The following is a 66648-nucleotide window of genomic DNA, read 5'->3' as shown; positions in this document are numbered from 1 at the left end:
TTAACAATTTAATTGAACAAAGTAAAGAATTCAATAACCTTATACAAATCGAATACCTAGTAGAAAAATTAAACAGAGAAATAAACGGCTTAAAAATAGCCAAACGCAGCAAAAGAGGTTTAGTTAACATAGTAGGAACAGCATATAAATACTTATTTGGAACATTAGATCAAGAAGACAAAGCAGAAATTGAACAAAAAATAAGCAACTTAGCAGAAAACAGCGTCCAGGTTAACGAATTAAATTACATAATAGAAGCTATAAACAAAGGAATAGAAATCATGAACGAACTAGATCAAGAGAAACAAAAAGGAAAGAAATTAGATATCCTTATATTTAACTTACAACACTTTACAGAATATATAGAAGACATTGAGATGGGAATGCAGCTCACAAGATTAGGAATTTTTAACCCAAAATTACTAAAACATGACTATTTGTTGCATGTTAATTCTGAGAAATTGTTGAATACAAAAACTTCCACTTGGTTTAAATCAGATACAAACGAAATACTTATAATATCCCATATTCCTCGAGAAATAATAAAAAGCCCGGTATTCGAAATAATTCCATACCCGGATGAAAATAATAATATTTTGACAGAAATAGCTCATGAAAAATATTTTACCCAAGATAAAAAAGTTTATAGCAGAGAAACAAAAAAATTAATTAATAATGAATGTTTAACAGGAATTTTAAACCAAATAACATCAGAATGTAGTTATACTAAAATTTTGCAAAATTTTCAAATCAACTACATAGAACCAAATATAATTTTAACTTGGAATTTACCAAAAACTATATTAAACCATAATTGTATAAATAACGAAATAACAATAGAAGGAGACAATATAATAAAAATCTTTAATTGTTCATTGCAAATTAATGAAATTTCAATTTCAAACAATATGTTAGATTATACTCAAAGCATTTACGTAAGCAATGATGTTATAAAATTAGAACCACTTTCGTTTGTACAAACGAAACAAATTATAAATGCACATACAAAATTTAACAATGTATTCCAGATAATTACAATAACCATATTTGTAATCATATTAATAAGTTTAACACTGTATTTGACATATAAGTTCAAAAGCATACCTAAGAAATTAATTATAAAATATAAAAAACCCAAAGTAGAAGAAACACCTACAATAATAGGAGATATACCAATTGTAAAAGAAGAAAATGTTACACTATATCCAAACTTAAACACCTGAGGACAGGCACTTTTCTAATGGTTGGGGGAGTGACATATCCATAGTCGCACCCACCCTTTAACATAACTTAGCACATAAGCATAAGCACAATTATAAACATTTCTAATATTGTAAACAAAGAGCCTGGTGATAACATCGACATTGGTCAAGATCAAACTGTCCCCCTTTGGTAGACATAAACAATTCACCCTAAATATCACGCCACTGTCAATGTTCCCATCAGAGTACTATCCCACGCATAATTGCTGACGCAGCTCAAACTTCACTCAATTTTGACTCAAACTCTCTCAAAGCGAAGTTTGCTAAGCGACCGCAACAGTTAGATAAATCAGTTCATATTCGGGAAGCAAATCTGAATGTACTCAACAAAAGTAGCCGTTAAGTGAAAATAATAAATTGAAATATATTTTTTTATAGTAACCTAACGTGCAAAACTTAATTATATGTATATGTGTATGTATATGTATATGTGTATGTATATGTATATGTATATGTATATGTGTATGTATATGTATATGTATATGTATATGTATATGTATATGTATATGTATATGTATATGTATATGTATATGTATATGTATATGTATATGTATATGTATATGTGTATGTATTTGTATGTATGGCGTGTAAGCTAAGAAAATACCTTAAGCTATCTGCCATTCAAGCTTGCCTTCCATACAAGAAACGGCAATGCCACGCCTCGACTATCTCTGCCGGGCCCTATGCTATTTCAATCACATAACAAAAATTTCCTTGTACTTTCACGGCAATGTAACATATATTTGCGTCTTGGGCTTAGGCCAACTTTAAACGCATTGCCTGTGGATATCATTACTTCACTCGCACAGTGGGCTTAATGCGCAACAATATGAGTATAAATTTCAATGGAATTATATACAATTTATTAGCATTATAAAATAGTTGTGTAGGAAGATGTAAAAACAGGTTCTTCTTCTATACGTTTAATCCTTCTTGGTTTTTTTTTTTGGATTTGATACAATCCATCTTTACTATGGCATGCAAAAAGATATAGTAAAGATGCACGTCAAAAGGCATAAAAAAAAATTCAATTTACATGAAATTACATTGAATAATTGAGCTGTGAATCACTTACGACTTTCTAATACATACAAACATATATTTTTTTCACAATTACTGCAATTGTAAGATGAGTAAGTATTTTGCGAGACGCTCAAGGGGAACGCCCAAGAGTCTAGCTAATCGAATGCTAGATACTCTTCAGAGAGTTTTAAATTGAATAAACGCTCTTAAACGCTACAGAAGCCTTGATTACAATATGACCTTTTTTCTCTTGGAATCTCATACACTTGGAATCTCATACAAATATCGAAAGAGGTGGACTCACCAGGCTTCGTTCTTGTATAGTATAGACGAATTGAAAACATCAGTAAGTAGATGCCTACATTTTACCTAAAGTTAATATGTGCACATATTTTCGTCCCACAATTCCATAGAGATCGGACCATATAGACCGACCATTTTCAAGAATACATTTCCCATCAATGTCCGTGTGAGTTTTTGTGTATGTATGCATGAAAGAAGATAGAAAGTTGGTAAACGTTGTTTGGTGCAGTGTATCGGACATTAGTCGGACACTGCCGACTAGATCCCTCTCTTACTGTAATACTTATTTTACAAGTGTTTACAAGTAAAAGCGGGAACCTGTAAATACTTATATGATTCGATACGTATATGTATGACATTCGTAGGGCCAAATTTTCTTGATATATTAAACCGCTTATGCATGTACACATATCACTCTTGATAAGCAGGAATTTTGAAAATTGTAATAAAGAAGTATTGCCCACATACATATTTTACAAGTATATTTTCGTTTCATAAAACAAGAAAAAACAAAACAAAAAGCTATTACACTGACGTCTTTTTTTATTTACAGTGGGCGCCATACTTCACATCTAGTCTGTTTGCTAATATAACAAATTAACGCTTAAATTACTGACCCATGACCCGCACTCGCCCCGGGAAGCCACCTAGTTCAACTTATCCAAAGTACAAAAAAAAAAACCCAGGGAAAACGGTACAAATTTTATGCAAAATTTACTGTGTCAACATTTGTTGTCGCTCTGTGCCTTGTCTGCTTTGTGCGTTCTGTGTGTTTGGTGACACTGTTTAAGCGGCACGCCGAGGGTGGCGGTGGCGGCAGCTGGACGCTGTGCTTAGGGAGTTGGGGGGCGTGTAGACCGTGGTGCGATTTTGACTGCGACTGCGACAGCGACTGCGACAGCGACAGCGGCTTTTGCGTTGCGACGTTGTCGACTTAAAAGTCTGCACGCAATGCGTTGTTGTTGCTGCGGCCGTTGGGGTCGGGCTAGGGGAGCTGTTGTGGGGGGAGGTTATGGGTATGCTAGGTAGACACAAACACACACATGCAGACAACACGCGCCTGGCTTCAGTGCCATGCAAGTCATGGACATAGAATGAAGCCGCTTTCTACGTATTCCCCCAGCCTACCCCTCAACACAACCCCAAAAGTATATCGTCTCGATCGTGCGTTTGTTTCACATGTGTGTGTCTGTATTTGTGTGTGTGTGTGTGTGTATGTGTGTGTGTAGCTGCTGTTGCCTCCACCGGGCTGCCTCTGCCCCGGCCCCTTTGGAACTTTGTGTGTGTACGCGCTGTTGTTGTTGGTTCATTGCCCGCCAAAAATTTTGAAGGCCAAAATAATATGAGATTTTTTGTTGTCTTTTTTTTTGCGCTTTCTGTTTAGCTTCTGCTTCTTCTGCGCGTTGCTTTTGTATTTATTGTTGTTGTTGCTGTTCTTGTTGCTGTTGCTGCTGCTGCTGTAGTCATTTCAGGTTTTCCCTTTCTGGCAATCTACTCGCCAGCAAACCGCTGGAGGTGTGTGTGTGTGTGGTTGCCGCTCAGCGGGAGGAGAAGAAGTGAAGAGGCTGGAACAGGCCCGAAAGTTTAAAATACTTGCGTTTGCCTTAGCTGCGTAGCTTCTCTAAATGTACAATACGCACACTTGAACACACACATACACGCACTCACACACTTCGGCATCTGTATCTGTATCTGTATCTGTATCTGTATCTGTATCTGTTTGAGTATCATTTTATCCGTACTGTGCACAGGCTGTATCTGTATCTGTATCACGTCTTTGCTCTGTCGTCGCAATTTACGCACTTTTTATTAATTTGTTGTATACCCTGTACACAATCGTAATGGCTAAAAAACCAAATGCTACATAAAGCTTGTGCTAATATATGCAAGGCACGAGAAGACATTTCCCAGCCTACATACGTACATATATGTGTATATGTTAGTATACATTCCGAGACGATCCTATAAATGTCGTCAACCTATACGTATGTCAAAATTGATGAGTTCAGATCGACTTCTCGTCTCATATCAATATCAGATTGCAGATAAACTACAAAGCTTAAATCGCTTATTTAACATTAATATTGACCTATGTATGTATGTACATATATACATATTTACATACCTATACGTATACTTGCATATGTACAACCAAATGATGCTTCAGTTAAAAATAACGTTAGCCTGCCTCAAAGTAAGAAAAAAAAAACAAATCACAAATCTGCATTTTCGCTGTTTGTATACTACATATAGATAAAATTACCCGGCATTGCCCGATTAAGTGAATAAGACAAATGCATTGTGTACTATGTAACCAGCTCATGTAATTCTTACCAATTTTGGGCAGATACAAACAAAAAATTCGGTAAAATGTACACCACGAGTCTACATATTTATACGCCTAATATCAATCGACAACTGGGGGCGTGCCATAGAATACACATGACAGCATAGTATTTAAACAAAAAAAAAAAAAAAAAATCAACAATAAAACAAAAGCCAATTTATAATTATAATAATCGTTTAGTTTGAAGTTTTTTATTTACTGTGCCTGGATTTCTTATTATTGAATAATAATATATAATAATAAACAAATAACAAAATGGACAATTGTTGCCGAATTCGAACCAGTGACCTCTCGCTTATTAGTTCCACGCTTAAACAAGCCTCACAGTCTCATTGCGTCAAATATGCAAAGCACACTTTTATGGCTTCATTGTTGAAATGTTTTTCATACTTCGTTCCGCGAGTTTAACTATTTGAAATCTGATTATTTAAATTTATATATTTCTCTTTTTGCTTGGCGCCATCAACCGACAGGCAACAAAAGCAATAAATTCGAAGAGTTGGCCCTTTTATAGCGCGGTGGCTAACCTATTCCAAGTCTGCCAGAGTTGACACTATATGCGGAATTAAAATTTGCCAACCCATTTAATTTGGTTAGTTTCTTCTGTAGTCTTAAATGTTTTCTGATTGGTGCTTACGCAGGTTTTGACTTATTAATATCCCGCAGAAATAAAAATGCTTAAAGGGGTATCAAAAATGCAAGCGACTATGTGTTTCAGGGAAACAGGAAAAATCTTCGTTCCAAAACATAAATAAATAAATAGTTAAATAATTTTGTAATGGGTAACAAAAATACTATCTTAAAAATCGGCATATAGTCTTCCAACGAAATTTGTACGTAGAATCTGTTATATCAATAGCTGATTAAGATTTTTTTTTAATATTTGACTAATGAAATTTTTACTGGTTTTTTGCTCATTCGGCGCTGTAGTTCCCAGAACCCGTCTTTATGCGTGCCTTTTATTTCATATTTATGTTTTTTATTTTTTATTTGATTTTTTTCTTTATTCAAGAATTTCAGCTTAAGCGCGAGCACACACACACCCTCATAAGCACACAGAAAGAGTTGTCGAGAGAATGGTGCTCCTTGCTGCGCATTGAATAGCTTTCGGCTTTTGTGTGTGGATGCCTCGTTCAAATAGAAACTACTTGGGGGCCCACTTGAAGAAACGGCATAAGTTTTGCCATTTTGCTGATTAAGCAGAAATCAACGAAACCTCAAATCATCGATCGACAGCAACTTCCACTTGAGAGATCAGTTAATAGAGCTGATAAATGATAGATACAATTTCAGCAGCTGACCAACAAAAACAACAACAAAACCAACTTTAACAACTGACAAGAAGTCGACAATTCTCGTCAGTGAAAATACCCTGTATAAATAGCTGAAAGCTGTTAAACTTATTTTTAATCATTTATATATTATTTTTATTATTATTATTATTATTATTATTCTATCTTTTTATTATTATATTTATTATTATATATATAATTATTAGAAGTATTATCATTATTATTAGTAGTATATGACAAACTATAACCATTCATTCTACACCCCAAGATTCGAGCCGGGGCTCTCGTTGTTGAGCTGCCTAAAATAATGGGTCACTTAGATAATTCAACTGCCAAAAACCGCTAGAAAAAATGTCGTTAAATATATGAAACTGTCTAATTAATTGTTCAAGGCCCAAAGATGACCGTTAACTGCATGTTACATATATTTGCACTAATTTGTTATACCCTTAACTTTAGCCATTTTTAATGGGCAGAGGGCACAAAAAGTCTATGAAAAAACTTTGCAACGCACTCAATTTGCGCTTTAAGCGGAGTTCAGTGTCAAGAAACGTTCAAGTATGTGTACACACATGCGTATGTGTGTCTGTCTAATTATATGGTAATACAGGCATACGAATGTACATATAAATTACTCTTATTACAGACCGGCGCGAACACTATCAAACGGCCGATCGACGGCCCTCCCGTAGATCTATTACGCCATCGCAGTATTACGTATACGCAATGTTAATGTGTTAGTCATGGGACATTGGCTAGGCCTATAGCCTACCCTATACGGAATGATAGCAGTACGCATTGGGTCAATAAAATTGAATTGAACACATCAAGAAATCCTGAACTCCGATTTCGAATCAATCATGTGTATGTGTATATACATATTTCTATCTCAATGCAGTCATTGATCTTATCTGAGTCTCCCCTTAAATCTGTTGAACCAATTGAACAGTCAGTGATCTTCAGCAGCTGATTCATCAACTACACAGCCACATATATAAGATGAATCTTTTCATAATATTTTCCCCATTAAAATGCCTAAAGGGGGTATACTGGTTCTTTGACTTCAATAAGAATATTACTCATGCTCAGCATCAACAGCTGATTCGATCTAGTTATGTCTCTCTGGTTGAAGGTCCGTCCGTTCTTATATATACAAATGTGTCGATCTCAGACACTTAAAGTCCTGAAGACTTAAAATATTGAATATAGCTCCTTTTATTGTCCGCATAATGATAACAAGCCCCTGTACTAGTTTTAGAGCATATATATATATATTTAGGATGTTTAGGAGGAAGCGAGTCTGTTTGTGAGAGCAGCTTTTTATTGGAGTCAGGGTATCTCGTTGTCGGGTACTTTGGAGCTCTCTTACTTGTTTTATTTCAGTCACTTGCATGACAAATTTGAAATATTATATCTAGTTTTATGGCTGTCTCGGCGATTCTTTATGTTTTGAGCAACATTTTGATTGATAGACCCGACATTTTAATTGTTTATCAGAAAAGATGTCAAACGCAATAATCTAAATTGCCTTATTTGATTATTTTTTTTCCTTTGTACTTTGGCAGAAGGTATTTGATTTACCCTAAAAAAATCTTTATGAGTTTCTCTATTTATGTACACAGCAGGCAGTCAGTTTTATTGCCATGCTGAAGCAACATGGTACAGATGAATCAATTTGCCAGACTCAAAACCAAAGTTGGGATCAGTCAACACAGATCACTATATTATATAGACATATCTATTTATGAATGTGTTTGTGTGTACATGTATATCAACCAATGAAGACCTATAAAACACCACTGATTTACAATCACATTTTGAGCTTTGTTAGCATTGCCTAGTTTGGAAACAAATAAAATGTAAATCTAAAGAATAATCAGTAAGTGACCGCAAACAGACAGCCCATTAAAATATAAAATGATTTCATTTAAACAATAATTTCCATTTCAAATCACATCATATTCTTTTTTAATTTCAATGAATAATTATTGAAATATGTATACGAAAATTCAAAAAAATGCTCATCATGTGGCCTGTGGCCCAACCTTCCGCCCCACCGCCCTTCCGCCCTACCGTCAGCTTCAAACACACTCGAGTTCTACGTTCTGTTCCTCGTGTAGATCCCATTCATAAACTTAGAAGACAAACACGTGCACATATACAGCAGCATGGATAATCTACACATGAAATCATTGTCATAATCATCATCGCTTTGCGTAGACCCTCTGAGCTTAGGCGCAGCATTGGAATTACGTAAATTGATCTGTCGCTTGCTTATACATTATTAAGCGCCCCTCCGGCCTATTGGAGCTGCCATGGATGCTCGGCACCTTAAACTGGGCGGCTGTCTTTCGACTGTGCGTGCGGTCGCCATAAATCGCGCGAGTTAGCTATACCCAAAGACAGAACCGCCCCCACCACCCAACCCCTGACGGCTTCTGCCCCAGCCAGCTGTCGCTCTGCCCCCTCCAATGTTCATTCATCCCGTCCAGCGTTTATTTTGATTTCCATTTCGGATTTCGGCGGCGGCCTCTTGGCAACGACAAGCGGCGAAAACGGCGGCAACTTGTTTCTTTGTATAATTTATACGCTTTTTATTTTGATTTGTGCGTTTGGCCTTCTTGGGGCGCACACACAGATACACACATGCAAGCACACGTGTGGCAAGCTTTTAATACCCTGCAAACGAGCTGAATAGATAAGCGGGTATTCGAATTGGAACCAATTTAAAAGTAAATAATCAAATACAACAGATTCTAATTAAGTTACACCATTTTTGGTGCATTTATGGCATATTTATAATTCTTTGCATTTGATTGTTCAGCATTTAAGTTTCTCGAAATAGAAGAAAGTTGAGCTTCGTTTTGATATTACAGTACTTATCTATTACGGCCTATATTAAACAAGATACGAATGAGAAATATTTCATATACATACATAAAACTTTGAATTATAAATTTATATTTTATGTGATAATATTTTTAAGAATTTCTCTTTTTGAACTTTTGCATGGTATCTCGTAATCGCGCTGCTTGAACAACTGCAGCCAGCCTAATACTTGTTTATTATTGTTTTCAACCTTACTTTAGGGAGGATGTATGCTATTTGTCTTTATTTTGATTATGGCATTTTTACATACGCCCGGGTCTCAGCTGAATTTCAGCTCTTGGCTGGTTTGTTTTGAGGCGATTTTCCATGCTCAAAACAATTATCATGCTTTTCCCTTTTTTGCAGTTCTCACTTTTATTTTGATTTTGGTGTTCGGCTCGGGACTTGCCTCTAGAAGACTCGTCTCCGGTTGGGTCTGTACTGTTCTGGTCTGGTCTGGGTCTGGGTCTTGTCTTGGGTGTTAGGTTAATGGGACAATAAAAATGACCATAATTCTGTTTACAATGAGTAACTGTATGTGTGCGCGTTTGTGTGAGTGTGCGTGTGTCAACTGAATGCACACTCATATGCCAAGCATTCATGAAGCCGGGCAGCACAATTAAATGGCGCTTGGCAACTGTTTGGAGCGCGACTCACTTTAGCACTCACATACAGAATTGAATGGGGTCTGTTTAATGTTGATTTCAGTCAGTCATTGATTCATTCATTTATTCATTCGCTCAATCATTCATTCATGTTCACAGCTGCCTTAACAAGTTTCGTGCCATATACACAGACTCTGGCTCCGAATCCAACTAGTTGTTGTTGTTGCTGTTGTTGTTGTTGCTGCTATTATTGTTATTGTTGTTGTTGTTGCGGGTGATATCGTTTAATTATAAGCCAAAAGATCCAAAGACCAAAACTGACGCCCACTACAATATGCGCTGCCTATGCGGATCATTAACTCTGCTGCTCCTTTTATGTGCCCCCTTTGTTTGTTGCTGTTGCTGCTGTTGTTGTTGTTGTTGTTGCGGTTGCCCCGCATAGTAAACATTGACAGCATTCACTTTACTACTACTGCCAGCTACTGGCGCTCACTGGCTCACTCATTCATTCATGATTTCATTCACATAAAAAACTTTGCATATGTATTCGTGGGCAGCTGCCGCACAAAAAGCTCTCACACACACATACACACACCCACGACTCACACAGACGGGCGGCAGCTGCAGCAGCATACGCGACGAGTGCAACAGCTTTGAAAGCTCACTAATACAGATGCACATTCGACGAACTCTAGCCGTAAAGCATTTCGATTAGTACACTGCCTTAATTTACTCAAGTATTTGTTAATTTAATTTGATTTAATTCAATTCTTCTTAAATTTCGCGAGCTGCTTTTAAGCTTTTCAATCATACTTGCGAGCATTATGTATGCATGGCTACTTTAAATGTGTCACGAACTTGAGCACCGGCTTTGTCTTCATTGTCTTGGTCTTCCATCTCATGTATATTCCATTCATATATCAAAATAATTCTTTAATAGCAATTCAAATGCTTCGAAGTGGCCATTTGCCTCCGTTCGATATTGAAATGCTGCGCACGGGGCGCAGACGCAGTTTCCACTGCCAATTCCACGTACATTGGCCCCCGACGGATGCCAATTGAAAGGCCTATTTGCCGTGCATACATACATATACTTAGTTGTATAATTGTATACGCATGTGACTGCTGCGGCTGCTGCCTCAAATGGCAAACAACTTCATGCTGGGCCGGCAGTCGATCCGCATTTGGTGCTGGCTTTTTGGCCTTTCCGTTCCGCGTTTATTGTGTGTAGTTGGTGCCAAATTGTTTGCCCCCACAATAGTAACACAAATCACACACAACACACAGGTGTGTATGCGTGTGTGCCTCTGTGTGTGTATCTGTGTGTGTGTGTGTGTTAGCTAAGCAATTGGCCACTCTCAATGTGGGCGTCGCAAAGCGGCGCCTTAGCTATTGTCTTAACATGGTGTCAAAGGCGGATGATGGTAGGGTATGCCAAATAGTTATATATCTTATGGTAGTTCCCATTGGCAAATTGTGCTAAAAGCTCCGATTATGTAACATGTCTGCAACTCCAACCACACAAAAACTAATATATAATATTATGTATTGTTGATCTGCGCAAAAAGCCGAGCCTATCTGCACCTATTGCATCTCTCTTTGAAACTTTAAAACTTCGGAAAGAGTATCTATGATCTTATTTTGATCATTGTCAACAGCCGAGTCGACAAAGCCATGTCCATCTATCCATCGGGATACGAGAATGTGCATAAATTTTCAAGTCTCTCAACGCGTTCATATAGACGGACAGACGGACGAACACACATGGGAACCTGACTTAATCGACTTAGAAACTCCTCGTGATCAAGAATATATATATTTACCTCCATTGATTAGACGGGGAGCACAAGTAAAATCTTATATTTTATCCGTATCTGAACAAAATTGACACGACTTAATGTCAAAATTGAGATTGCCTTCAAATGTAAGATACAATATATTTAAGATATTTATATATTTTTATGTAGCCCAGAACCATGCTGGAGAAAATATAAAGATAACAATTTAAATCTTTAAAATCTTGTTTAAAAGCCATACATTTCCTAAAATTTCAAAAAAATGTATTTTTATTTTCGATGATTTTCTAGAATGTAGGAAAGCAATCAAAGTTCTTTTGAGTGTATATTCGATTTTATGATTTGTTTCTCATTTTAGGCAACCATTAGAAATGAGAATTAGAAAAACGAAAAACGAAATACGCAAATTATTGAGCTTGCCTACGCGATCTGCCTTTTCAGATTGAGTTACATTATTATTTATATGTTTCTAGTATATAAGTAATATGTGTCGCTGTTGTAATTGAATGGGCAAATGTTGTTATTACCTCGGTTCGTTAGAAGCCTTAGCACTTAGTCACCGTCTAACCAACTGTCCATTTGTATTTGCATAATTTTATTAACAGACATACGTGGATACGTCAGTATTGCTTTTGTTGTTGTTTTTAACTTTTGAACACGTTTCGCACCTGACACTTTGTTCTTCGCACAGAACTTGGCCTGAAACTTGTAGGCGATATTGGCATGTATTTACCAAAGTAGAAGCTTTTTTTGCGTGTCGCCAGCTGAGTTTCTACAGCTGAGAAATGGAAAGGCATGCGTGAAATTCCAAAGACTGTATACGTTTTGCTAATAACTGATCGGAAATGCCTCGCCATATAAGTCGGTTTCCACGAATACTCGTTCCCGTGACTAGACCCATGCCCCGAATCACGGGTGGCGACTGACGGCTGGCGCTAGTTTAATAACACATATTAAGTTGATTAGTTAGCTAGTTTAGCTGTCTATACTGCCAACTGGAAAGAATGCTAAGAATTCGAACAGTCCAAAAGCATTACAACTGGTTCCGTAATGCATTATCAATTGCAAAGAGCTAATACCCTTGCAGCGGGTATTACTTTCGATTGTCTCAAGTGTGTCAACGATGTCTAACCAACTCAGTCTAGTCTAACAACAATCGACGAACATAATGTTATATATATTTCCAGACCAAACTATAATTTATTTAAATTACTGTCAAATTATGTATCTGACATTGGCTTGCAAGCGTACAATATAAGTACATTGCAAACAACTTTTTGTTAGCTCAAAATCATGTATCTTGATCTTAGAAGAGTATAAAGTGCTCGTTCTTACTCCACCTAGCTAACCAAACCAACTTAGCCATCACTTCTAAAACATCTAGGGCCCATCCCAAGGTCTTAAATATAAAATAATTAACAAATATACATACATATATGGGATTATACTCAAAAAAGCTCTTGATCTGTCGGGCTCAACACATTGCGCATTACTCTCTGCACGGATGAGAAGTAGTAAAGCCTTCGGGATTATTTTATCAGAAGGACACTTACATTGTAATTGTAAAATTTACTAGCAATAAATTATTTCATTTTAGATGCGCGCATATATATATTAATCTGGATCTTATACCTAAGTATATTCAGAGTTTGTAGGTTCATTGGCAACAAAATAAACGTCTGTTAAGGTAAAAAGGGAAACATAGAGTCAAACCATTTACTTGTTTGCATTTTGCTTATAGCAAAATATAAATATACAAGTTGAAGTTGAACAAGGAAGAGTAATTTAATTGGAAGTGCCCGACACACAGGTACCAAAACCACAGACACGCACTCCGGGACAACCTATCGATTAATTGAAACAACCCTGATCAAATAACTTATTATACCTCTTAATCAATTTCCAATGGGCTAAGGGTATAATTAGGAGTAGCACATCGATTGCATCAACTGACGTTTCGCATGAATACGCATTTTGTTGATGTAATTTGAAACAATAACCAGAAATTAAAACTCTGTAATTTTGATATCTTTGTGAAGGGTAATATAATCTTGTCATTCAATGTAATGTTTTGCCTAAATTGGTGACTAAATTGGTGACTCCAGCTCTTAAGACCTACGAGTTATGCTGAAAAACATTATATCCATAGCTTGTAATCAAACCTGGACAATCAAACCTCTAGTCTGTTGCTCTTATGAGCTCTGGCTAGCTGGCCCCGTCTATTGACGCTCAGCAGGAATAAATATATTTTATGGAGTAGGAGATACCTCTCCGTATATAACCTGCAATTGCACAAAACCATAATACCCTTTTTAACCATTTTCTATGGGTCCAGGGTATAAAAGGCGAGGCATGGTCTTCTTAGACATGATCTGTGCGCAATAGCCAATTGATTAGCTTAATTGGTTATCGTTAAAATGAAACACTTTCAAATGCGGCCAGCCCAATGATTGCCCGGCCAGTTTAGTAAAGTAGTGTTAAGTTTAGTTTAGTTTGCGTATCTGGGTATCGACTTATCGCCAGCTGACTCAAGGCTCAAATTTTTGATGTGTTGAAACTCGCCGCCAAAAATACGTCGCAACTTATATGCGCAGTATGGTGTCTAATATATACACGTAAAACACATATGTGTGTATATAGTTTCTGATTAACAAACCGAACAATAATAATAATAGCAAATTGCGTTCTAGCCGCTCCGGTTTTAAATGCGTTTTTCAATTATCGTGTGCGTTTCAGCCGTGCCGCACAGACACCTGTTGCGACCCGTCAAATGGCCCTAAATCGTTTTTAATCAACTTTTGAGAGTGCAGCAGCTACAACGACAACAGCCATAACTGCCCAGAGTGGTGCCCAGAGTGGTGCTCAGTGGTGCCTAGTGGTGCCCATTGGTGGTCAATTTCATGCGCTCATACCTTCATTGTGGACACGCGCCGTTGACCGGGCCACGGGCCACGGGCCACGAGCCACGAGCCATGCATATTGAACAACTTCCGTTTCGTGTTTGGGTCGTCGCTCCTCCACCGGGAACTTATTGCCGAGTTAACCCAATGCACATAACACTTTGGCTAATTACCAATAACCAGGCACATACAAATATACGCATCCACCAATCAATATGCCACATACATTAATATGATTCATCGATCTCTGCTGCAATTCTGCACAGCGAAGAGTCCCATATCGCCATTGATTATCTAATGAGTATTCAATTTTGCTAATTTGTAATGTGCATTTTAAATCTTCAACCCAAACTATGATCGAGAGTGTCCGACTAGAAAATATACCAAAGTCCGCATCAAAAATAGAATAGATATTAAAAATCTATATGTATCTATAACAAATTTTTCTGTCAGAAATGTTATGCCGACTCCTGAACACAACACAGACGGCTATGCCTAGTTTGTATCAGTTTCGCTTTCACAAAACCCTTATACTCTATTTATACCCTATCATGGAGTGAGGCGTTGTCCGGTTAAGTCCGCTCCTGCGGATTTAGTAATTCTTGACAATTGTTGGCTTTGCAGGTCCGCTGACTGTTGTTCTATTATTGATTTATATGGGCACATCAATCGCCATCATGGCCATTGGCTGTGAACTACCTAAAGAGAGAACATTCTGTTAGCGATTTTCAACTTTGCTCGGCCTGTGACATTTTGTCAATGTCATGCCGCATAATTGTTGTCAGGCATTCAATTCTATATATTTCCATTTCCAAACTCGTTCCCATACCCAAAACTCATGCCTATGCCCATGGCCATTCATCTGCTTGAAAATTGAAGCGTTCAACATATTCCAAGAATCTTTCCCAAGTAGCTAACTTAGCTACCTGCCGAGTTTGCCATTTACGCAGTTCCGCAAAACACGGAATTCGCATAGACGTTGCCTCTGCCTCTGCCGCCGCCGCTGCTGCTGCCGCTGCCGCTGCCACCGCTGCTTTATCTGCCTCATTGAGTGCCTTGGCAGAGGGGCATCCAGTATCTTATCATCTACCATTGGCAGCGCCAATTAGCTGGCCCCCGCTCCCTCACTATAAAACAAATGAGAACGGACTAGTCGGGAGTGCCCGACTTGGAGATACCCCAAGCCCAGGCCAATGGGTGCGCACAGCGACTTAGCTTCTTTTTCGCTCAGCCACACAACATGTGTGGGAAACGCATTCTGAAGTGCTTAAAAAAGGCGCAGAGATAGATGAGCGCATGCGCCAAGCTCAAGCCCATTAAAAATTATGGTTTCTTTTTCAATTTTAGAAGGGATGGGAGGAGGTTTCAGAATAATGAAAAATTCTAGATATGTGAATAACATAGGAGAACCTTCATAGTAGTATTTAGTATCTAGTTCCTATAATCGCCGACTCGCTTCTTATCCATATTGGGAAATTGAAAGGACATGTCGAAAATATCTCAAATTCCAAGCCTTAAACTTTTGTAGTTTCCGCGATCAACGCGTTCACAAAAACGGATCACAAACAGACAGATGGACACTGCAAGATCGACTCGGTTGTTGATGCTTCCGTCTACCTGTTGCACACACGTGTACAAAGGCATTATGCCCCATTTACCATTTTCTATGGGTTCAGGGTATAAAAACACAAATCTCCTCTTTCATTTTAGTCGAAATATCTCGTTGTCTTCCTGCTTCTATCTTGCTCAGGCACTAGACGGCGCCACTTCTTATCAGTGGGCGTGTCAGTTTCACCGCCTCCCCACTCTTCCGCCTTGCCACAAACTTTCCGTTTAGTTTAGCGTGCGTAATATGCGTCCATGAGCAAAGAAATTAAACATAAATTTAATAGCAAAAAAAAATGCTAAATATAAAAAAAAATTTTAGACAGAAAACAAGAACAAAATCATGCGAAGATTGTTGGAAAGAAATCAATTAAATTGCGATTTGGACGTTTCTAACGTAAATTTCGCCTGACCGCCCCTCAAGTTACGACGCTATCACTGACCTTGTCAAAAGCTTCAACATGTGCACAGTATTTATATGCCCCATGCGACGGGTATCCTCGACCAAACAAGCAGCGTGTAACATGCACTTCAAGATCCAGTTGCCAATTAATTACTGCACATACGCAAATGGAAATATGATCTCGTCGTTCGTCGAACTTAAGATAACGAATTTAGATAGATCTAAGCCTACGCACACATCTTCCGCTCTATTGTTTCTCATTTAATGCTGTAGTCCTTTAAAAATATGAAAACAGGCAAAAGAATAATACATACGTATTCTATGTTACAACTGAAAGCGGATTTATGCTTGCACATATATTACAAGGCAAATTCGAAATATAAATTGTCTTCTATCGATTATTTTCATATCCAAATCCCCCTTAGGTTTTTATGTTTATAAGAACTAGATACAAGCCATTCAGAATAAAGGCTCTGATAGAGCATACACAGCTAAAGTTTATATCACTAAGAAATTGGTACAGGGTACCGGCCACTCGAGCACATTCAACTCGATGTTCGTGTGGATCGTGTGGTCTGAAATTAAATCAGCAAAGCAAATACAACATTTTCAAATTATGCGCAGGGGCGAACAGGGCAGTGTAGACCTGGCCATGCCATGGCTGGCAAGGGCAGGGGCAGGGGCAGGACCGGACAGGGTAACGCAGAGCATGGAACACTAACGGGAATGGCCATGGGAGGGGCACGGTCACGTCAGGGGACTAGCTCACCTACTTTCATACCCAAAGCTTAGCACATATGTATGCATGTGCATACATACATATGTATGCATGCATGTATATATGTATGTATGTGTTTATGTATGTATGTATGCATGTATGTATGCATGTATGTATGCATGTATGTGTGGATGTCGCTAGGTATTCGATGTTGCCAAGTCGTCGCTGTGACGACGTCCACGTCAAAGTCAGCGTCGACACCGGCGCTTATCAAACACGGAAGCTTTGTCGCAGCTAGCGACCCAGTAGAACTTGGTTTCCTCTCAAAAGTACTTCTCGCAGCATGAATTCTCGAAAGAAAGTAGTTGCAAAAAAAAAGGCTCTGATTCGCTTTTATACAGAGACTAAATATTTGAATAAGAGATATTGTAATAGCAATATCAGCAGCTGGTTTTTGTAGTAGATAAACTTCGGAAACGCTGAGATAGTGCCTAGTTCTGCATGCTAGAAGGCATTCTGGCGGAAGGCAAAAGTGCATGACATGATGGGTTCGCTGATGTATTCAGATCGCAAGCACTCCTGAATGTGAAATTTCCATTAAGCTCAAAACCTTAATTTACTTTCAAATTCATAAGATAAATTATGTATTCATATGCAATTTGCTATTGCGCAGATCGGGTCATTTGTTAGTTTTTAGGGCCTTAGCTGATTTCGGAAACGGGAAAATACATATTTGAGCCCAACACAAACACTTGATCGGCTTAGGCTTAGATTTCTTTTTCGAATTTACTTATAAATCCCAACTTAAAGTCATGAAAAATGTCTGACTTTTACAGCGGCGATTTCATGTCTTACTGCTGCGTTGCCTGCCCAAATAATTAAACTAGCATATGTTCACTGTTTCATGCAGTTATTTACCAGTCTATGATATTGACATTCCTATGACATGAAATTTCGCATGAGAAAAGGTATTACTGAAATTGCCTTCCTTGTACATGAAAATACATGAAGCAAAGATCTACTGGGAAACTATGCTCACAAACACACACACACACACACACACACACACACATGAGATTAAGTTAAAGTTTGCGTTGGCGCTTTTCGCTTCTTTCTTTTATTTCCTTTCTATACCCTAGTCGAGGGTATAATATTTGTGTCATGAAAAGCGTAACACATCGAAGCAGGCGCGTGCTACCCATTAAAATATCTTTGATCAGTATGGGCAGCCAAGTCGATATGCAACCCATTCTCAGTTTTCAGCTATTGCATGGAAAATGTTTCTGTTTTAAAGATATCGTGACCAAGCTCGGCAATTGCGAATTTCACGATTATGTAAGGCAGCATCAAGTCCTATATTATTGTGCTTTTATAGGAACAATCGGTCGGAGAGAAGCCTTTGTATACAAGCATATGTCCACAAGAATATTAAATCTTCGGTGTGCTGAAAATAGCTGTTCTTTTTGTTTATTTCTTTTTTTTTCCTTTAGTTTAGCGTTTTTATTCTGTCTTGCGGCTTTTAATTTAAACAGACTGTGCCTGCATGTGTGCGTGTGCGTGTGTGTTTGGCGCATATGTAAATTAACTTTTATTTGATATATGTTTGTATGTATGTATGCATATATGTTCATGTGTGTACATTTGGATACACGCAGATATACAGATATACATGTATAATTTTGGATACCCTGCAATCTGTGCGGGCAGCAAGTCGTAGCAAGATCAAATCTTTTGAGAATTGGATCATTTGCTTAAACTCACATGGATACAAACTAAGCATAAACGAATGTATGCATAGGCCTTCATGTGACGCTAATCAGCCTATCTAACTATTTAGAAAGTTATGACTAACGCAGCCATTAGTTAACTGTCTAGATTTTGCTGAGATTCTTGTACAGATACACACGAACATGGACTCTGGTTGCTTCGGCTGAAAATCAGCAGGTTGCTTGTTCAGCGAATCAAAAATAGATTTTTCGTAAATCAGCCCTTTTAGAGCGCTAAAGCAACGCCAAATTTAACGTGAATAAATCAAATCTGATCAGGAACACATGTTTCCGATATACACTCACACAAACGTATACACGTGAATACCAAGTACTCTCGCAAATGCATTCGAAATTCATTTAATTAATTCGAGTAATCTACGAATAAATTCGCGCCCATTTAGTGCACTTACTGCATCGTATTTGAAAATAGCGCCATTATATTTTCAATCTCAACGAAGTACTTAATAGTTACAAATACATTCACGAAGGGTACATCCCCTGGCGTAAAGCGTTTAACCATCTCAAGTGGGAGTTGTCGTACGTGAAAAAGGGGTTCAGAAAAAACAATTTTTTTTAAAAAACAAAAAATAGGTAACCTATTTTCCCGGTTCATATGAATAATGTTAAAGTTGTTTTGTGTTTTTTGTGTAATTCACGCCAACTTCAGGCAGACATAAAGCTGCTAATCTCGTCTGCCGATCCTTTCGACTGAATACATCTGCAAGTATTAAAGTTGACAAAACGAAACAGAAAATATAAAAGTTGAAAATTGTTGCTAGATTAGAACCAGCGACCTTTCGCTGTGGGTTCATTCAATAAGTTAGCCAGGACAAATTCTTTTATAAGTGAAGATCATATAGGCAAGAGTATTTCCCTAACAATCTGAATACATCAATAACAAATCAATGAGCTATTCATCTGAGCGAGTTCATTTTAAAAGATTTACCCTTGTGATAGGTTTCCAGCGAAATTTTGTTGGTTTACCCAACTCCTTTGCCGGCATCTTTGCAGTTTTATTCTGCAAAACTTTATTAGAGAACTGACTAGATTCAAACGTTTCTAAAGCTCCAAAGGCAACCATCAACCGCAGCTATTCTTCGAGAGCATCTACTTTATTATCATTGTTTTTTACTTTCATTTGTTTTTCTTTTTTTGCCTCTTTGACGTGCTTTCGTATCGCGTATCTTGCAGATTGCGTTGCTCGCTTATTGCCAAGCGAGCTGAACATTGATCACGTGACGACTGACAACAGGTCTAATGTATTTCGTCAAGGCACAGCAACAGCCCGACTAGGAGATATCCTGGACACAGCTTCAAGCTATCAATGCATTTTTCATTTATCTACATTTCCTCCATACACACATGCACATACTTAATTAAGAAGGTCGAATCTTGTTGTAGATTTTGAGATCAACGCAGGCTGAGGCTAAATCGTCTCGACTATTGATACTGATCACGAATAAATATACTTTATCTGAGATCTGAGATGTCTTCTTCGGCTTAGTACATACATTTGCAAAAACCCATTATGCCCTTTTTAACCATTTGCATTGGGTTCAGGGTAAAACAACACTTGTGATCCGTTGACTATAATGCTTACCTACTCATGTTCGTAATAGGATATGTCGCGCTTGGCTCTATTTCATGGCCTGATCCGGGCGCACCTGCCCGGCTAGCTGATACACATGCGAGTCTTTTTTTTTTGTAGCTACGTGAACACCGCTTTGGTTAAGTGGCCAGGCAGGTGTCGCTTGTACCGTTCCCACAGAAAGACACATATGAAAAGAATAACAATCGGAAGCAACAAGAGAGATTATTTAAATACTCTTACAAAAAATTGTCAAACGAACTGCACAATTATCATTGCTTTGATATAAGCTTAACTTACTTATCGGGGAATGATCCTCAAATATGATATCTAATGTTGCGCCATTTACGTAATCGAACCAAGCAAAAGATCAAACGCACAGAAAGCGCCACTTAAGTATAATTCACAATCAGTTTAAGCGTGTGGCTCTCGGTGCTCGATCTATTGTTTGTGACTTCCCTTGGTCTTTTTGATGAGAACATGACCACAGCAACCACTGAGAGCAGCATCAAACTCGGCAGGAGACTATTAAATGTGTCAACGAATGCTCGTAAATTTGATGAATGTGTTTTGCATCTTTACATGTACGCATGCGTGTATCTATATCTGAACAGCTGGGTGTTTGATGAATTGATTGATATATGCCGTCCAAGCCTCAATAGCATTAGGCCAACTGTCGCACTATGCGTAATCACACGTCAGGCAGCCCGACAGCTCGGCTGCCCGGCAGGCAACAGGCTGCCACATATTGTGCCGCCTTTCAGTTTGAAGCTGAGATTGCGTGTGGGCCACAAGCCCATAAATGTGCCGCTAATGAGGCCAGCAAATGGATTTTTGTAATAGGTACAAACCTAATAACAGTTCAAAGGCAATTTGCCATTTTGTGCGGCTGCATGCGCTTATGTCGCCTCAGCCGGGGTAGATACAATAGCCACAGATACAGATACACAGTAGCAGGGCAATTATGCACGCGTATGGTCAAGGAGCCAGGGGCTGGACATGCACCTTGCCCTGGACGGGTGGCAAGCCAAAGACACATCGCCTGGCTCGTTACAAATGACTATGGGTCGACGCGTGTGTGTGTGTGCGTGCGCTTGTGTTTATGTATCTTAAAGATACATTATAGGCAACGTTTTGCTAGGCTATAAATACCATTCTTGTGCTATTTCTGCGCGTCTATACAAAACGGCATCTATTTAGTATCTCTCTATATGTTTGTGTATATATGTATATGTGTGTACATGTGTGCCGTTTGCATATCTACGTATTTGCGTATCTGCGTATCTATATCTATTTGATTTTGCATTCGTTGTTATTGTTGTTGTGTGTGTGGCGCTATTTTTGTATCCTCAACCGATATATACAGCCGAACGCGACAGCACATTGTATTTGCATATGTGCGAGTTGCTTAAAAGTCAAATAAAGTCGACTTAAGCATGCGCTACAAATGTATCTCACAGATGCGTCAAGTTAAATGACCACGGAAACTCGATTGAACTCTTTTAAATCTCAAAAGCTATCCGACGTCCACGAATTTAGGCATTTCGCATGAGTTTTCAGAATGTTGGAAAATATTTTCCAAAATAATTTCATCTTTTTCGCACAGCTTTTGTGTGTATTAAATAGTCCAAATAATTAAGTATATGTTTGTTTATTCAATATGCGTTCGCCTATTAAAATATGTACAAAAAAAAAACAACAACAACAACAACAAAATTAAGGCAAATTTCCCAAAGCTGTGGAAACGTAGCGGAGCAAAAGGAAGTAAAATTCAAAAGGAATGAAACGTGCGTAGCTTTTTAGAAAATAGGTCAAATCTATTTCGGGCTGCCCATAAAAAAATAGAAAAAGCAAAAAAAATAAATGAAACCAATAAAAATAATGAAAATCAGCAAACGGTTTCTTTCTCTGCTTTCCTGTTTTACTATTCTGCATTCTTTTTTTTTTTTTTTTTTTTTTTGCTTTTTTGTATCTATTTAATTTTTTGGCTCCTGAGTTTCGGTTTTTGTTGGCACCTTTGTTGTGGAAAATTTTTTGGCGCTCTGATCTCATGGCAGCATCTGAACATTTTGGCGTTGTTGCTAGGTCGCCGCAGATGATGAATCAAAAATAATATCTGATGATATTCAAGTTGTGTCCGATGCAGCAGGCGACATTAAGCCAACAGCTCAGCTCTAATTACCGTGCCCGGAAACTCTCTTGCCTAAGAATCTGATAATCCCTCCCGAGCCCCAAACCCAACTCAAATTTAAATACTATGCGCTCTTAATTTCTTTTACCGCCACCAATTTGAGCAACAAACCCTTAAAACCATCTTTTTTTTCGCATCCGTATCTGAATATGCAACGATTCGCAGTTTGGGTCATGGGATTTTGCTGAATTGAATCCTCCTAGCTGTGCGTCAATATGATTAATGGTCCACGTGAGCCGGCCAAACATTTCTGCGCGGACTAAAAACAGATGTAGAGCAAAATATTTGTTGGCTTATATACTTAGTAAGCTAGCAGGCATGACGCGGCTTTGCCTGGGCCAAAGTTTTCTCTTCAAAATTTCAGACATTACAGTTCCACCCAGTTTCTGCCCGTGGGAATCTAAATCTACGCTTAATACACTGAAGCCCACGTATTAAAAGTCAAATATCATTGCAAGACCTACTCATAATTTTGTAAGACGAAGCATTGAAATAGAGCTTAAAGCCGATCGGACGACATTTATTGTTTCGCTCTTAAAGCTATTGAGTCCAATTTTTCTAACTAGAAAGAACTTAGAATTGAGTTTGTACCCGAAACTTTGACTGCAACCAGCTGGATAGATACTCAGAGAAGATGGACTTTCCAAAAAATGTAAAGCACGTCTAAAAAAAATCCGGATGAATACTAAAGAAAAAAATGTGGGTTTTCACAAATATTCCACCGCTGTGGGTGGAAACTTTCTATTTCTATCTTAGCGAAATCACGTAAGGTAATGGCAGCAAAAATATCAATTTCCTATCAATCCTCAAGTCGGGACAAAAAAAATGATATTACTTAGCACAGACAAAGAAGACGGAATGTAAAAGGCGCCTAATGAGAGACTCAGTAAAATTGAATTATATATGGAAATATGGTTTATATTATTTGAAAAGGGAATTTGGATAGCTTCCACCGGTAAATAATTTATCCAGCGGGATCTCTTCCTGCAGAAACGTACCAGTCGTTCGATTTAAAAGACTGATATATAAATAATATCAATATTGATAATACAAATGTATCAAACTAATTTCAAGTTTGATTCTAAATATGATGCGGTAAGAAATGTTCATACATGTGAGAAAAGCGAAGCTTATAAATGCTGAGTATGTTAAACCATCTACAAGGGTATCAAAATTGTACTCAAAACTTTGTACGAAGATCCGTATCTAAGCAAATTGGATATTATATTGTAAGGAATCAAATCAATTAAATCTTGAAGATCTAATGGCAGGCGAAGTTATCGACACATGTTGAAAATTTTGTTATAGAAAAGAATCTGCACTCAGATTGTAAGCAATCAAAATGTGAAAGTCTAGCAAGAAATAGTACAATTGAACGAACTATGCCTAAATAAACACTTTAAATGTATATTATTAAAATGGGGGAGGAAAACGATAAAAAAAACATGATTAACCTGTTTTGCATAAGATTCACGTCTCGCACAGAAGCTTGCAGCAAAATTGTCAAACTCTTTGCCCTATTTGCAATTAGATCACGGTATAGATAGAATAAGGGATGTATCTATAAATACTTGACATGATGCACAATTATGTTTGGGCAAAGAGACAATATTAACGTAATTCTTTAAAAACAAGATGATAAGTCCAAGAAAGACATGCATGTCTACCTAAATGGCATCGGGTTCAATATTTGCCGAGTTGTTGTTTGTGCTCCTTGCTGGATCTGAGGAACTGGCCACATCCATTGCAATTGGCCGAGTTGACTATTATTAATGTTAGGGCCAACAATTCAAGCCGAACAGTTGAGCTGGCTGCATTTTGGTTATATTCATGGCAATGCATTGCCCCCAGGGCAGACAGGATATGCTTTCAACCGAAATTCCACTTGTCATGCTGTCCGCTCTGTGCGCTGAGAAATGTTTCGTCACAATTGAAATACACTTTGACACAGACCATAATATAAGTACGACCCGTTCTGGGAAATAGATGTATCTACGAACAGACACTTGTACAAACAAGTAAGAGGGCTCTACTCGGGTGTGTCCAACTAGCAGATACCCTAAGTCCACGCGCTGAGCTACATTTACAATTATTCTACGTTCCTGCTTTCATGTGTGCGTCCTTCTGCTTGTCACCTACCTTTGCACAAGCACATTATACCCTATTCAAACATTCTCAATGAGTGCAGCGCATTAGAACTCTGCTTGTGAGCAGCAGCACCTGTGTCCTGTCCTGTTTGCCACCGTGTAACAAATCGCAGCAGAACTCTAGTTGACAAGTTGTCAAATCCGTTCGAGCGTTTTTATTGGCCGTCCCTGATTTATATTTTTATATGGGTATTCATTTTCTGTTGACTAAATTCTATCATTTAACGAACAATTGTATCGGCTTCTATTTGGGTTGGCTTCAAATATCAAAAATTGATACCTAAATATAAATTCAAAAAGAATGTTTAAGAAATCAATAGAAACTGACTGCATTTTAAAAAGTGCTTATTTGTCAAATATTGGAAATTTCGATATTGCAACTGATTTGGAACTGTGCCATTCTACAACATTTACTTATTCAGGCCTAAGCTGTAGATATCTTATATATATATATATATATGCATATATACTTGACTTCTTCTTTTGCCGTGAGCATTTATATACAATAAACTACACTCATCTGTCTTATTAATTACGGGTTAAGTCAAATATAGATTCAAATAGGTCTTACTTTAAGTCAATTCCAAATATGATAAGTATGCGATTAAAAATCAATACATATTTACAATAAATACGGCTTAAATGTGTAAGAAAAGTCAATCAATCAAGAACAAACACTAAACTCATATTCAACCCTTACACAAGCCAATTATTTATATAAGCCCTAATCCAACAGAATGCAAAAATATTATCCGTTCTTAGGAAATCTTTTCAAGCTTTCGACCTTTCCGACCCCATATAGTATATATGTATATACATATAGCCATATCCGACTGTCCGTTTGACACTTCTTGTCTCTCAGTTTGTAAGCTATCGTCTGGTAACTTTGCACTGGTCCATCTGTTGCACTTAGAACATTTGTCGGAGCATACATAACATCGGAGCACTATATCATACAGCTGCCATTGGGATAAAAAGTTGGTTCTTGTATGAAAAATTGCTCTATAAATATGAAGATTTCTTACTTAAACTTGGCATTTAGAAGTTTACATGCAACATCTTATCAATAGCGGTCTGCTATATCATATAGATCAGTCAAAAATTGGGTTCTTGTATCGATAACTTTTTAATCCAAATTAGGTATTAGAGATTTTTTTATATACATCGGTACGATCGAACGAAAAGTTTTCTCTGTTTTATAAGTTGCATTATGATGCTCATCTATAAATGTAAAATCTGATCGTTGCAATAGTAGGATCTTAATTTGCAAAATATTCTGTTTTCAAAAATATTTCCAACAAGCTCTTCATTTTCGAGCTGCTCTATTCTCACAAAAAGTTAACTTCAGGACTAGATAAAATATAACCAAGCAATTTGTTCTGGCACCTCCTTCCACCGCCCACCGCCCACCACCCACAGACTAACTCGCCTGAAATGAAAAATCTCCTGAAGATTCGTTGATCTTATCAGCACTTTTTAAGATGCAGTCACAGTTGCAGTCGCAGTTGCAATTGCTGTTTCCTGGAATTACTTAGAATTTTCGGCTTATCGCCTTTGGATTTTTATGGCCGGCAATTGTGAAGTGAAAGTGCCATAAAATGCGCATCCATAAAAATGCAACGCCGCAGCGTGAAACTGAATGCTATTATTCCAAGATACATGTTAGCAATTCAACTACACTGACAGAAAACCAAGTGGAGTAATAGACATGAATTCATTTTAGTTACTGGAAAAGTTAACTATAGCTAGGAATAAAATATTAAAAAATGTACAAAATAAACCATTCCAGACAACAGCCAAGTCGTTACGCACTTCTATATATACATATATATATTTTAGTTTTGCGAAAAACCTGTCCAATTTTTGCTCAGTGTAGTCGCACATTCGGCAAAAGGGTGCACAATAACTTGGTTACCGGCCATAAAAGTTATTCACATAGATCTGACTATCTATGTTCCTGTCGAGAGAACTTCGCCCGTCCGCTTGCCAGCCCTTAACGAGCCCTCTGACATCTTCGTCTTTGTCATTTGGCAGCCAAGCAACTAGCTGGCGCCTACCTGTTTTCGCCTTGTGTGCACCTGGTGTACTCACAATTTTGTTGTTATTGCGCTGTGAATCAGCCTCGCAATTATTGCACTAGCACCATTATAATTATATCGAAATAAGCCTACTTCCTCACATCTGTGGCTGTGTGTGTCGAGTTAATTACACACGTTGTTGGTGTTGTGACTGCCGGGAAATTACCAAACGTATCGCAATGCGGCTGACTAATTTAATGGCCCTCCCCCCAGCCCGGCGCCGTGTCCGAGCAAGCACCCAGGTGAGGGTTTTGTTTACACACCCACCAGCTCGTAGCCCTTAGCATTTATTTGTTTAATAAATTGTCGCATTTGTTTGGTTTTAAGTTTTCGCTTCCTTCCTTCCAATTTAAAAGCGACTCCTCCCCTTGCCTATTATTATTACTCATTTTTCCATTTTTTTTTTCTGCCTATTAATATTGTTTGTAAACGATTTGATGTTTATACGATTCCAGTTACCATAGAAATGCGGGCTTGCTCAATTTTAATTGAGTCCAATCACATTAATTGGAAAATAATCAATGGACACACACGTATATACACATAGAATCAATAGCAAAAGTAGCTTAGGTCGAAACCCCACCAGAACCTACTCAATAGCCCTGTGTTAATCAAAGGTAAGTCCCGGATCTAAGAAGTCGATACCCTGTCCTCAGTACATGCACCAAAGATAGGATCGTATGGGACATATCATTTCGCTAGACATTTTAAAAAAGATCTCCTCAAAAAGAGCTGCCAAATAAAGTTGTAGTACAAGATTAGCTTTTATTATTCAAGTCAATTGCCTGACATGTGAGACCACATCTAATATAGATATCGGCCTACTATATCAGAAGAAGAAGTGATCGAAAAATTCGTTTTTATATGGAAAATGTTTCTGTTTCTCAAGATATATTCAGGAAACTTTCATACTATACGATTCTGCTAACATATCTCGCAAGCCATGTCAAATCGTTTGACAATACTATAGAGTATCTATAGGAACAATCGCTGGGATATAGTGCTTAAGTAGTTATCCAGTAGATACTCAGTTGGTCAGAGAGCAAACCGAAAAACAAAGTAACTGTTTACAAACATTGTATAGGTTTGAGACTTTGATTAAATTCGTAGTCAGTATTATTTTTAAAAGCGTCTAACATTCTTACTTTTGTATATGTTTATTTTATTTTTAACTGCATGGTTCGCTTCAAATTGAAAGTACGTGGAAAATTGCATTTTAACTAATCGTTTCGACATCAAGTTGACGATTTGTATAAACCATATAAAAAACAATATATATACTATATATATATATATATATATATATATATATACATATATATGTTGAAAATGTTCAAGGTGCGCAAATTCCAGTTTCGCGTGACCGAGAGCAAGTGCCGCTCCTTCTCCATATGGAACTTTTGCCCGGTCACCCGTTGGCATCAGCTCTGGCAGTTTATTGGCGGATGCACCCCATGCCGGTACGAGTTCTTTCCATACATCTTCTGGCTGGTGCTAGGCCTCAGCCTGACTGGCGCCTATCGCAGCGTGGGCGAATGTGTCCACATCTATTGCGTATCCAGCCACCCGCTCGAGATGTGGCGACCCCGTAAATTCTTTGTATTCGACGTTGAGGTGCTCCGCAGGGGTCGCTTGGTGGGCGCACTCATCATGAGCTATGCCTGGATGTTGATGATCTATGCGCTGATCAATGTGAGTGCAAATATATTCAAATACGCTTGCAGAGAGACATCTAATCTTAGCAGTAGTTGCCAGCAGATTGTTTATTTCGATTTGAGCAGCTGCTAAGATCGAAGCTCTTATCTCTTATCTATTTATTACTGTTATTTCTTGTGGCCACTTAATGCTGTTATTATTCAGACAAAGCCAAATTATATAACACCATGGTTAATACTTAATACCTTGATGCTGGCTCTGGATTTCCTTGTTTGGCTGGTCGAGGTGCTTACCGGTCGGCTGACACTTCATTTGAGTGCGGTTTATCCAATGATCCGGCTCTTCTGCACCCTGGCCCTGGTCAACTGCATCAAGACGGTCTTTGAGAACGCCATCAAACATAACATGGTGGACACCCTAAGTGTGTTTGGCAAGGAATCGATATTTAGCATTTCGGACTAAGCCCTCAGCACAAGCAAGTCGAATTTAGCTCAACTCGCGTTTAACTCATTTCCACACAAATCAACTCAATTCAAGTCTCAAGTCAAGCAAACTCAATTCAAGCTGTGGCACCCTTTGGGTCTCATTAAATTGAATGGTTATCATTAAAAAGGTGGAGCAGTGCCTAATTGTATCAAACTGAGTTTTTCACCCTCCACACCCCGCTCCGCCGCGCCCGTCAGTCGGCCTCTTGCCTCCTGCATTAAGCTCAATTAAGCGGCACGCACATTGACCGACTGGCATCCTCGTGCGGACCTTAATCAGTACCCATGTGGCAGGTACAGCTACAGGTTTGACTACAGCTGGGCCCGTGCCTAGCAAACACCTTGCGCTAACCGATCCTCAAGACTGCCCTGGCTTATAAGCACACTCCTCTGTCTGTCGGTCTGTCAGTCGTTCCTCGCTGAGGTCCTTCAGCTTTAGCGCTCAATTTGCGACAGCACACTTTGCACTTTCCAGAAAGTTAAGTTAGTTAAGAGGGGTGCTGTTTTGGCTTACAATTCTCAACAAGTTAAGGAAAAGCTTTGATAATTATCAGTTCATAACAAACTAAACTCAGGCCAGCCTAACATTATTGTTGTTATTTGCATTATTTGTCAATGTCGAGCACTGGATGACTCACAACTAAATGAGCAGCTCTCAAGGAATAATAGTATTAGTATATATTTGACAAAAGCTCGAACAGATCATATCACAGGAGATACCATATCCCATAAAATATGAACAAATATCGAAAAAGTATAAACATTGATAGCTAAGGGCATCAAATATTCGTTGTGGGCCTCACTCGCACTCACTTGCGTTGCCCTTTGCAGGCGATTTGGCAACTCATATTGAGGAATTACACCTGTCCCGCTTGCAAGCTGCAGGCATCGAAATCTATACGCAATTAAAAGTAAAAAGAAAATAAGAAACGAATACAAAAAAAAAAGAAACAAAAACAAAAAACAGCAACAACAAAATTGAAACACAGCCTGAATGTTTTTAACAAGAGGGCTAAAAAGCCGCTGAGCCAGTTATGTGACATACACGACAAGGATGTGGCAGCTACAGCTTACAGCTGGCGGCTGCCACACTCACCTGGCCACGCCACACTCACTCACCTTGCCACGCCCATCGCGAACGACCTGCGCCGCACCGCATCTCTGCCATATATCCTGATCTTGATATTCAACTATACAAATGTCTAGCTTACGTTGATATATTTACTGATAGCATGAAGGTAACTTATCGGATCTCATTCTTGATCCGGAAGCTAAGGTAAAACGATCTAGCCTTATCTGTCTACGTGAACACATTGTTTAAGAAACTAAGAGCTGGGCAAATCCTTTGATATATTAACATCTTCTTCCCACAAAATCGATAAAAATCAAACTCTAGTTTGCACATCGCAGCAAATGTTTAGATCGATTCTTCCCATAAAGCTATATTACCATATAAAAGTGATAAGGTGCGCGCTTTAACTATATTCCAGGTACATAAATCCCTAGAAAAACTCAATTTTTGACCGATCGTTCCGATGGTTATCGATACGGACAACTAAAGCAACAACTATGGGGTTTGTCTTCTTCTATTAAGAATTGTGGCAAATCTGAAAATAAAACGGATTACCCCCGACAAAAGGAAAGTGTACGCAGACTTGGTTTCTGGTTGGCTTTTGGCCTTTAATTTTATTAAATCTTCTCAATCGTGCTTTGGGGCATGTTACACAACTTTTAAGCTCGCCGTAGACAACATTGCCAACTGGGCAACAGTTCCAGTTATACTCTATAAACACATATATACATATATGCTATATATATACTATATGCATATATGTATGTGTGCTCCATAAACATAATGTGTATGCAGATAATTGGCAGAAAAGACTGCCTACAAATTGTTAGATATATGAATATAACGTTTAATTTCCTGACTCTGTTTATTTTGCTTGTATTATATGTCCTATAATCGTATATACATAATATTTGTTTATGTATTATAGCTATAGTTTATGGATTGGTAAAGCATGGCTATATAATTTAATATGCATACATCATTCATCTAGCGAGAATTGTCAATAAGTAGTATATACTAATTGGTATTTTTGTATTTTGCGTATTTTAATTCCTGCGCAACGTACCTACTTACATATATGGGTACAATTATATATATATATATATATATATATAGCATTAGAAGTGTTTTTTTTTTCTGGCTCTTGTTGTTGGTATACAATATTTTAACATTCAACCAAAACTTCATGGAATACAAAAATGGAAAAAGCAATTTGAAATAAGGCTATTTCAACGTTTCTATACGTATTTTTTGTACTTTTCTTTTGCGTTGCTTTCAGTACTATTCTGTATGTGTGTGTATGTGTGTGTGTGTGTGTGTGTGTGTGTGTGTGTGTGTGTGTGTGTGTGTGTGTGTGTGTGTGTGTGTGTTCAGTTTAATGGTCAAGGTCGGATGCTAGAAAATGCCCACTTAGCCAACTCAAATGAATTTAAGCAATAAATTAACAAAGAATGTACGCTAAACAGTGACAGCCATAAGTATCTGGACATGAGGCGTAGAGGCGTTCAAATTTATGAATATCAAAATACCCAGTAAAACCAGACGACTGTCCCGCTATAGAATCCGCAACGCAACAAACGGAATACAACTAAAATCACGAATGCAAACAAAGTGAAGCTAATTTAAATGAATGACCGCTACGTTCCAGTGCTGAGCCAGTCACAGTGACATTTGGTGAAGCTGTCACGGTTACTGCACAAGTTGGTGCCGTTAGATCATGAATTGCCGCTATTTTCGCTTGCAATTATCTTCGATCTTTGAACAAAGAGAACTGTAAAAATCTTATCAAGTATTTCATTTGAACTGAAATATTATCAAATCTAGTTTAAGATATGAAATAAAATACATTTTGGCATAAAAAAAGCTTTGGATTTCAATAAGATAAGCTAACTTTTGTTAATCATGGGAATAGCGTATCTTCTGGTTATCTTAAGTTTATCATCAAATGCAATGCAAGCATACCTGAATCAATGTCCGTTCTAAGCTCGTGCTTAGATCCCGAAGCGATCAGCACAAAAAGCAGTTGAGAATAACAGCAACAGCGACTGCGACAACAGACCAGCAAATGAACAGAACAAAAAGCAAAAAAAAAACACACACACACAAAAGCAAAGATAAACAAAATACAAAAACGCAGCAGAGCAGCACAGCCCGGTGTGACCTTCACCCAATAAAGCGAACGATCGCGGTCAGAGTGTAAAAATTTTGCACAATTTTTGACTCTCCTCTCTCGCTCGCTCGCTCTCTCTCTCTCTCTCTCGAATGTGCTTTTTGTTTTTGCTACGAGCTTGCCGGCAACTGTTATGTGTGCGCGCGCGTGTGCGTGTGTGCATACACTATGCAGAAAGGTTGCTATTGGAGTTGTGTGAAAGCTTTTGCTACGCAGCAAAGCGAGTGCAGCGAATAGCTGTACTTTTGTCAGTCTAGTATTCTGTTATCTGAAAGCTCATACTATGCATGTATGTGCATGTACATTTGTCCAGGCAAATGGAAAGGTCAACCCGAAACTAAATAAACGAAAAATATTTGTATACCCTGAACCCATTGAAAATGGGGTACAATGCTTTTGTGCATAGGTATGTAACAGGCAGAAGGAGGCAAATCAACATTAAATAGTAAAGCGATGCTGCATATTATTGATTAAGTTTACAATATCCATCGCAGTCAACGCTGCTGATATACTTATCGAATCTGTAGGGTATGTGAAGTGCGCCTGGCGCGAAACTAAAATCAAGTTAAATAAATAACGCACCAAAAAAAGGTGCCACAAAATTATCACTGAAGAAACTTAATGATTGACGTAAAGCACTAAAGAAACCCCGAATGATTAAAGTAAATAAATAAAAACTAGAAATCATTAAAAGAGCGTCTATTCATAGCTTCCTATACCCAGCTGTTTTGCGTGAAAGGGTATTATAGAGTGCAACTATCTGTTTTGTAAATATGTGTGTATCTAACATACATATATGAGGTACTCGAGACGAACGTGCTTGATACAGGGTATCTGCTGGTCGGGCACTCTCCACTGAAGCACTCATTGTTTATTATGTTTTGCTGCTTGTTTCTCATGCAACTCATTCAGCGGCCGGCGCCTTTGTTGTTGTTGCTTTGTTATTATTTATTAAGTTTGCCGGCAAAACAAATTTCCCCTCGTTGTTGTTGTTGTTAAAATTGTTGCTCTTTTTGTTGCCGGCGGGCGACACATTAAAAGTGAAAACAACAACAACAACAACAACATTGATTGAATTAAATCAACAGTTCGTGTCGCTCGCCTAGGTGTGCATATCCAAGGGCGGCGGCCTGCGTGGGCGTGCTTACCGCTCTATACACACATGCACGCACATACATACATACATACATACATACATACATGTGTGTACATATGTGCACATGTTAACCGGGGTCGTGCACGGGAGCACTTACTGCACTTGATTAGAAACGGCGACAGATCCAATTGGATTCACGCTGCGGTGAGACCATTTAGGACCGAGGGGGGCGGGGCTTGTGAGACGGGTGTGTAATCTCTTCTCTGCTGCGTGTGTGAATCATGCTCTGAATTCAGAGTAACAAAAGCTCAAAGCGTATTTGATAAGCAAAAACTTTCAAAGAATCTATCAAAGGCAGCTCGAGCAACATGTTGGAGCCTGCATTTATTTGCCAGATACTTAACCGGTTCATGAACCGGCGACTTTTCCTTTAGCAGCTCGAATTTTGCCAACAAATGGAACTTTCTCTAGCTCTACATCATGTAACCAGCTACCCTGGAAAATGACTCGACTCTGCTCTAAAAAGTAAGCAAAAAAAAAAAAAAAGAAAACTTGCGGAAATCAAATAAAAATCAATTGGAGAAGAATTCAATATTTCTTGGTATGTTGTTCAAATATTTATTGTATAATTTTATAAGCATAAATTTTGATAGAAAAGAAGAAAAAAAAATAAGAAAAATAATAATAATAAAAATTAAACATTTTTTGTGTTGTTTTTATTTACGGGCATATCAATATACACACATAAGTATATATAATTACGGATATATATATATATATATATACATGTATATATATATATACATAATTAGGGCGAAAATCGTGTTTCAATTAATATAAGTAACTAAATAACGAGTTAAAATTATTAGATATAAGCATACAAAATAGCGTGTATATATATATATATATATTATTGTTTACATATGAATTATTATTTAAAAATTGAATTCTTTAAATTTATATTTATCAAAGGGCAAATAAAAAATAACTTGTTTCAAAAAAAAAAAAAAAAAGTTGAACAGTTTCCAAAAAAATTTAAAAAAAAAAAATCTGTTTTCCTAAGCATTTTTTAGTGATTTTTTCTTCTTCTCGTTTTATTCCTTTTTTTTTGGGGGATTTCATTGTTTTTTTTAGTGTTTTTTTTTTTGTTTTGTTTTAGGTTTAGGTTTATCAATTATTTCAACAACTATGCATACATACGTTAAATATATATATAGATATAGATATATATGTGTGTGTGTGTGTGTAAAATAAAAAATCTATAAACGTAAAAGTGTTTATGCAACAGTGCAACAGACGCGTGTTGCAAGTTTGTTGTTTTTGTTTTTTTCATTTCTCTTTATATGCGAGGATTTAGAGGTTTTGGTTGTAGTTGTTGTTGTTGTTTTTTGTTTTTGTTTTCACTTGGATTCAAAAAAAATAATATATATATATATATATATATATATATTTATATATACATATATATTTGATTAAATTAAATTTAATTATTGTATAAAATGCAGTTTTACATTGTTTTACGTTTTCTTTCTTTGTTTTAAGATTAACAAATAAATGAAATTGCTTTTTGTAACTGTTTTTGTTTACATTTTTTGTTGCTGTTTTTTTTTTTGTTTTTTGTTTTTTTTAAATAACATTTTTCCATTTTTTTTTTTTGTGTTTTGTTTTGTTTGTCTGTTTTGTTTTATTGTTGCAGATAAATTTGTACGGTTTTCAAATTGTATTTAAACTCTGTTTTTTGTTTTTGTTTTTTGTATATGCTATAGGAAACTAAGTGTGTGTGTGTGTATGTGTGTGTATAATTAAATTTGCATGTGTGTGTGTGTGTTGTTGTACAATATTCTGTTGCTTAAGCCTATTGCTCTTTGCGGCGCTTTCGTCCCGAATTTACTGGTATTTTTTCTTCGTCTATTTTATTTTCCTTTTATTTCTGTTTCTGAGTCTAGTGTAAATGTTTGAAAATATTGGGTATCGTTTTCTTTTTGATTTTGGTTTTTTTCTCCTTTTTTTTTGTTTTTCTTTTTTTGTCACTAGTTTTTAACGAGATTTCTATTTACAGTGGGTTTTAACAACAACAAAAAAAATATGTTTTTTTTTAATATAGATTTACAATTTTTTTTTGTTTTTTTTTTGTGTTTTTTTTTATATAAAAATTGAATTTGTTTTCCATAAATTGCTTAAACACCTGAATAGCATTTAACATATAACAATTTTTTTTTGTTTTTTTTTTTTGTTTAATATTTTAATATCGAGTTAAATAAAGTGTATAAGTATATATCATATATATATATATATATATATATATATATATATATATATATATATATATATATATATATATATATATATATATATATATATATATATATATATATATATATATATATATATATATATATATATGTGTGTGTGTGTGTATATGTAAAAAATATTAAAAAAAAAAAAGAATATATGTGCATACAATATAGAATTGTATAATATATATATATATATGTCGGGGAGCGGGCGGGTTAGCGGGAGGGGGAGGGCTGCGACTGATGCGCAGCTGCTTAAGTATACATTTTCATTACAATAGTATTTGTTTGTTGTGTATCTTTGTTAAACATGTTCCATAATATATTTATATTTATATATTTACGACGCGTTTGCAAGCCCTGTTAGAAAAATAGAAAAATTGTCCCAGCAATTCTTGTATGTTTAAATTAAGCATAGGTTAGTTAGGAACCCAGATGTACCAGGTAAGACATCAAGTAGCAAAAAATGCGATACATATAAATATAGTGTATGCAGCCTAATAAATTATATATCTAGATATATGTATATATATTTATATATGAAGAACAATTTCTTCAATATTCCATGAGCGCTATTTGCCAAAAAAAAAAAAAACCAAAAAAAAAAAAGACGTGCCCATAAAAAAAAAGCTACTTACGCACTAACTTCGTTGAAAAGTCGCTATGAATCGATCATATACATCATATCATATCATATCATATATATATATATGTGTGTGTGTGTGTGTGTGTTACTCTAGTTAGTTGTACTAGCTTCCTATTAGTTTCTAGTTAGTATGTGTTTCTTCTGCTGTTCTTGTTGTTGTTGTTGTTGTCGTCGTTGTTTATCAAAAACCAAGCAAATTAAACCTAAATAACAGTTTTCGCATCAAGTTGTTTTTTTCCTTCTTTCTTTTTTTTTTTAAGTTTTCGACTTCATTTTTGTTTTGTTTTTTTTTTTAATAGTATTTAGTGTAAGTATTCTATTGAATTGTATCCTGCATATATATACATATATATATGTATATATATATATAGCTCTTATTAGCAAAAAAAAAAAAAATCGACAGTTGAACAGCTGACAAAGTTTGCTTCGGCTCAAAAAACATTTGCAAACTAGGCAGCCAAAAATTTTACATTTTCTTGTTATTCCTCTCCTCTCTCTCTCTCTCTTTCCTTCCTTTCTTCTTCGTTTCTTTCTATTTCTTTAGTAGTTTTTCTAACAATATAATCCTATTGCTCCTATTTTCCTTGTGCTTCTATTTTTTTTCTTTGTTTTTTTTTTTTGTATGGTTTCTCTTTCATTCTCGTCTTCTTCCTCTTGTTTTCGTTCTCGTTTTCGCGCATTTCATATGCATAGCTAGAAATTTGTTAAAGACATATCCTAAGCATCTATATATATCTATATATATATATAGCATATCTGAAGTATGTGTTTGGGCACAGAAAACAAATGTGTTTTAATAATTTCTAAGTTTGTATAAAGTTGTTTACATGTTCATGATGTAAAATTGAAAAGGGTTTTCTATATATCTATGTATATAATTCTTTATATCCAAAATAATTATGGAGAGAAAAAAAAATATAAACTAAACCGCATCGTGTTTCTATATAGGCAGTAAAAAATTGTTTAAGCGCATCTTGCGTATGTCTAGGAAAGCTAATGCACCGATATTGCGGCCGATAACAGTTATAGCGATATATAGCCATTATGGATCTAACAAAGATCGGTGAATTTGTAACGTGTTATTTGAGACGTTCTCGTCGTCGTCGTTCTGCTAGCTAAGGATATATATATACATATATATATATATATATATGTCGTTGTTGATCGTGAAAAAAAAAACAGAAAGAACTATGCAGCTAATTGTATAAAAGATATAAGTTCTATATATATATATATATAAGATCTATATATGTGTATACACTATGCATATATATATATATATAACTCTATTTTACCTTAATATGTATAAATTGTATTTCTTCTTTTTTTTTTTGTTGTGTTTTTTGTTTTTTTTTTTTATAGAGTTTGCATTTCATTTGCTCTCATTTTGGCGCTGCTTCAAAAATCGCGCTCAATTCTACTCCTTCTCTTCTTTCTCTTCCTTCTCTTTCTACTCTTCTTCTTTCTCGTGCTCTCGCTAGCTATCTTCTTAAGCTATCGCTGCGTGTTTTGACTCTTATATTCGCTCTTCTTTCCTTCTCTCTCGCTCTCGCTCTCGCTCTGACATTCGCACAAAATGGCGACCATGCTGCCAGCTCTCGCCCTCTCTCTCACTCTCTCTCCTTCGCTCCTTCTCTCTCTGACCGCCTGCACTCCCATTTCGCGCATATTCTTCTCTTTTGTATAACATGTTCGTGTTGTTTTGGTTTTCTTTTTAGTGGCTCGTTCGTTGCAACTTTGTCTGTTTTCCGTTTCCGTTTCCGTTTTTTTTTTATAGTTTTTTTTTGTTGTTTTTTTTTTCTTTTTTTGTTTTCTCCGTTTGTTTGTCTTGTCCTTGTTGTTCTCTTTTTTTTTTTTTTGTTGTTATTCAATTCATGGTTAAGTAAATAGAAACTAAGATCCTAAGCATATGTACAAAATAGGATAAAGAGAAAAGAGGATTTGCTTGGGGCAAAAATGGATTGAACAAAACCATTTCCGGCGTTTCCCTCCTAATTCTATTCTTAATTATCAACATTTCGTTTATAGTTTTAGTTTTTGCTTCCAACTTGCATTTTGCTTGCTTCAAAATCAAATCAAAAAATATCACATTAAAGAAATCCAATTTAAATCACTATCTTACAGATACACCTAAACATATATGCATATCCATATCCATATCTCTATATATACATACACATATATATATGTAAGCATATGTATATATATGTGTGTGTGTGTGTGTGTGTGAGCTATATAGAGCAGTATATAAAGCCAAAGCTGAAAGCTTTCAAAAAAGCACGTCTAGTAACATGTACGCGTAGGTTATATATATATATATATATTATATATATATATTATTTGTTTTTTTTTCTTATTTTGTTTAACTATTCTATTCGACGATCGTTTGTTTATAGCATCCGGTGCATAGATGTGTTTTTTAAGCAGCAAATTTAAAAAAAAAAAAAAAACAAAAAAAAAATTGTTACATCTAACAGCATCGTCATCTTTATCTTTATCATTATCATTATCATTATCATTGTTGTTGTTATCAGTGTTGTTATTATTTGTATTATCATTATCATTATCATTAGCATTAGCATTATTGTTATGATTATTATTATTATTGTTATTATTATTGTTATTGTTATTGTTATTATCAACATCGAGACTTGGTTCGATCGATCGTTCGTACGCTCTACTGGCTAATACTAAAAACTGATATTGAAGTTCAAAAATGCTTCTGTGAGCCTACGTCAAAATACACTTAAAAGAATTATCGTGTAACTTTTGTGTGCAACACTTTTTCATATGGTCATCATCATCATCATCATCATCATCATCATATCGGTTATTTTGCTTTTCCTCTTTTCCTTATCCTTTTCCTTATCCTTATCCTCTACCTTTTCTTCTTTCTTTCAATATATATATGTATATATATTCATGTGGGCCGGGATCGCTTGCAAACGCGTTGTAACCTTATGTCCCTCCTTATTTATTTGCCCTCCCCCCCTCGACGGCTTTCCCCCAACCATATCCACAATGATGATCACCCCCCGTTTACCCTTTACCCACCACTTACGGCTACCGCTATCATCATTCAGCTGCACTCTTGCTCAGACGCAGTCGGGCGAGCAGCTCCTGCTGCTGCTTGAGCTTCGCCTTCAGGAGCTGGCGCTTGAGGCTGAGGTCGCGCTCCTCGCTGGTGAGATGCTCGCAGAGCTTGGCCGCCTCGCGCAATATGTTGACCTTGGGTGCACGCTCCTTGTCCCGTATATTGGGTATCTGCGTCTTCAGCGCCTCGAACAGATTCTTGAGCCCGATGCGCCGCTGACGTTCCATATCGTTGTGCAGATTGCGCTTCTCGATCGTGTCCGCCTCGTCTATGCTGAGCTGGCGCTTCAGCATGTTGCTGCTGTTGTTGCCATTGTTGCTGTATCTGTTCGCACTGGAACTCGGATTCGCAATGCCAGTGCCAGAGCCGGAGCCAGAGCCGGAGCCAGAGCCGGAGCCGCCTGTGACAATCGAGTCGAGCGGGCTCTTGTCATCCAAATCATGGAACTTGGACGGGCGCTGAGCGTAGCCAGCGTTCACCTTCTTCACGCGACTCTTCTTCGCCGCGACCAGGCTGATCATATTGCTGCGCTTGTTCGAATACATCCTCGACGTGCAGTCGGACATGTAGTAGGGCTTGCGCCCCTTGCCATCCAGCATCGTTGCCGGCGGCGTTGTGCAGTCGCTGATGATGCTACTGCTGCTGCTACTGCTGCTGCTGCTGCTGCTGCTGCTCTGGGAGAGGCTTTCGGGCGAGTAGCTGGCCGGCACAGCGCCAGCGCCCTGATAGGGCGTGCTCGATGGCGAGGCGTAGCGCGAATTGACTACGGACTTGACCGGACTGCTGCTGGCCGGCGTATAGGGTAGATCGAATCGTTTCGATTGTAGGATTCGGGCATCACTCGAGATTTTGTAGGCGATATTCGTTTGCAGAGCGCGTCGATCACGATCCGATGGATTTGTGGGCAATTTCTTGTCATTGAGCGAGACAACATCGATTTCCTCATCTGTAGCGAGAACGAGAGTCAGACGAAATGAGATCTAATTAGTAACGAGTAGCGAGTGACGAGTAATTTCAATTTGAATGCAAAAGAGAATCATTAAAAATGAACATAACGAGAGAAAAAATAGTTGCGAGTGAAATTGAATAGATAGTTTGTAGCTGGACGAGTGCCTTGCAACGAATGAGAAGTAACGAGTAACGAGTGACGAGTAATTTCAATGTGAAAGCAGGAGAAACCCGAAATTATCACATAACGAGATCAAAATAGTAACGAGTGGAATTGAAAAAGAACGAATAACTGGACGAGTGAGTGTCTTGCAACGAATGAAAAGTAACGAGTGACGAGTGACGAGTAATTTCAATTTGAATGCAAGAGAATCCCTAAATGATCACATAACGAGATCAAAATAGTAACGAGTGGCATTGAAAAAGAACAAATAACTGGACGAGTGAGTGTCTTGCAACGAATGAAAAGTAACGAGTTGCCAATAACAAGCTTATATCAAATATAATAAAATATTGTACTAGACAAGCCCCGCAAACGTCTAGCGAATGTCAACGACAGTTCAATGACTACCCAAAGCATAGCAACACGATGATGTCATTGTGTGTGCATGTGTGTGCGTGTGTGTGTGTGTGTGGGTGCGTATGTGTATTGCGTGGGTTGGTGTCTATGCACGGTGGGAGGGGCAGGAGGCGTGCGTTGTGGCCCACGCAAAGCGGATTACTGTGTCAACGTTGCGAGGCATGTGGCCCGACGCCACTTGCAACAGTATCAGAATTCAGGAAGCAATAGATTTGCGCACAGACAATGAAAAGCGAGAACCCCCCCCCCCCACACTCACCCACGCCTTATACTGACTTTTGACGTCAGACGCCGCGCACAGCAGAAAGCTAAAGGTGGAGGTGGCTGTTGGGCGGGCAGGGGCTGGTGGAGTTTGGTTGTCTGAGCAGCTTTTGCGTGGGTTGCGCAACGCACTTTGCAAAAGCAAGAACAACAATTATCACAAGTAAGGCGTGAAGGCAAGGCCGCCGATAACGGTATAACGCAAATATGCTGTTTCGCATACAGAAAGAGAGAGAGAGAGTGAGAGCGAGAGAGCGCAGTCTACACTTCCTCTGCTGCGATCTGTGGCCACCCGCGACCACCGCGGGGGGGGGGTTTCAGCTTCCGTTGCTAATTTGGCTCTTCCGTTGCCGCGCGCGTCCATTGAACCAAGTGACGTCGACGTCGACGCTGACGCCGCAGTTGTTGCAATCAAATGTTGAGGGCCGGCCCCATTTTGAATGCGTTTAATCAAATTACAAAAACTGCCGAAAAAAAAGAAATTAACAAAGCGTATAAAAAGAAAATGCGAAATTAAGAAACTTTTGCTACAGCTTATCAAGCTGCTACTAATCCTACCCCCCCCCCCCCCCCTCCATCGCACCCGCAAACAGTCCCAAACGAATATTTGCACAAATACTGATAACACATGTTCGCATGTATGTGTACAGTCGCCTTGGCAACTATGCAAGCGAGCACAAGACAAAGATCAGAGAGAGAGGGAGAGAGAGAGAGAGAGAGAGGAGAGAGGAAGCGGCGGGCAGAGCGGCGAGGCGAGTTGTCTGGCCACAAAAGAAGTCGAAGAATGCGCGCGAGCAAAAAGCCCAAATAATAAAATAAAACCTAATGGAAGAGAGCTTCAAAGTTCAAGCTGCAAAGCTTCAAGTTCCGCGCTCGACATTTCAAGTCCAAGTCCAAGTCCAAGTGCAGTGCAGCAGAGCGAGCGACCGCGACCGCGACTGCGACTGCGACTGCGACCGCAGTGAACGAAATCGAAATCGAAGCCAGGTGAAAGAGAAGAGGCAAGAGCGAGAGGCAACTGAAGAGTGGCAGCGGCAGCCAAGCGTTGCCCCAGTGGGCCAACCACCACCTTTGGCAACATGTTGCATGAGTCAATTGCGGCGAAGCGCATTGCATGCATTATCAATACACGTTTTGCGGCAAAGTTTAACAACAACAACAACAAAAAGTCACCCAACCACCACCGAACATGATGATGAACATCATCATGCTGTTGGCTAGACAAGCAGCAGACCTTACCCGAGACCCCAGCAAGAATGTTGCCCAACGGCCATTTTGTTGTTGCTTTACTTGGAGCCGCAGCAACATCAATTGGAATGTGGCCGCAGCAGCAACAATGTCCCTCTTCATGTTGCTGACACAGCACAAAATGTTGCTGTGCACTTTTGGCACTTGTTTGTTTTTTTTTTTCTCTCTCTCTCTCTCTCTCTTTTATGTTTTAAAGACCACCGCAAAAGCTCAAAGCGAAGATGTGCAAGAGAACGAAAGACCGCACACAAGCGTCGACATTGCATGATTTGCATTTTTACGAGGAGGCGGCGGCCGTCAAGTAAAAATTGTTGTCAACAACAACAACAACAAGAAGAAGAAGAAGAACAACAACAACAATCACCACAAACGGCACCTCATAAACATTCCAAACGTTGCACAAATCGATCAACTGAGAATGCAACTATTTAAACACTGTCAAAGTCCGGAAAATGTTCTCAAAAATAATTTATGCGAACTGCAATTACAATGAACAGCAGACGAGGGGGTATGCATAGAGCGGGAGCGGGGAAGTGGTGTGTAGAGTTAGGCAGCAGGCAAAGCTAACAGAAGTTAAACAAATGCATAAGCTCACTGTCGCAGCTTTAGTAGCGCTGCCGCTGCCGCTGCTGGCGTCGCAGTTGCGCCAACGAAAACCAGACAAACTCGTTTACAGCGCTGAGCGACAGCTTGGCAACTTTTGTTGCTAAGCGCGCCAAGATCAAATCAAGACAACAGCCAGCTAAAATAGTAATAATAATAATAATAATAATAATAAAGCACAATTGCCAGCCAAAGCATAGAGGAAACAGCTTGTTGCTGTTGCTGGCGTAGTTAATTACAATTGCAAATAAAATGCACACACACACACACACACACACACGGCATTTAATAAGTTGCGCAACTTTTATGCAGCTGCCGGTTGCCTGTGGGCGGCAAGCGAAGAGCAACAAAAGAGCAACGATAAACACAAACACACGCACACTTTTGCCCTACAAAATTTGCATACTGAGTTTAATTGAAAAACGAAAGATGCACTGCGCCAGAGGAGAGCACAAAAGGGACAGCAAATGACAAGTGCATTGTATAATTTACGGCAATTCGAGACGAAAGAGCTAGAGAGTGAGAGAGCGAAAGAGCAGCACAGCGTACGTATGTATATATATATATATATATATGTATGTATGTATGCATGCAATTTCACCAAGCGGCCAGCCAGCCAGACGCAAATGTTAATTCAGGCGCAGCAGGCGGGCAGCGACGTCGGCATCGGCATCGGCATCGACGTCATTGCTGCCCTCGGCTACAACTACCGCTGCTCTTGATAATACACGAGATAAAGAGCAGATAGAAAGAATGAAGACGAAAAAGCTGTTCCGCTGCTGCTGCTGACGCAGTCTCTCTGTCTCGTTTGCACACCACTTAAGCACACACACACACACATACACGGGCGCAAAAAGCTTTAAAATTGAGCAATGTAAACACAACTGTATACAAAGCGCGCAAATGAAATTGAAATCGAAATAAAAGTAAAAATGGCATATGATGTAATTCTCACATGAGGAATTTCAAGCCTATAAAAGAGACGAGACGCTGAAAATAATGAAGATACAGTGGTACACAGGCGTCATGTCTGTGCTCGCACAAACTTTGTTGCCCACTGTGCAGCAAAAATTCATAAAATACTTATACAAATATTCTATAAATTTCTAGCAACAACACAAAGCTGACGACAATATGGCAACGCCCTCGCATCGGGTTGGGGGTGTGGTCGTTTATGTTGTTGTACGCTTGTAAATTGTTAAATAACATTTCTTATATTCAATTGCTTCTCTCTCTCCCTCTCTCTCTCTCTCTCTCGCTCCTACTTGTTCCGCTTGCGCTTTCCTCTTCTTACGCTCTTCGGTCACATAGAAAATAAAGAAAGAAGGCAACACCAAAACAGGAAGAACTAGAAGAAGCACGAGTTTCAAAAAAAACTTGTTTGTTTTCTTCTTTTTTTTTTATTGTGGTTTATTCATATTCCTGTATTGGAATCAACTGGAATTTCACGACACTTTTGACAATGATTTCATTGTGAATTGGAATAATTCACAATTTACATGTGCATTTACGTGTGTATATACATATGTATATGATCAGTTTATGGGTTTATTATTCGTGTTCCGTAGAAATCTTGCTGATTCTTAGAAAACTCACAATTTCATTGGGCGTACAGTGCCGCCAAAACTGTGTTCCCACGCTCGCGCAATGCCTGCCAAACTGCAGGATAAAGCCTAACCAAAGTCAATTGCAAGACTGGTCGAGGTAGAGGGGGGGGGGGGGGGTGTCTATGCTGTCAGCATGTGTTAGCATCATGGCTCGCGTTTTGCGGTTTGCCATGCAATAAACAGCAAGCGTCTTTGCTGCGCCGTCGCTGCGCCGTCGCTGCGCAGGCGCAGCCTGCCTGCTGCTGCTGCTTCTGCTTCCCACGAGCGCGCTTTGCTTTGCTCGGCGGCAACAAGAATGCATCTCAAACTGCAACGTCTGCAACTGCAACTTGTTGCCGCAACCAACAATTGCGATTTCATGCTTCGCCTGCCCCACACACACCGTTATGAGTCATCCTGGAGCCTCACCCTGTTTCAAATGACAAATGTCACCAGATCTAAAAGCAGCAAAAAAAATAGAAACCCCCCAAAAACTATAAACATAAAAAGTCGTTAAAAGTAGGGGTGGTGGGGGGGAAGAGTGGCGTCGGCGTGCACCGCCCACTGGCAGTGCCGCAATGCGCCAGCGTCTAACACACACACACACACATACGTTATAAATTATGAAAATGACAACAATGAACTGCGTCTGGCAACATTTTGGGCAGCGCTGGCAACATTTCATATACACATGTATTTGGCGTGCCAGGCTAAAGTTTGGCAACATTCTGTTATACGTATATACGCATATCTGTACATTTGTACATATGCATGTGTGTATGTGCACGACGCAGCGTCTCCAGTTAAGGCAACAACAACTGCCGAACGCGACCGCGTCCAACCAAAAAGGGAGGCTCGTTGGCGTCGGCAACGTCGTCATTGCCAAAAAAAAAAAAAAAGAAAAAAAACGTAAAATAAAATGAAAAAAATTAATAAAAGCAGCAGCGCATGGGGAGTGCGTGTGTAAAGAGCAGCACAATACGCCGTTGACGTCGACGTCGCCGTCGTCGTCGACCTTGAGCATAACAATTTATTGCTAAACGTGCGCGAATAAGCAGCATAATGAATGCCTGCGAGCGAGCGAGCGAGCGAGACGCACGAACTAAGAGAGTGAGAGACGGACACACAAAGAGAGACAACAGGCGGCGGGCGCGTTTGTGGAAGCAAAAGACGCGCCTAGCAACAGCGCGCCAAGCAAGAAGCAGCACAAGCATAGCAGAAGTACGAAAGAAAAAAAATGTTAGTCGTCGTCACAGCCTTTGGACCATTGTTAAAGCTTTTCGTGTTGTCGTTGTCGTTGTCGTTGTTGTTACTGGGTGGTATTTTTTTTGTTTTTTTGTTGGGGTTGGGCGAATGTTGTAACTTGGCGCTAAAAGTTGCCGCAGCCAGACGCATAAATTTGTGGCCCCCAGCGAAAGTAAAATAAAAATAAATGAAAAAAAAAGACAGCTAAATATGGTAAAAGGAATGTTGAACAGCATTTTCCCACACACACGCACACACACACACACACACACACACAGACACACACACACACACACACACACACATATACACACTCTTTGCCACCGTGCGCCCCCTCTCACACGTTGTCTGCACACAGCACGCATCGTCGCACTATTTCTGGTTAGTTTTATTTAATTGGTAATACACACAACAACAACAACAACAACAACTACAACAACACACGCAAGCTTTTTCTCATAAACTTTTGGCGTTCCGTTCCTGTTTCGTTTTGGTTTCTACGCACTATTTTATGATTATTCGACCTTCGTTCAGTTCATTAGCATTCTTTTTTATTTCGAATTGGATTCGGTACTCGAAATAACACACGCATAGCAACAACAACAACAACAACAACAATATCAGTTCGTTTAGTTCTGTTTCTCTTGTTTTTTTTTTTCGTATGCATAGCAAAAGGTGCGAAAATGCCAATAAAACAACAATTACAACAACAGCAAGAGGCAAAGGCGCGAACGAATGCTAAACACAGCTGCTGGCCAGCAGCAGAAACAGAGGGGGGGCAATAATGTTAGTAAATAATATGTATATATGTATCACATGCATGTGCATCACATGTATGCATGTATTGCATATTCGGAAAGCTAGCGACATCTAGCGGCAACTGAGGATCGATAAACACTCGAAAAGCTCAAAAGTGAACTGTAACAGTTAGCTCTTTGCTTCAGCTTCGCTCTCTTTACAGCGCATCCTCCCGCGTTAACATTTACAATCTCTGTCTGTCCAATTGCTAATGAAGCGCGTCACGCGCACACTTGCGCTTAGCGACAAGCTTTTAATCTACAGCACGCAGCACCTGCTGTTGTAGTTATTGTTGTTGCCGTTGCTGTTGCTGTGCGTACAAATTGGAATACGCAAAAATTTGTTAAAATTGCGTTTGATTTTGCCTTCTTTTTTTTTTTCATTTTTTTCATTTTTTTTTTGTTGCCAAGTGTCGTGCGTAACACTGCGCGTGTGTGTGTGCGTGTATCAAGTTGAGTCTACGCTTTTCTTTCGACAAACTATTCATGCACACACACACACACACACACACACACACACACACACACACACACACACACACACACACACACACACACACACATGCATATATACATACATATTTATGTTACGTTTTCAATTATCAACGCTGCCCAACGGCTGCTATCAGCAAAAGGCGGCAACAAAACCAACAACAACCAATTCGTAGCGACTTTCGCACGTTGCGCGTTTTTTTTTTTATCGTCTCACGCGCGCGCGACTTTTTGGCAATCGCACACACACACACATACACATAACGCGTACACATTCATGTCTGTGTCTGTGTATAGAGAAGTCGAACAGCATCAGAGCCAAAAAAAAAAAAAAATGTTTATTGTGTGGGCGTTTTTCGCTAATAATTGAACAAACACACACACACACACACACACACGGAGGCACACAAAACTATTTACACACATGAAATTGGGCAGAGGCAGCGAAATAATATGCGCCTAGTAACAGGCACACACGTAAGTATTATAACTGTATAACTACATAACAGTATTTATTAATAACGTAAGGCATTCAAGCACATTTTAAACCAACTATCGCATAGAGTCAATTGCGCATCTCTATCTAATTACGGTAATCGTGTGTGCCGTTATCGAAAGCAGCTTTTTTTCAATTATTTTCGGCAATGAAATCCTGCTCAAAAAGACTCAAGCCTTGGCCTTCTCTCTCTCTCCCGCTCTCTCTCTGCCTAACTAAAGCGAAGAATATCCCAAAGAGAACATGTCGCACCCTGTATACCCTTTACGACTAGTATTAATAGTGGCCCGCACTTGGCACGCACTTCAACGTTTCTTTATTTACATAAGTACATTGCGCTATCTTTCTTATCATTCATTATTAAATATTAATTGGTTGATATCTCATTTCGCACGGCACACAACATAACTAATGTACGCTGCAAGAGTATTTCATATAAATTGACCAAAGTCGCTGAACGCGACGTCGACGTCGGCGTCGCTGCCGTCTGCAATTGTGAATCTGTCGCTGGCAGTGAGTGCGTCGCGTCATGTTAAACACAAGAAAGAGCGTGCGTGCGTGCGAGCGAGTGAGAGAGCGTGCGTGCGAGCGAGAGTGAAAGACCTACCTGTGCAATTTTGCCGGCGTAGACGCCGAAGCCGACGCGTCAGTTGCTGTTTGACGGCAATCTGAGTGCGCTTGTATGCATGTTTTGTTTTGCTTTTGTTTTCGCGTTTTATTTTATTATTATGACAGATATCACGAAAAAGGTAACAATAATAATAAGTGTGTGTGTGTGGGGTTAAGGGGGTGTGTGGAAGCAGGGGAAGCAATAAGAATTAAGGAACCAGATTTGCGCCCATGCATGCATGCATGCTTTCATGTCTGCGGCTGTAGGTAGGTGCGTGTGTGTGTGTGTGCGTGTGTGTGTGAGTATGTGTGCATCGGACTGCAGTTTGTGAATGAAAAAGCTTTACGCGCCAAATTGTTGTTGCATTTGTGTGCGAGTAAAAGGTAGTAGTAGTAGTAGTTGTAGTAGTAGTAGTAGTAGTAGTTGTAGTAGTAGTAGTAGTAAAATATGTAGATTTCTTACTGCGAGGGCAGCTCAGTATGTTGTCGACTGTTATATATTTGATTCTGACAGCAAATGAAGGGGTAGCAGCAGCAAGGGAGGAGGGGGGAGGGGGTAGGGGGGGGGGGGGGGCTTTTGAAAAGAGACATTGAACCCATAAACTAAAACCAAAAACCGGCCTGGGTGAGCGGGCGGGCGCAGGGTGTGTCGGTGGCGATGACGCCACGTGGCATGAGCGCAGACATCCTTGAAACATGGGTTGTTGGCCACACAGAAAAAAATAAAAGAGTGAGAGAGAGTGCGAGAGAGAGAGAGAGAGAGAGAGAGAGAGTGCGAGCGCGCTCGTTTAAGAGAAATGGCTTTTTGGGCGTAACACAAACTGCGCAAGACGCCGCTTGGGGATGCTTTTCTACAATGTGCGAGAGGATGACGCCATGGGCCAGCGGGCCGAACAGCTCATCAACACACACACACACACACACACACACACACACATACATATAGAGAAAGCACATAATGAGCCATGAAAGCCACGCGCCATCACTCGCTGTGGAAAAGGGGGGGAGGGGGGTACCACGACCTAAGGGACTGAGAGAACTGTGGCGCTGTGTAATGCGTAGGCTAGAAGGCGCCAACGAAATATACAAAGAGGGGGGCGGGGTTAGCATTTGCTGCTGGTAAAGGAAAATCAATGAAAGCTTTTTGCCAGACCGAAAAGACAAAAAACAAACATCAAAACGACAACCGGCAAAAGTGCGCTGCCTCTGCCGCTGCCGCTGCTCTCAGCATGTGGGCGTGTGTAATGCGTGCAGCAAAAGTTTACTACGTTTGCTGTTGACGTAGGCGATCGATTTTTAGGCGCGTCATCGTTCGCCCACACATCAGCAGAAGCAGCGGCAGCGCAGCAGCAGCGCAGCGCAGACCAACACTAGTTGAATGTCTGGGCGAGGCAAAGGATGGTGAGATTATAAAGTGTGCGCGCAAGGGAGGAGAATAAAGGGTGGAGGTGAGTTCGCATTACTTAATGCCGTTGATCGACAGACAGACAAGAGCGAGCGAGCGAGCGAGAGAGAGAGGAGAGAGCGCAAGCAATGCAATTGTGAATGCATTGGACGAGTGCCGTTGTATCGATATCTCGCAGAGACTAAAAATAGAAAAAAGCCAATAATAGCTTTTGTCTGTGCTTAGAGTACAAACTACAGTAATATGCACATATAACTGTGCAAGGGCATCTGCATAATTGAGAGTAGATTCAGAGTATTGCACAGTATAACAGTGCACACTTGTATACCAGTAGCAAAGTGTTATAGCTTTCAAGGGTTTTACTCACCAGAATCAGAGGGCGTGTCCAGATTAGTCTCCATCTCGTTGCAGCGCGTATAACTGTGATCGCTTATGTGCCGCATATAGTTGCAATCGATCGAGGCAGCCGAGCCGCAGCTGGAATTACGCATGGAGCAATCGCCATCGTCTGAATCACAATCGGAACTGGTCGCATTCGTTGCCGGCGGCGACAGTGTGACAACTGTTGCTGCTGCTGCTGCTGACGCTGCTGCTGCTGCTGCTGCTGCCGCCTTTGCTGCTGCCGACTGCTCCGATTGCTGATTGAGCACCTCAAGCACATCGCTGAACTGCGGCGCAGTCGAGAGCCGATAAGGCAGATCGATGCGCTCCTTGCTCGTATTCTGCAGCTCCCGGCTGAGATGATCGATGGCATCGGCGCTGCTCGTCAGCGCAATATTGTTGCTGCCCATGACGCAGGCGCGCAGATCCACATTGTGACGGAATTCCGGCAGCATCTCATCATCCGGCAGCACAAAGCAGTTGCTGCTGTTGTTGGCTGTGGCCATATTGATAAGACGTTGCTGCTGCTGTTGTTGCAACAGTTGCTGCTGCTTGTGCTGCGTATTGCTCTTGCGCAGCAGCGAAGTGCCCGGCGGTATATACGGTTCAATGTGGAGCACTCGACTTGGTATCGCAATTGTTGCTGTTGCTGTTGTTGCTGCTGCTGTTGTTGCTGTTGTCGCTTTGACAGTTGACCTGCAACTGTTGCTGTTGAACTTTCTACTGTTGCTGCTGTTGTTGTTGCTGCTGTTCCGCTGGTTCGTTTGCTGCTCCTGCTCCTCCTCCTCCTCCTCTTCCTCTTCCTCCGGTTCGCGTTTAATTAACAGCGTGTTGCCCGTAACAAAGGCTGGCGGCACAGCGCTGCTCTCGCTATAACTGGACGCAGCCGAATTGCTGTTGTTGTTGTTGTTGTTGCTGCTGCTGTTGCTGCTGCTGTTGTTGCTGCTGCTGTTGTTGTTGCTGCTGCTGCTGCTGCTGTGTTTGTTGCTGAGTATGCTGCTGTTGCTGCTGGCGCCAATGCAATTGGCCATGTTGCTGGCGAACACGGACCACATGCAGTCCACATTGCGTATCTCGGGCTTAATGTCCAGATCCCCGAAATCGTCGTGGTGCGAGATGCTCAGCGAGTGCGTCCGATTGGCCGCGATCCGCTCCACATCGTTCTGTATGCTGGGCAGCCTGTCGGCCAGATCATTCAAGTTGGGCATGCCGCAGTCAAGTAGATCATTCAACTCGATGTCGTCAAGGGTGGGGCAATCGTCATAGTCGTAGTCGCAGCCCGTCATAATGCCCCCATTGCAAACGGTCGTCATCTTTCGACTGGTTTATTTAATAATCTTGTCCGGGTTGGCAAATGGTCTTGGTGTCCTGATGTAGCACAGTTTTTCAGCTGCAAGCTGTGGTTAGGCGAAGAGAAACAACGGAAATATTGAAAATAAGTGTTGGCAAATGTTCTACATAAGACTAGTGTTGGACAAGCTCGTTGCAATCTTTCACATTTACTAGACTAGCGGATACCCTGTGCCCTGTGCTAGAGTGTGAACATATCTGAACTCTGTTCGAGTGTTCCAGAAACACATCTCCCTTAGAGACGCTTCGACTTTATGTAATTAAAATTCTAGTACTTTCTAACTAAACACACACACGCAACATGTTCGATTCGCTTTCTTCTTCGATTCGTTCTTCGGCAGGCTCATCCTTGCGAAATACATAGGCGATTTACGATTTGCGAAGACGCCATCTTGAAAGCACGAAGAACAGAAGAAGAAGAAGAAGAAGAAAAAGAAAAAGAACAGGACACGCGACATAGCGAGAACGTTGTAAAAATTGCTGCCAGTGTTGTCTTGTATTTGATTTTCATTTTCATTTTCACTACGCAAACAAACAGTCGCTGCTCCCTTTGCCGCTGGCGCAGCTGCTGCTGACGTCGACAGCAGTTCAGAGAAGTTATCAGAGCAGTGCGAATGCGAGCAGCTTTTAATTATAAATAAATTGTTTGATTTTATTTGATTTCCGATCTAAATGACTTGGCAACACGCGCGCATTTTTTCGCATTTTGTCGTTTTGTCTCAAATACACACACACACACACACACGCACACAAACGCACTCGCAATAACAGTTAACTGATAAAAGCTGATCTCTTCGTCGCATCGCAACGCATCCATCTCTCTTCCCCTCTTGCGAGTGCTTGCTCTATTCTTTGCACGAGCGCAAAAAACCGTTACACGATTATCGCTGGGGCTCTTTTCGTCTTTGCGCTGTTCCCTCTTCGCGCAGCAGCACTTGGCACTTGCACAGAACTGACCAAAACGGTAAACTGCTAAATATTGACGCGTCGCCCCGACGTCTGTGCCTCTTTTGCCTCTTTCTTAGACGCACGCAAGCGAAAGCGAAAACGAAGGATACTGCAAACTTAAAGAAATGCCGGCATATTTGTCGCCTGTGTGCGTGTGTGTGTGCGTACACAACACACGGAAAGGGCTTTAAGTGTGTCTGTTTGTGCGTCTGTCTGTGTTTCTCAGTCGTGCTCTCGACTTGCTTCTTACTAGTTTTCTTCTATTGCTTCTAATTGCAATATGCATGCACATACCTACATACACACATACACATACACATGCAGATGCATACACACATACATCACTTGAATTCTATTTTACTGATTTCGCTTACACGAAACTTACCGTAACTGCGTATATGTTCCGTAGAGGAAATTAAATATTTAATCCAGATTTGTAACTGTTGCTTCCGCCTTTTATTTTTCCTTTCTTTCTTTCTTTTTTATTTTTTTTTTTTGCACACTTGAAATTGTCGTAACAGAACAGCAGAAAAAAAAATATAGACACCCGAAAAAAAGTATTAGCAGTGTAAATTGACTGCTAGCAAGACAAAAAAAATATATATATATAAGTAATAATAGTATTCACACTAAAACTTTTACGTTGAGCCGCCGCGTAGTGTAATTCTTGCTGCTCCCTTTGAAGCTGCTTCTATGATGCTTGCAGCAGCGAATCGTAAGAGCGAAGAAGCTGCATCTATTGCTCTGCTCCGTCTATTCTCTTGCACCGTTGTACTTGAGACACACGCACATACACACACTCGCACGAGGAAGCCACTCGCAATTGGAGCTAACAATTGTCTCAACTTGTAGCGGTATTTATTATTATTATTTGTTTTTTTTTTTGTCGTAACTTCACATTCACTTTTTCTGAGCAGAGAAGCTTTGCTCGCAGACTTGCAGTCGAGTTAGTCGTAGGAATTGAAAGAATTTTGAGAAATGTCTAGAATTTTGTATTTCTGCTTATTTTTAGTGGCGTGTCCGAGTTAAAGAAATATTTTATTTTTATTTTTTTGCACTTGTAATTGATTTTTGGTACTCTCTATTTGTTTTTTGTTGTTTTTATTTTTTTTTTGTTAAATTAGTCCGACCGGAATTTTGTGGTTTCTGCTTATTTTTGGTAACTATAATTGTAATTGTTGTCGTCTTTGCCTAGTTATGAAATTTCAAATTATTTCATATTAATTTGATTTGTTTTTTTATTTTATTTTTTTTTTTTTGTTGGGCGGGAAACAGCCAAAACCTACAAAGACGAAGAGCCAACTACGCGCCGCACGTTCATCCGTGCCGGAGTCACAAATAAGAGTGTTCAGCATTTAAAGCAGATAACTCAAACTACAGAAATCGGCGTGCCCGATGTTGTGCCAGCACTATCAGCTGCTGTGTGTTTCTCTCCGAGCGTGGTGAGATGGTGAGCTTGGCGACGAGCGCTAGACATTGAGCAGAAATCGTTTAGTGTGAGTCGTGGTGTGTATTATTGTGTTTGCCTGCTTGTTCTATACATATGCACACACACACATACATACATATATGAATTGTGCCTTGGCTGACTCAATGTAGATTTCATTAAACAGCGTAACGCAAAAAGCTTCTAAATAGCTCACGTGTTTCGCTCTCAGTTAAGCTGGCGCTCTCTGTTTATTTACCTTTGTTTTTGGGCCCTGCCGGCCGGCCGGTCGGCCTGGCCAGGTTTTGAGTACAATTTTTATGGAGAGTAAACGCGAGCGCGAGCGTGAGCATGTGTGCGTGCATGTATTGTGCCTCTTGTTTGTTTTGAGTGAAATCGACGATGTCTGAGTTTTGTTTACAAAACAAAATGCGTTTTCTTGTTGTGATTGTAACGAAAATAAACAATAACAATTAGGTGAAATGTGCATATGCAAATGCATGTGCGGGCGAATTTCTGCTATAATTAAATATGCACATATACACACATACATACATACATATGCATGTATGCTTGTGCGTGTGTCTGCCCACATGCACACATGTAGGTGCTTGCGGCGCATTAACGCTGCGTGCGTGCGTGCGTGCGTGCGTGCGTATGCACACACACACACACACACACACGTGTAATTTAAGCTCCTTAGCGCTCCGCTCAACCCATCCCCCCTCCCCCTCCCCTCACACCACTCGCACATTCTAGTTGACAACTCCAATTTCAGTTTTAGTTTGTCAAGTTGATTGAACCCATGAACTTTGTGCGGCAGCTGAAAGCAAAAACCGCAACTAAAACACAACAAAAGCAAACAGAAACAGAAGCAGACGCAGAAGCAGAAGCAGAAGCAGACGCAGCGCAAAGTGAATAACAAAATAAAAATGAAGAAACAACAACTTTATGCGATACCTTGAGGTAGGTTTCATATCTAATTAAATTATGGCCACCAAATGTGCAAGTCGAAGAAGAAGAAGCTCTGCTCGGACAGGCTCGACTAGGAGATATCTTATATATTCACCTAATGCACACACACACACACACACACACACACATACATAGTATATGCATGTGAAAAGGAAAACTCTCTTTTTGAATCATTTTTGCGAGGGAGAAGGTTCGATATTTATCGATTTGTGGGAAACAGAATGAACGATATCTAGTTCTTGTTCTTGTTTGTTCTGGCAGATTCTTTATACGATTAATAACAAATTAAATCCATATACATGTGTAGATTATTGTTAAGAAACTATTCGATATTTCGATAGTTCGATATTTATCGATTTGTGGGAAACGGAATGAACGATATCTAGTTCTTGTTCTTGTTTGTTCTGGCAGTTTCTTTATACGATTAATAACAAATTAAATCCATATACATGTGTAGATTATTGTTAAAAAACTATTCGATATTTCGATAGTTCGATATTTATCGATTTGTGGGAAACAGAATGAACGATATCTAGTTCTTGTTCTTGTTTGTTCTGGCAGTTTCTTTATACGATTAATAACAAATTAAATGCATATACATGTATAGATTATATTTAATAAACTATTCGATGTTTCGATAGTTCGATATTTATCGATTTGTGGAAAACAGAATGAACGATATCTAGTTCTTGTTCTTGTTTGTTCTGGCAGTTTCTTTATACGATTAATAACAAATTAAATCCATATACATGTGTAGATTATAGTTAATAAACCAAAGCCAAACATAGCTTGATGAGTTCCAGATTCTTTAATTTTTGTTTTAGTATATTTCTGAAGTAGATTAAAATACCATCTGCAAAAGTGTTTAATCCTAGTATGTATTTTTCTATAATTTTTATTTTTGATTTTTTTTGCGCTAAAATTCTTTCAATAAGTTAACTAACGATATTTATTATGTAAAAATAATTATTTAACATAATATTTTGTATTGTTTCCTAGTTTCGCTTCCAAACAATGTTGCCAAGTCGATGTAACTCTGGTGAGGGTATCACAGCCAAACGGGTCTCCACAAGAAAGTTTTCCGAAACTTAGGACATACACTTACACACACACACACACACAGACAGGAGACAAGACTAGCTTAGAGCCTGCAACAAAGTGGGCGTAATGTGATAAGGACACGACTCAAACCCAAATCAGGCTAGGCATAGAGGTGCTTTCCTTGATGGGTTAAGCTGGGAAATGGGCTCCGAAAGTGCCCAACATAATTTCTATATGCTCTCACGTTGGGTTCAAATATTATGGAACATTTTAGCCAGGCTTAAAAGCAATTACAATGCGGTTTCAAATTGTTATAATTGAAATTGGATTATATGAAAACTAACCTTTGACTAGTTCATTTTAGTTTCGAAGATATAAATTATGAGCAAATGCATTGGGCTTAAGAATTTCACATTTATTTGTAGTATTGCAGGGTTCATAAGGTTGAATCGTACAGAGTATCTCGCGGTCGACTAGAGACCCAGAGCTTGTTATGATTTAAGTTTCTAAAAAGAACAAAAACAAACGTTGCTTTGCCTGCGTGAGAGAGTACGCACATGCACACATACAACATTTCAATACAATTGCATGGCTACAGTTACACACGCACACACACACACACACACACACATGCATATATGCATGCACGAATGTGCGTGCGTGTGCTTTGCATCGATTTGCCTGCCCGTTATTTTGGTCAAAATTCGTTTTTGCAGTCGATTTATTTCGTATTCGATTTCGTTGATTTTGCATTTTGCACTTTCGGCGCGTGCATTTTGTTATTGTTGTTGTTGCTGTTGGCCCTTGGCTCTTTTCTATGGCAATTCCTGCTTCGCTTACGTTACGTACACACATATTTATATGTACATATTTTGTTTTGTTTTTGAGTTCGCAACGAATGCGCGACGCCGACGTCGACGCCAACGCTGACGCCGACTCCGACGCAAACAGAATTGTAGAAGAAGCTTTCGTTGCCGCGCATTTTGCCTATGTCAATTTTTTTTTTATTTTCCCTTTGTACACTTTCATTTAGTTTTAGTTGTACTGCGCTGCACATATATGTATGTACATATACATATATAATATTTCTAATGTTGTTTTTGCTTTTGTTGGTATTTTCCACAATTATTTGCGCGTGTGTACAATTTTTTGCTCGTTCTGCTTGTTGTTGTTGTTGTTGTTGCTGTTGTTGCGTCTTTGCCATTTGCCATAGTACAAAATGCTACGCCATTGCGGCGAAAGCCAACTGCGTAAATAAAGGCAACAAGTGTGGCCCTCAGTCGGCGGCGTCGGGCAGCGTCGTCAGGCAGCGCAGTCGGCGTTACAGTTGTTAATTGTTGTTGTGCTTATGTTAGTAATGCTTCAATGCAAAATTATCTAATTTTAATGCTAATTCGAAAAAGTCATTAATATCGCAATATTAATTGGTTTTCATCTTTCATATGATTGCGCAATTCGTAACGGCGCATCAATAGACATTCTCTCGCCAGTGTGCATTATCCAAGAATTTTACCGCAAAAGGCGCCAGCCTGTCCGCTCTCTCACTCTCTCTCACTCTCTCGCTCTCCCTACCCTCCGCACGCCCCCTTCCGTCATATTTCTTAAGCTTGCTGCATATTTAACGGTTAACACGTGTAGCTACATTGTAATCGGACATGCAGGGCGGGCGTCTAACGTGACAGGGAGGTTGGGCGGCTACGGCATGCCGTTACAGTTTACAGTTGATAAGAAGGCGTCGCCATCGTTGTTGTTCTTACTGTTTCTATATTGTTTGGCAGGTGTTGCTGTAATTGCAATTTAAATGCGTCGCAGCAACAATTGTCATGGAACCAACAGAGTTGCCAATACATTCAAATATCTACATGCATACACACATACATACATACATATATCCGATTGTCAGTGAATTTCAAAGCTCATTATGGAATTAGTTTCACACTTTTCGTCAAATCCACCTTTCTTAGGTGGTAAATTGGCGTCTACTTCAAGAAATTGTGAATGAAAGGCAGCCCCATGGCCAAAATATTAGGTAAGGCAACTTGGCTCGGGCAAAGCCGGGTAATACAGCGAATATAGAAGCATGTAACACATATGTACATGCATGCTTATTTTTCCAATTGTCCAATTGCCGATTATCAAATCTACACGCAAAAAGTTTTTGACAACTTTGTTGCAAATTGCGTCGTTTACCCAAAGGCCTCTCTAAGTTAAAGGGAGAAGAAAGTTTACATCGGCCTTGAATACCGTTAAATAGTTAATGCTCAAATTCTGGCTTAATCCATTTGCAGTTTCAAATCAGGTTAATATATACGAAAAATAAATATATATGTATGTATATACGAAATGAAATGAAATGCTACGAAAGTATAGAAATAAGCCTCTAAGAAATCAGAAGAGTTTCCGTAAGCGTTGATCCAAGAACTTTGACAACCCATACACGATAAATATATGTACATATATATTATATGATTGGTCCAAAATAGACTTTGTAGAGAAATACATGTTGTGAATTACAATTCGTGGAGTTCTTAAAATTCATTTTCATAGAATTATGCTTGGTATTAAATTTATTTAATTTGTATTAATAATTATTTTCATATATAAAAACATCTCCTGCTTTTGGATTGTTCGCAAAAATTTAAATTTTTCTTATTCAAATATATAAATATTGACCTGTTTTAATGTAAACTTTATTTTTGTATGCACACATACATGTGTATTTATGTATGTACATGTATTTGCTTGCAATATTCACGAACTTTCCATGATTCATTTTAAGTTTGTATTCCGAAATACTTAGTAGAAGCAAAGCAAAATGAAAGGGTATGCGGTATTTGGTGTGATCATTTTTGTTTTTGTGTTGGTTGCTTTTCCAGGCACCACCCACCCACCCGAAAAGTGCAATAATAAATTACATTACATACATAAATATACGATGAGAGCTTTTACGGCTAAATTCTTGGCGTGATTCATAACAGTAAGCGTGGACAAGAAGAGGGGAAGCAAAAGCTTTGTGAATTTCATCATTTTGCGCTCAAGTCCAAATGAGCACAGACGAATTGCAATAATCCAAATGTGTGTGTGTGCGTTATTGCTTTTATCTATGTATGTATGTATGTATTTGTACATATTTGAGTACACTTGAGTGTGGCATTTGAAGTGCATTTGCTTATCAATTGAATTGGTTTGCTCCATGGGAGCAGAGGTCAGGTCAGGGAAGGGGACGTTGGCAATCGAAATGCAGATGTGCAGCAATTGGTAAATTTCGCAAGGATTACGCACAAGTGCAAAAGATAGAAGAGGAAGAAGCAAACTCAACGCAAAGAAGACAAGACAACACAAGCGGCAACAACAAGAACTACAAGAACAACGATAATATGCCTAACACGAGCAAACAGGCAGAAACAGCAGCAGCTGCAAAAATAACAATACGCAAAGAAGACAGCGACAAAGACAATGCCAAAGACGCTGCTCGCAGTGGTACGCCGCGACTGTACTCTACACACACACACACACACACACACACACACACACACACACACACATGCAGGCACGGGCAGACAGACGTTTAGCAAAAAGGAGACAACAAATGCAGCGTCGAGCTTTATAACGGAATGAACCTGCGCTCACACAGACACACCAGCGCGCAAACACTCAACACACACGCACACAGGGAGGGCAATTTTTTGTTGTTTTTTTTTTAGGTTTGGTTTGCTTTTGTTGTATGAGCGCGCCAAGCCGTCAGCGCCAGCGCCGGCCAAGAAGTGCACTCAAAACAAAACCAAGAAAGAAAATACTTGGCAAATCGCTCTCAAGCTTTGCGGCGAGTGCTCAGTAGCTGGCACTGGGCGGCACACACTCTTCAGGCAGCGCAGTGAAAGTCGTTGCCGGTTCTTGATTGTTCCTTTGCTGGTATTTCACAATGTGTTTATATTTTGCATTGTATATATACATATACATATGTATATTATATATGTATATATGTCTAGATGCATTTACATAAATACACAGCACGTATGTATTGAATTTCACAAACAATTGAAACAGAAACAATTAACTAATTATAGAACTCGTAGGCCAGTCTGTATTATTGCGAAAAATTGTGATGTATGTATGTATGTATGTATGTATGTATGTTTGTACGAGACGGTAGAAAGGCGCTCATGAGTGGAACTGTGACAGCGCAAGAGAGCAAAACAATACACCACACTGTGGTGAGCACTGGACTGAGCAATTGAGCGCGTTTCGCTAAACGCGAGAGCGAGCGGCGTTTGAGTGAGAATCTCAATTGCCTGGCAGCATGTTGCGGCAGCATGTTGATAAGAATATGCAGCTTAACACAAACAGATACATTTTACAGTTAAAAAGAGATGGTACTTCGAAAGCGTTCGATGGGGCAGTTGTGCGGCAAGTAAAGCGGAAAGGGTGGAAGGGGGGGGGGAGGGGGTGGTCGAGATTTCTTTTTCTGCCAATCAAGGACATTTGCCATTTTTTTTCGATGCCCTTTTACGCATCAAAAGTCTGCCCCGAAATTACATTAAACATTTAAAGGTGTCTGAAGGGAGTTATTGCTTGTAGGGCAGGGAGGGATGCCGCTCATTTTTTTACACACACACACACAGACACATGTGCAGGAAAATGGCAGCTTATCCTTTTTATTTCGTTTGTCTTGCGGCCTGTCTGCAAATTTGGCACAAATACTCAACTGGACGGGCAAAGCCTCCAGGCAGAGGTAGCTTGGCAGAGGGAGTGGGTAGGTGTAGGTGGGCATGGCGAAAAGCGGCGACGTGTATCTCTCGCACTGCGTGCTGTCTGCGACCTTCAAAACCCCATAATGGAATCCGAGCAACAGCAACAACAACATGGCCAAAACAAACTTGCCAGACAACAAAAAGGAGCAGGACATTCAACTTGTCGAGCCGCAGCAGAATGCGTGCAAGGGGGAGGGGCAGGCGGAGCAGAGACACAGACAGCCAAGGACTGGCAGGGAGAGAGAGCATGAAAGAGAGAGAGAAAGAGAGAGAGGGGGGGGGGAGAGCTAGGGACGTGTACTTGCGTGCTGCGCCATCATGAAAATCTACAAGGACTTCGTCCTTCACCATTCGATTGTCGTCCTTGTTGGCGTCGCCTACGCTTTCCATGAAGGTCACACAGCAACAGCAACAGCAACATAACATCCCGACGGCGTCTTCGCATCCTTGCTTTCGGCTGCTTTTCCTGTGGCTGTGAGTCCGCATCCTGATTGGGGCCATAACAAAGTCTGGGCTACCGCCATCAGCATCAATTCAGCTGGGGAACTGGGCTTGGCATTGGGGCTTGAGCTGCAACTGGGGACTGGGAAAAGGCATCCAGACAGCTCCATCTCCGACTCCGACTCCGACTCCAGGCTACCAGGCTCAAGGACACGACTGCGGGCTAATGCCTAAGTATTATTACAGAAGCGAACTTAAGGCGAACGACTTCAATATTGACTTCTGCTTCGGAATTCTGTGATTGATTTGTCTACATGTTTTCGCTGACTGACTCATTGATTGACCAAGTGCCTGGCTAACTGACTGATTGACCTATTGATTGACCGGTTAATTGACTCGTTTACTGACAGATTTATTGATTGAACGATTGAAGGACTGTTTGATTAACTGACTAACTGATTGACGGGATGATTGATTGGAAGACTAAATATCATTATAGAAGCTGATTTAAGGCGAACGACTTCAATATTGACTTCTGCTTCGGAATTCTGTGATTGATTTGTCTACATGCTTTCGCTGACTGACTGATTGATTGACCAAGTGCCTGGCTAACTGACTGATTGACCTATTGATTGACCGGTTAATTGACTCGTTTACTGACAGATTTATTGATTGACTGCCTGAACGATTGACGGGATGATTGATTGGAAGACTAAATATCATTATAGAAGCAGATTTAAGGCAAACGACTTCAATATTGACTTCTGCTTCGGAATTCTGTGATTGATTTGTCTAGATGTTCTCACTGATTGATGAAGTGCCTGGCTAGCTGACTGATTGATTGGTTAATTGACTGGTTTACTGACAGATTTATTGGTTGACTGTCCGAAAGATTGAAGGACTGATTGATTAACCGACTGATTGACCAGCTGACTGACTGATTTACCAACAAATTAATCGACTAACTGGCTGACAGATTAATTGACTGACTAACTGATTGAACGATTTGCTTGCAGATTCGTTGATTGAATGATTGATTGCATGACTTATTTCTGATCAATCCGTAGAAATGAGAAAACGCAGTTGTGTTTCACTTTTTGTGGAAAATCCAACCCCCTACGTGATATATGAAGGCTTAAGGTTTTAGGTGCGAAGCTTTTAGTCAAGCTTACCATGAAAACTAAAAACTTTCGGATTTTTGATATTTTCATTTCTATAAGAACAATATTGTAAATTTCAAATTAACTAGATGAGGTTTGTGTGGAAATACATGAATTATTAAAATGTCGTCCAACAAATGTTTTGAAATAGTCAAAATGTTAATTGCTTCTGACAACGCTGGTCTTCAAAGGAAGCAGGACACAAGCCAAGGAAATGGCGGAACGAGAGACGGGATAGAAATGCAATCCATAATCAGAGCTTTGCCAAGCTCATGTGATATACTTAGTTAAGGCAATTGCAACGAGGAAACAGATATAGAATATATACAATCGGACGGATGAAGGTATTTCCCTTTATGGACTATTCGAAGCGCGCCTTGGGCGTCACATAGTTCATATCGAGTCTATTGCATCCACTGCAAAGGGCATCAAAGTGCCCGAAAACTGGCGCACAAGTGGCCCGACAAAGGACCCACTCGAAACGCTAAGAGGGCAGCATCAGCAACAATAATATGCGCATTAGAATGCTGCTGGCAGGCGTATTCGAACTGCAAATACCCTGTTACGAGGCTGAAAATGCCAACTTTGAGCTCCTTTGGGTATTTTGACTCTATCTTTCGTATCTCAGTTCTCATATAATATATGCAGATATAGATATATAGATATATATAGAACTCTTTCGATACTCTTTCTATTTGCAGCGTGGATCTGGACTTAGATTATGCCATAGTTTCATTTTAATTGTTTTCTATTTACATAATTAATAATACACTTTACTAAGTTAATAAAAAATTAAAAAAAAAAGTTAGTTTAATCAAATAAGAATTGTACGTGTGTGTCGCCCGTTCCGCGCATGGCTACAGGGTATACTGGGCGAAGTAATTGACGACAGCCGACAAAACAAAACAAAACAAAACCAAAAAAAAAAAAACGACCCCACGCCCCGCCGCAGATTTGTTGGCCTACCTTGGATACTGGTACGGGCTCTCAATGAGCATCTGACTCTGGGCACCGGGGCCCGGCACTTGGTTGCGCGTCTTCGTCAAAATGTTGCACTTGAGGTTATCTGAGGGAAATCATTGAAGACACACACACACACACACAGCATGAAAATCTAGCCTGCTGTCACGTCTTACTCTCGCTTTCCCTCGCTCACTTTTACTTTCCTTTGCCCTAATGCTCTTTGCAAGTTTCTTGCGCTTCATTTCCACAAATGCCCTTTAATAATTTCCGTTCTGTTTTAGGCACTTGGAAAAATCGATCAAAGTGCTGGAGAGAGAGAGATCTTTCAGGTTTGCCGATTACCAAATACCTGGTTCTAGTCCCAATTCAATATTATATTACCTTAACTTATCTAAATTGAAAACTTTGATATAAAAGTAATTTGAATACAATATATGCATATTGTCTAAGATTGAATAGCTACAAAAAGTATCCGTTTTTCACGCATTTTCCACAGTTGCAAATGGAATTGCCCAATAGTAAAATAGTATCCATTGACCGCTCGTTCATTGGTGAAGAAGCAAAATGAATATTTATTCTATTACCCTTTCAGTCCAGTCTGAAGATCAAGCACAAACTCATATCAATCATCAGTATGTCCCTTGTGATTCGGCAATTTCATTTGGATGAAAGTGAAGAATAAAATAAAAATAAAATATATATGCACAGCACTAGGTCTACATAGATTAATCAGTTTATTTGAATTGAACGCAATAAAAGTGGCATTTCTAGTTTCCACCCTTTTTCCGCCGCGTTATTGTGGTTTCAGTTTGTTGTATATGCATACGATTAGATTAGGGTATCCACAAATTACTGGGTATTTGAGTGGCGGGCACACCCGACTCAGACTGGTTATCAGCTGAAAATCCCTTTTTCAATTCTTGGCCCACAGGCAAAAAGTCGCAACGGGCATACTAAATATTTCCACCGTGAGCCGTGACCTTTTCTGCGCCATCTCCGCACCCTATCGCATATATATATATATATACATATCTATATATATGTATATATGTATGTGCATATTCCCGATATTTTTGGCCACCCTTAGAACATTTTTACAACAAATTTAGAATGCAGTTTGTTGGCACGACGACATCTTGATGGTTTTAAATTTAGCCCACCTGGGGATTGCCGTCATGTTATTTGGCTATTTGGAGCGAGAGTGAGCGAGAGAGAGAGAGAGAGAGCGAGCGAGACATTTGTAGGAAAAGAAGAAAGTAAAAGAGAGGGGGAAGCGCTATAAAGATATTTCGTACGCCTTTCAAATGCTTGCGACAGCTTCTATTAATCCAACTTAGAGAGTATTTATCACAATATCGAAATCAATTAACAGAAGGCAAAAGCTAAATGCGGATATCCGAAGCTTAAATACCCTTAAATACCCTTAAGCAGTCAGTTCAGTGAGAGATAATCCTGTCTCCATAGTTAAAAGATGGGTTAATAAGATGGTTCGTTGCCTTCTCCACAAGTTGATACATCCATCCAGATGAGCATCAAATTGAGATTTGATGGAAGTGGACTATCCAAAAAAGAAAAACCTGCCCAGCATCGACATTCGATTCAATCAAATTCACCCGTTTCAGCGTTTTACGATCAGAATCTATTTCCGCTTAATGTTGAGGATTTTCCGATTATTTATCGCCTTCTAATATATTCTTAAATCTAGGAATTGTTTTATTTATTTATTTCTCTTTTCATAACTCTAACATTTTCAACATAAACTATGTACCAAATGTTATGTACGAATCGCATTCTACGGCAGATAATTGGGATTTTTTTTTTGTTCCGCTTGCCAAAAGTTAGCATAGAATTTGTTAAATAATAGTTTTATTGTGCATAGTATTTATGGCTGTGACTGAAACAGTTGATTAGACGAAATGGCATTTATGATATCATAACAATATCAACATTATAAATTAATTGTCGAGGGCCACACATGCTCCTGATATCAGCCAGTGAAAGTAACTCTATAATAAAGCCAGCCATATAAATATCCGGACTCTAGTTTCCGGCCAGAGCACTCTCTGCGAGCTGTACTCTTTCTACAATTGATAAGAGTATGTTCATAATCAATGCCCAACCATAACATATGCTAATACTATAATCCTTTTCTTTAATGTTGTCAGATCAGGCTCATTTACAGTTGGGTAGCACTCGGCACCTGGAAATACCTCTTGAGTCAGGTGCGTATATCTCTTGGCTAGTTGGTTCTGTATCTGGTGCGAAATCTTATCAAATGTCACGGACTTAAGTGGCATAGTATAATTCATTTAAAATACTCAACTAATTTGCTATCACTATTTTTTTTTTTTTTTTTTTTCGGTTTTTGCTAGTTGAGCTGACTATTCGAAGGTCGCTACTTTTCGTATCGCCCGAAAGTCGCATCTACATATATGTGTATGTAGCTGCCATATGAGCATATATGTATGTACATACATATGTAGTCATACATGTGCGTACATATATTGTGTATATATACATCTTTATATACATACACACACTCGGACGTTTAGTTCTCAGCTATATATGTAAATACTTATCAATCAAGGTCTGCATCGCGCGATTCTGCAAATATGCTTTGTTAATCTCATACTATAACTCACGCACACACGCACACACGCACACACACACACACACACATAGTGTGTATGATTGTTTTATTTAAAACTGCCCAACAAAAGCAACACATCGCCAGAACTATTAGGATTTTTTTTTTATTTGATTTAACTTTGGCCGTATTTTTTTTTTCCTTTCTTTTTTTGTGAAATTTTTGATACGCATTTCGCACTATTCGTACAGCGGCGTTTAATTATATTATGATAATAAAAACAACAATAAATTGCTGGCCACAACGAAGGCCATGTCTAGTATTTGGTATATGGCTCGGGCATGGCATATTTCACCAATCTTTCTTTAAATTTCGCTTGAAATTAGCTTTCAAGCGTCACCAAATGGGAATCGGCGCCCGGACTTAGGGTATTTCGTAGTTGTGCATTATGTTTGCATTGATTAAGTGTCAGAAATTTGTTGGAAAATTTAAAGCGACAGAGTTGCCAACAACCAGGGTTGCAGGTCCCACAAAGACATTCGGTTCACGGTTCAAAAAACTTTCTCGAATTGAATTTCTTACGATCTAAAATTGAATTATGCAATTATTATTAGTTCATTTTGTGATATTTGTGAGTTTCATATCCAAATGATCCAGTTCAAGGTTTCGTTCCTGGTGGGTTCCTTATCCAAATGATCCAGTTCAAGGTTGGGTTCCTGGTGAACAAGGAATTGTTCTTCTAGGCTTAAATTGGTTCAGCTCACAAGCATGCTAAGAACTTATACTATATCGAAATGCACTTTTTTATATGACAGAATGTTAGTTATATTGGCAGTGCCTGATCCAAATGATCCAGTTCAAGGTTGGGTTCCTGATGAAAAAGGAATTGTTCTTCCAGGCTTAAGCTGGTTCGGCTCATAAGCATGCTAGGAACTAATACTATATCG

General features: G+C 39.3%; 2 protein-coding genes across 5 annotated transcripts; one reads left to right on the top strand and one right to left on the bottom strand.

Annotated features, from left to right (window-relative positions):
- The first annotated feature begins 27999 nt into the window (after positions 1–27999).
- On the top strand, positions 28000–29201 carry LOC6631933 (uncharacterized). 4 transcript variants are annotated; one of them, XM_032440071.2, is made up of 3 exons: positions 28000–28092; positions 28234–28587; positions 28644–28749. In XM_032440071.2, the coding sequence occupies exons 1-3, from the start codon at positions 28072–28074 to the stop codon at positions 28737–28739; spliced, it is 471 nt and encodes a 156-aa protein (XP_032295962.1). In that variant the 5' UTR covers positions 28000–28071; the 3' UTR covers positions 28740–28749. The 4 variants fall into 4 exon arrangements, with proteins under 4 accessions (XP_032295962.1, XP_032295963.1, XP_002055480.2 ...); XM_032440072.2 differs by having other exon boundaries at positions 28003–28092; positions 28654–28750; XM_002055444.4 differs by lacking the exon at positions 28644–28749 and adding an exon at positions 28756–29201 and having other exon boundaries at positions 28027–28092; positions 28249–28587.
- A 6610-nt stretch (positions 29202–35811) lies between these two features.
- Positions 35812–53711, bottom strand: Myc. The gene is made up of 3 exons (XM_032439668.2): positions 52743–53711; positions 50046–51456; positions 35812–40354 (listed from the first exon to the last, which is right to left on the bottom strand). Exons 2-3 carry the CDS (start codon positions 51370–51372, stop codon positions 39390–39392), a joined length of 2292 nt encoding a protein of 763 aa, XP_032295559.1. The 5' UTR covers positions 51373–51456; positions 52743–53711; the 3' UTR covers positions 35812–39389.
- Between the last annotated feature and the right edge of the window lie 12937 nt (positions 53712–66648).

This window comes from Drosophila virilis, chromosome X (assembly GCF_030788295.1).
Source record: "Drosophila virilis strain 15010-1051.87 chromosome X, Dvir_AGI_RSII-ME, whole genome shotgun sequence".
NCBI lineage: Eukaryota > Metazoa > Arthropoda > Insecta > Diptera > Drosophilidae > Drosophila > Drosophila virilis.
This window is presented reverse-complemented; position numbering and strand designations above follow the sequence as displayed.

Excerpts from the sequence above, each read along its gene's own strand:
- LOC6631933 (XM_032440070.2), top strand. The coding sequence starts at position 28,072 with ATGGTTCGCTTCAAATTGAAA. Across the intron at positions 28,093-28,233 it reads TGGTTCGCTTCAAATTGAAA|GTGCGCAAATTCCAGTTTCG; the intron begins GTACGTGGAAAA and ends AAAATGTTCAAG. Across the intron at positions 28,588-28,755 it reads TGATCTATGCGCTGATCAAT|ACAAAGCCAAATTATATAAC; the intron begins GTGAGTGCAAAT and ends GTTATTATTCAG.
- Myc (XM_032439668.2), bottom strand. The coding sequence starts at position 51,372 with ATGACGACCGTTTGCAATGGGGGCATTATGACGGGCTGCGACTACGAC. Across the intron at positions 40,355-50,045 it reads GGACACGCCCTCTGATTCTG|ATGAGGAAATCGATGTTGTC; the intron begins GTGAGTAAAACC and ends TTCTCGCTACAG.